The 72,089-nt window shown below is 44.1% G+C and overlaps 2 long non-coding RNA genes across 2 annotated transcripts; one reads left to right on the forward strand and one right to left on the reverse strand.

Moving 5' to 3' along the window:
- Nucleotides 1–27,710: 27,710 nt before the first annotated feature.
- On the reverse strand, nucleotides 27,711–41,251 carry LOC141095481 (uncharacterized). The gene is made up of 2 exons (XR_012233400.1): nucleotides 41,022–41,251; nucleotides 27,711–29,697 (listed from the first exon to the last, which is right to left on the reverse strand). It is a non-coding gene; the product is annotated as an uncharacterized lncRNA (long non-coding RNA).
- Nucleotides 41,252–41,842: 591 nt separating this feature from the next.
- On the forward strand, nucleotides 41,843–58,464 carry LOC141095919 (uncharacterized). Its single transcript, XR_012233501.1, has 3 exons — nucleotides 41,843–41,934; nucleotides 43,979–44,129; nucleotides 56,881–58,464. It is a non-coding gene; the product is annotated as an uncharacterized lncRNA (long non-coding RNA).
- Nucleotides 58,465–72,089: the final 13,625 nt, after the last annotated feature.

The raw sequence follows: 72,089 nt of genomic DNA on the forward strand, positions 1-72,089 counted from the left end.
GCAGAAAATCTGCACTAAATCCTCAGGTAAAATGCAGGTCATTTTACCTGCGGATTTAGCAAAATCCGCAGCACAATCCGCAACATGTGCACATACCCTTATATGCCGCAATGATTGAAAATTCAACATATGTGGCTGAGATCATACAGCCAGTGCCTGATACATCTAACATTCCACTAAAAGGAAATGTGCACATAAGCATAACATGACTTATCCATGCAGGTGTCCTTGGACAGAGCCCTTACCCCCTAAGTCCACTATTGAACACTTTACCTCCCAAGCCTGTGTTTTGCATTTTAAACCCCCTACAACAAAAAAAATCCAATATGTTACAGCACTGCACAGTAGAATTTTTATGTACCCCTTTATTTGTCATATACACACTTGCATGTAACTCCTGATGAACAGTCTGGAACTAATTTACTAATTTATGTTAGTAAATAAGAGGGTAACGTGCCAAGTTATAACGCCCTGGGACTCAGTGCTTTACATAGATCTAAGGCCTGTTTCACACATCCGTTTTTTGGCATCCGCCATCCGTTTTTTGCATCCGTTTTTGTGTGAAAAAACGGATCCGTTTCCGTTTTACCGCAAACGGATGCAAACGGATCCGTTTTTTTAAGGATCCGCGGTAACTGCTAATGGAAGTCTATGGGACCAAAAAACGGATCCTCCAAAAAAATGGCGGATCCATTTTTTAACGGAAAACGACGGATTTGAACGGGTTTTAAAAAACGGAAGTGTGATCTAGGCCTAAAGGACAAGGTAACATCTCAGTTTGGGAGTATGTAATGATCCAGAAGCCTTTCTTTATTAGGTTATCTTTTATCTTTTACATATGTACATACATGATAAAAGGTTCCTCTCTGATAACAGAAGTTTGGGCTGTAGTCACAGTATTCACCACTTCTTGGTCAAGAACTAGTCACTGGCTAGACCATTGCTAAATCAAAGTCACAGGATGAAGTCTCGGGAGGGTAGCGGAAGGTCAGGCACCTCATTATCTTTAAGAACAGAGCATTTCAACATTAACTTGTGGCTTAGTCAGTGTTTGCAGACTTCTGGTAGCATTCTGCTGGTCTTGATTCTATGGACCTTCATCTGGTATGACCTCCTGACCTCGCACTTAGTAGGGGTTTTTTAGCTACTATTAAAACGCTGTGGAGTTAATCTCGTTATGTAAATGAGAAAAAAAAAAATATATATTATGTGATGTCTCATTGCTAACCTTATGATGTTTCATTGATCTTGCTGTTAACTAATTTCTGCATCGATAGTATTACCTGGACCACATTTACTATGCGCTCAGAACAATCATTAAGGATGAGTGCAGACGGACTTTTTAGCCCTGCGGATTTTTCCGCACAGAATTGAAGAAATTCGCAGGTCAAATGACCTGCATTTTTCCTGCAGATTTCTTCCTGTTTTCTTGTGGTTTTCTTGCGGTTTTTGTGCGGTTTCCCCCTGTGGATTTGGAGAATGGAGAAGGTGGAAAACCACACAAAAGAAGTGACATGCTGCATATTTTGAACCACAAGAAAACCGCGCTGAAAAATCCGCAGCGTCTGCACAGCGTTTTTTTTTTCAATTGGCTAACATGCTACTGTACATCACAATGCGGATATGCAGCGTTTCTGCGCGGAAAAATCCGCTGCGGATCCGCTGGATATCTGCATCGTGTGCACATGGCCTGAAAGCTCTTTCTGTGAGCATAGGCTGTCAATGTTTTTGACAGCACAGATCCTGTTTACACAGGACGAAGTACTGACGGGAACAATGATCTTCTAGGCAAATCAAAGGAATGTTTTGCCCAATACTTAAGCATTGTGCCTAGTCCTAGTGATTTTGAGATTGTTCTTTCGTTACCCAGTATACTTCATGATAATGTTACATTTAAGTCGATATGTTTTGTGTTTATTTATAAAAATATCAGAAACTTGAAAATTACATTTTTTTAATGTTTATAACTTGTCATGTCTGTCTCTTTATTCCAGATAGTCATACTACACAAAATAGTGAATAAATAACATTCACCTCATGTCTGCTTTATATCAGCACCTTCTTTAACATGTTCTTTTATTTTGTTACGATTTTGAAAAGTTTAAAAATGAAGCACAATTTTTTTTTTTTTTTAAGGAAACTTACAAAACTTTATTCTTTTAGGGACCAATTCAGTTTTGAAGCGACTTTGTCTAAACTATATATTGGAAAACCCCTAATAGTGAGACCATTTTAAAAACCGCACCCCTCAATATATCAAAAACTGCTGTTGGGTAATTTATTAACCCTTCAGGTGCTTTTCAGGAATTAATGCAAATTGGAATAAGAGGAATGAAAAATGTTATTTTTTTCCACGTAAATGTTGCTTATGTCTGAACAGGTCCCTATAGCTGGTAGACTCTAAGGCCTTTATTTGGCTGTGAATTGCCATGGCAAACATCAGGACCACACAATCGTGATCTCAGGGTGCCAATGGGATTAAAGAGAGAGCCCCCACACTCTATTAACCATATAGATGATGCTGTCACAATTGACAGCAGCATATAAGGCTGTGTGCACACGCTGCGGATTTTGCTGCGGTTCCGCAGCGGTTTTGGCCGCTGCGGACCCGCAGCAGTTTCTGCTGCGGTGTACAGTACCATGATTCCCTATGGGAATCAAAAACCGCAATGCAGATGGTGCGGAATTTTCCGCGCGGATTATCTGCGGTTTTCAATCCGCAGAAACAAATGACATGTTAATTCTTTCTGCGGATTCTGCTGCGGTTTGCCATCTCCTCCATTGAGGAGATGAAAAACCGCAGGGCAAAACCGCAGAGCAATCCGCAGGTAAAACCGCAGGTCTTTTGACCTGCGGTTTCACCTGCGGATTTTACAAAATCCGCGCGGATGAATCTGCACCTAATCCGCAGCGTGTGCACACAGCCTAAGAGGTTGAACGGAGATGGCCGATGCAAACCCCGATTGTGTCTGATGCAGCAGGGTGTCAGCTATAGTGGACAGCTGACGGCTACTACATCTTCACCCGTCAGGGGACACTATTCACTTATACCTCAGGTCAGTAAAAAGACGTATTTGTGGTCTCTAAGCTAAGATGCCTACATAAAGCAGAACCCCCCAATTTGAGTAGTACTGGACAATTATCTAATGGTTATTGGGGCCTTATGACTCTGCCCTGACAGATAAATGTGGGTGACAGGAGATGATCTGCCCCAGTGAAGTCAGGCTGAAGCTTTCTCCTTCTCCCCATTCATAGCACATGGAATGACTCATGTCTGCGTGTGTATGAGGAGGTTGTTTGGGGACAACTATTGGAGGTGTCAGGCCACCGTTATTTGCTAACAGTACAGTGTCTGATACGTTATACAGCAGCCAGTGGGAGATATCTTATGTAGAAACGCAGACAGTGAATCATCAGCAATTTGCAAAGTTACAAGTATATGGGGAAGTGGGAGCAATAACTGTCGTCCCAGAGAAAGTAAAGGGAACCGATCAACACAATTTTACATATGGAAGAAGTGATCTGGCTGTATAGGCGCTTGTCTGCCAATAAAAAGTATACCTTTTTTGTGCCAGTCATTACAAATCCTGGAAGTGCACTAGGGCCAAATCAGGGTACGTAGAGGTTGTACGGCCTTGGAGTACAAGTCTACAGCCACTTTATATGACTGCTGACTTGCATATCCTCACAGCTTGCTGTGAGGATCCTCCGGTGTTGGGAGCGGTCAGTCATGTGACCGAAGTGCAGCATTTACATACTTACGTGTAGATTAAACCTAGACGTGTCTGGCCTAACTCAATGATCCTATGTTGAGCATGTATGCCTATGGCTAGTCGGGACATGACCACATCAATGCAAATTGCATACATGCAATCACTCGCCGACCACCCCCGGTGCCGGCACAAGAGAATCCTCACAGTGATCAATGTGCGCGGTGCGAGAATTTTCAAGTCTGTAGCCACTTTGAGTGACTCTAAGTTGTACCCTAGGCCTGACAACCCCAATAAATTACTTCTTTCAGATCCATTGTCACGCCCCCATTGCACATCCAGCCTGATTTGCATAGAACTTACAGTACATGCTAAATTTCCCATGACTCTCACATCAGATATCTACCAAAAAGATCATTTATAGTGACAATAGCATATACAGCCATACAGCTAAAACAAGTCAGACCATAAGTGTCACTTTTAAATACAAGCCACTTCTATTTGCCCTGCGATCGCCGACAGCATCTCTCCATTACATTCACGTTAATGGTGGTGTTCATCTTGAGTGGCTGTTGGTCTATCACTCATTTGACTAATAACTATCCCTCTCCTCTCAATAATAAATGTGTAGGTTCTCAATGGGAAGAGGGGACCTAAAAAAACAAAAACAAAGGCTTGTTGAAAGTCAACATGTTTGGTCCTTCTTGAGAGTGGCAAGATGCCCATATACATATGACAGTTGGCAGGGTCCCACCAAAAGCTGGGGGTCTGACCATCTTTGCTTGGCTTTGCTTTGCCATTATTAGTAACACATATTTATTTGATTATATAGCAGCTCATTATTATACATCTTTATCTATGAAATTGAGTGACTTCAATGTTTTGTTAGCAACGGTACCAATGTGTAAAGTTCTTCTGTTCCCAAATTTTATTTTATCATATTTAGTATTTTCTTGTCCTGTAATGTCGGTACCAAGAGGCAAATATCCATGCCGCCCGATAAAACAATTAGTGCCTATATAATAATTAGGTACCTGTCCCTGACAAGATCAGTATCAAATTCCAAACACAGAGTCAGGTTGGGTACGTGTAGACCTGACTGATGGGTATGATAAACTAGCAGAGCCAGAATCACGAGAACTGACAGTCAAATTAGCGGGGAATGCGACCATTACCATTATCCACATAACAATGATACTGTATCCGCTCCAGATTACATAACGGCTGCACATAATGGCTCAGTGCTGAATATTATCCTGATAAGTAAAATCTAAAAACAAAGGAAATTACAGAGGGTTGTAAAAAAAAAAAACCAAAAAAAAACCGCTGAATACAAAGAAAGTATTGGAGCGTTTCCCTGTTTCGCCAAATGAAATAGTATACGGTGATAGTTATTCCTGGCAGCGCGGATTTCCTGCATCGGCTGGTGCTACTTTGTGAGAGGGTATCTCAGGTCATTGCGTTCTGTACAGGGTGTCTCGCTGTCACTACTCGAGGAACGACGTACATCTCTGACACATGTAAATAAGTCAAATCATTTTCTGTTCTGCAGCACAAAAGAATGTTCAGATGATCAAATCTCTATTGGCAGAGCGTACCAGCCGCTCTCGCTCCGCACGCAGTGTACCGGACGCCTCGGGGAGAAAGGCTGCTCTGTGACATAAGAAATGCTGTTTTCACAATCACGGGCTTTGTCGTTTATTTATGTACTTGAAGAATAGTGAAATCCTTACAGCGCAATATATAGCGATGCTTATAAATATATTAGATTACTTTCAATGAACTGATCGGTTTACACATATATCTGCATTATGAGGTTTTCTTTCCCTTTGTGCCACACACTCCTAGTCTACGGACACACCAGCGTAGAATCTCTCATGCCAGGGAATCAGATCAATTAGGTTAATGACACTCCGACCAAGCACCGATCCGAGCGTCAGCTTAGTGTGATCCGTATGCGAGAATCAGAGCACACTGTCACAAGAAGATGAAGAACAAAATTTCTCCTCCATTCTGTGAGTCCGCAGAAATTGGACTGCACTCAGATGTCATCCCAGTGCAGTCCCATGATTTCCAGGCACCCATAGACTTGAATGGGTGATCACCATCTGATTTGCGCTGCAGATCGCAGCAGGTTGTGATTTTTTTTTTCTCATGCTGAATTGGTATCAGAAAAAAACTCATCAGCACTACGCCTTAGAATAACATTTGTCCGAGTGCTATCCAAAAAAAAATCAAATAGCATTTGTCTGATGTATACACTCGTGTGAGCCCTTAGCAATATACAGTTGGGTCGCCCTCCCAGGGCCGTGGGGTACTCGGTACTGGGCCGGTATCAGTGGGATGTGTCACAGCAGCGGTGACCCGGACCGTGGCCCTGGGCACCCAAGTAATAGGAAAATGTGAATGGTGGAATGTAGTTAGATGAATAGTTCGTGACGCCACCTGTGGTGTTCGGCAAGGGAGGTGTTAAGCCGACGCTGCATACAGATCCTCCAGGACAGATGGTGTGGTGCAGCAATGATGTTATAGCCCTCCACAGGCAGGGCTGTTGCCCCAGGGCAGTGTAGATGTGGAGACACTTAGATGGTGTAGTGTTTGGCGCAGGGGGGATGTAGCAGTGCCAGGCGGACGGATGCAGGAAGGAATGGAGGAAACCAGGGCATGTAGTTCCAAAGCTTTACTCACAGTCTGTAGTGCCCGCTTCTGTGCCGTGTCCTCCGGGTCAGAGACTCAGCCAACCTCCAGGCAAGATGAAATGCTCCCTTCCACGCTCCGCCTACTTATGTGCCTTTTCTGAACATCTCCTCTATAGCACCTTTAAGTGTGAAGATCTCCTAGTACTGAGTTACACTGGAGTTCCTCCTGACAGATGTTCCCAAGAACTCTACTTGCATGGCCGACAGCTGTAGCCTGCTTCGGGGACTCTCTACTCCTGAGTCCCGGCTCTCTATCCGTGTTGCTGTTGTGCCCCAAGTCTTAGATGGGAGTAGTGCATTTACAGCCCACTACTCCACCGGTGTCTGCTGCAGAACCATTAGTGTCCATACATCCTCGGGGACCGGGCCCCGGCCTTGCGCTTAGAACTTCTAGGCAGGGTTCTTCCTCTAACCCACGTCCTCTGTGTTCCCTTTTACTCCTACATTCCGTACTTGTCTTTCTCTGTTATGGAAGCTCAGGCTTCAGTTCAATGTCCTTCTCCTTCTTTCCTTTCTCGTGCCAGCTGGATCAGGTCACTGAGGCAGCTACAGCACTCCTTCCTCCATCCCTCTTCCAGGGATCCCCACTCCTCTCCGAGTGTCTTCCTCTCTCTCAGACTCCCCGTCTGACTGACCTGTAATCCTAAACCATCCCACTCTTTTATGTATCCTAAACTCCACCCGCCTCCCAGCACGTTTAGTGTTCCAAGCAGGGAACCACGAAAGGTGCTCTGCTACTCTCTAAGCAAGGAGCCGCAATGTGGATTTGCTGAACTACTCTATTGTGTGGGGTGCGAGTGTTGGAGCGTGGTCAGGAGCCCCCAACTTACCTGGATGGTGGGACACCACACCTTAGGAGAAGGTGCAGTACCTCTGTGGCGACTGAGCCTCAGGGGCGCCAAACATTTATGGTAATAAAAGATGTCGTACCCACATAATGCCCTGGGGTGCAGTGACTGTGACCACTGTGAAAATTGTGAGCGTGGGAGTTTACCCATCTATGATGCAACTATTAACAGCAATCTTGGTATGGACCAGAATTCCTTTTGCTCCCTTACGGGGTCACCTTGGGACATGGAAGCTGTCCTGAAATAATACTGGTTAGGCCATATATGAGAGATGCCTTTTCCTTTGCATTTTATGTTTGCAACTAGTAAAGTTTAGTAAATCGATATTGCAGTGAATTATAATGAGAAAATTAAATTGCAAATTAAAAGTCCCTTGTGGGACAAAAATAAAGTTAGGGCTCATGCACGCGGCCGTAAAAATCAGATGAGTGCTATCCGTCGTTGTGTCGGATAGCACTCGTTCCCATGTTGTTCAATGAGGCCATGCACATGTCTGATTTCTTTACACGGATCGAGTGGTCCAAGGAAAAAAAAAAAAAATCGCAGCATGCACAAATTGTCTCTGAAATTCACATCGCACGTGGGCATTCTAATCTATGGGTCCATTGAAAAAAAATCAGACCGCACTAGGATAACATCACAGACTTTTTTTTCCCATCCACATCCAAGACAATGGAAACACACTCTGATCAGAGTCCGATCAGAGTGTGATTATTGCATAATCTGACTGGTTTTCTCAGATGAAAGACTCTTGTCTTCATTACATTAATTAGTAAGAAAAAAAAAGTACACTGAGAAAATTAGGATTATGGTCTGACATATGCCAAATGTGTCTAAAAATTTGTCCAAAGTAACCCTTTTAGCACATACTTCTTATTTTGTAAACCTTATTTTCAGCACAGTGAAAAGTATAACCTACACTGCATGGTACCATATGTACCGTTATGTGGGATGGGGGCTATACATCAGCGGTGTACAGTGTCAGACTGAAGAACATTGGGCCCCCTGGAGGATTTGATTCTGAGGGCCCACTTTTCGCCCCCACTCAAGAGCCCCATAGCAATTGCAAGGTTTGCACTATGAACTCTCCTGAAGGAGAAGCCAGGGCCCACCGGAGGATTCTCCGGTTCTCTGGTGGGCCGGTCCAACCCTGGCGGTGTATATCAGGATACGTTCCCATACTGCTGGACGGCTCACCACAAATATAGTGTAAAGCGTCTAATCTTTCCCTCCACCATGCAGACCTGGACGGGGAGAAGTCTGCGGGATCTTGCCCCTGTGATGGGACCACTTAATCACCTAGCTCCCAACTCCCGGGCCAAGATTGTTTTCTCTGAACACTGCAATGTTTCTGTGTAAGGGTATGGTCACACTATCAGTATTTTGTGAGTTTTTTACCTCAATATCTGGAAGCCAAAACCAGGAGTGCTGATAAATACAGAAGTGGTGACGAGTTTCTATTATACTTTTCCTCTGATTGTTCCTCTCCTGGTTTTGGCTTACAAATACTGAGGTAAAATGCTGACCAAATACTGAACGTGTGAGCGTGGCTTAAAGCTTGGACAGATGTAATGATGGAGTCCATTTCTGATCCACGGGCAGCATAAACCTTACAGGTTCCTTTTAAATTCTTTTTTTTCTCCGTAAACCAGAATGTCAAAGCAGTGGACCCTTGTCCGATGGTTACATGGCAACATGGACCTGTTTTTATTTGGGCTGGGTAGTTTAAGGATTAATGCTGTCTCTAAGTTTCTTCTTTCAGGTTCTGAGGAATTGTTTTATTAATTGGCTGGTTATTAACCAATAAGAAATCGAGTTATGTGAATTGACCCGGTAACGGGCTTTGATTGGTCTGCCTTTTCGGCGGGAGTAAAGGACTATATATACTAGAACCTGAGGTGATTTCATCACTTTTCAACTTTGAAGTTAAGAAGATGGACGCTCTGCTAGCACAGCTGTTATCTCGTGTGAGGGAAGAAGGAGGGGAGTCATGGTTACGTGACTGCTTATCTCAGCCTGTGTTATCAAATACCTCAGCAGCTGCGGGGGCTTCTGTGGAGAATGCCCCCGATGTGATTCTTCCTGCAGCTGAAGCCATGGAGAGTGGTGAAAGCAGGAGTGGATCCAGGTTGCGGAGGCCAAGAGAAGCTTATTCCCCACCGCCCCCTACCCCTCGCAGACACCGTGCTGCAGTGAGGAGGTCCCCTGTGGAGGCTCAGCGGGCCAGGGCCCCATCTAGAAGCAGAAATGACAGGAAGAGAGGATCTCGTTCTCTATCACGGGACTCTGGCGCCATCTTGTGTTCGGCCAGGGAATTGCAACCTCAGGAGAGGTTTATTGAGAGGAGAAGAGATGAGTGTGTTCTGCCACAGGCTGAAGCACAAGCCCAGGTTCTGCAAGTACCCGCGGGAAGAGGAGATGTTGGAGTTGTTTGTCGCTACGCCCGAGCTCATTCTAGCCAAGGGTAGACTGGGGCTGCCAGAGGATCAGAAGCCCCGGATCTGGCTGCGGTGTGGATGCCTCATGATCTTCAGGCTGAGGTTCAGCCTCCACCTAGGTGCCGGACCTCTTCGACTTCACAGGAACCGAACATGGAACGACCTGCTACTGGTGGTGAGATTGACGCTTTTTCTTCTCTTAATGCAGATAGGGCTTCTCCTGCTTTTGTTCAGGACTTAGTTAATAGGGTTGTGGCGGAAGTTAGAAGTTCAATGGGGGTTAATTCTCAGATGTTACCCTCAGCTGTCGGAGCTGTGGGGGTGGATGAATCCCTTTACCACGAGGCTATGACCTGCGATGTCTCCCCTTTGAGCTTCCATCTCAGTCAGACAGTCAAAGATAAAATATGGAATAAGGAGTATGTTGACATTTTCTCATTGCTGCCTGGTGGGAAGGATTATAGCTCTCGGCTTGAGAGGAAAGAAGCAGACGGCGATGAGAAGAAGAAATATTTTAAATATTTTCATATGTGGCTTCAGGCCTTCAATATTTTTGCCGCTGTTTTAGGGGAAAAACATCCCTCGCTATGCAGTGGGCTGTTTCAGCACTCAGACTCTATCTTGGAGGCTTACAAAAGCTTTGGAGGGGTCGCATGGCTTCATTATGACGAAGCGTTTCATCAGAAAATGGCCGTGCACCCCTCGCTGGCGTGGGGTACTAAGGATGTGGGCCTTTGGCTCAACCTTATGCTGCCTCAGAGGTCCGCAGGACCTAAACAGCAAAGCAGCTTGCCTTTGAAAAAGGGTTTCTGCTTTGCTTTTAATGACTCTATGTGTAAGTGTCAGGCAAACTGTCGGTTTCGCCACGAGTGCTCCTTTTGCGGCGGCAGTCACCCCGCCGCAAAATGTTTTAAGAAGGCAAATCAGCTGTCTCAGCAGCCACAAGGTGGTGGGAGGGACTCAATTTTCAAGAGCTCGGACGCCTGTGAAGGTACTAAATATGGTCCCGTGGTTGGACCGTTACCCCGACCACAAGAAGGCCGAGTTAATCAGTAATGGTTTTTTGTTTGTTTTTTTTTGTACCTGGTTTTTCTGGTATTGGTTGTACGGTCTCAGGTAATTTGTCTTCAGTGCGTTCGTTTTCCTCTGAGGTTCGGGCTCATATTGAAAAGGAGTTGTCTTTGGATCGGATCGCGGGTCCGTTTTTAGAGCCTCCGTTTTCAGGTTTTCGGGTATCCTCTTTGGGTGCCGTACCCAAGAGGGATTCGCATGCGGTAAGAGTGATTCATCATCTTTCTTATCCAAAAGGATCGTCATTGAATGATCAAGTCCATCCGTCGGAGTTTCCGGTTTCTTACACGCCGTTTGATGTAGCAGTGGACGCTCTGCATCGGTTTGGCCGTTTCACTCTTTTGGCTAAGGCGGACATCAAGTCGGCTTTTCGTCTTCTCCCGGTCAGTCCAGAGGGTTTTAATTCGTTGGGTTTTTCGTTCGACAATTTGTTTTATTTTGATAAATGTCTCCCGATGGGTTTCTCGCTCTCTTGTTTTTACTTTGAATCTTTTTCGACGTTTTTGGAATGGGCGACTTTTGAGGAAGCGAATTGCGGGTTTATTTTACATTATTTGGATGATTTTTTGTTTTTCGGTACGGAGATTTCGGGAGATTGCTTTAAACTGCTGGATACTTTTCAGCGTTTAATGGAGTTTTTGGTGTTCCTCTGGCGCCTGAGAAAACAGTTGGTCCTTGTACGTGTCTGGAATTCTTAGGTGTGATTTTAGATTCTTCCGCGATGGAATTGAGGCTTCCTCAGGACAAAGTTCAAAAACTGGTTTCCCTGATTGATTCTTTGCTGCTTAGGAAAAAAGCTACTTTGAGAGAATTCCAATCTCTTTTGGGATCTTTGAATTTTGCCCTGAGGATCTTGCCAATGGCTAGAGCATTTTCCCGTCGGCTGTATGACAGTATTAAAGGAGTCCATGGTGCAGGCGATCATATTCGGTTAACAGCGGAGCTTCGTTCGGATCTTGGTGTTTGGAGGAAATTCCTGGTGTCCTTTAATGGGATTAGTGTAATGCAAGAGGATTTTGTGGACTCCGACGCATTGTCGGTTTTTATTCGTTCTTTTCCTTCCTCTGGTTTTGTGATCTGTTTTTGTTCCACGTGGGATTCATGGTCGTGGCCGTCGGAATGGGTGTCTTCTGGGATTGTTTCTGGCTCTGCTCTTCTGGAAGTGTTCGCAGTATTGGTATTGTTGACGCGGTGGGGTGAATGTTTAGCTAATAAACGTGTCCGGGTTAGGCTGGAGCTGGTTGGTTCGGTCTTTGCGATTAACACTTTGGCTACTAAATGCAGTTTCATGGCTAGGGTTTTGAGGGAGTTGGTTTTGACCTGTCTTTTGCATAACATTTGGATAAAGGCTTCTTTGCATCAGGAGCAAGGTCAATTTTTTGGTGGTTTTGTCTCACGACAGCGTTTGGAAGACTTTCTGTGTCAACATCCAAGGATGGAGCGAGAAAGTGTCCCTTGCCCGCAATCCTTGTGGGGTGTGATGGGGATATCATCCAGTCACTGATACGTAATTCTCTGGCTCCTTTGACTTGGTGTTCTTATTCAGCATCTTGGTCTGATTGGAAGATGTTCTGTTCAGTACATAATTGTCATTGTTTGTCCTACGACGCTAGTTTAACCCTAGCCTTCTTGCAAGAAAAGGTAAAGTCTGGTGTCAGTTCTTCCGGTCTCCATCGGATTTTGGCTGGGATCTCCTTTTTCATGCAACTTTACGGTCGGACGTCTTTACATGGGCCTTTTCCGGTGCGCCAATTTCTAAAGGGTTTAAGGAAAGCGAATTTTCGTCCGGACTGTAGACGGCCTATATCAGTGGACCTGCTGATGCGGTTATGGGACACTTTGCCCAAGGTCTGTTTCGATTCATTCGAAACTTGCTTATTCCGGACGTGCTTTGTTTTTGCATTTTTTGGCGCGTTTCGGGTTTGCGAGCTGGTCGCCTTGAACAAGGTTTCGCCGTCAGGTTTACAGGTCTCTGACGTTACTGTTTATTTTTCGTCGGTCATTATTAGGCTCCGTCGTTCCAAAACAGATCAACTGGGTAAAGGCGTGTTGATTCGGCTTGGGGCCGTTCCAGATTCTCCGCTTTGCCCTAAGGCAAACTTGGTACGTTGGTTTTCTTTCCGCCCTAAAGTCAATGGCCCATTATTTTTGCACGGCTCTTTGGAGCAGGTCACGAAATTCCAATTTGGTGTTTTACTTAAGAAATGTTTGCTATTTTTGGGTCTGGGACACCTAAGAATTACCCCACATTCTTTTAGGATCGGGGCCGCAACTGAAGCGGCCCGTCTTGGGCTGTCAGAAGACAGGATTAAACGTCTGGGAAGGTGGGAATCTAATAGAGCAGAATTGTATATTCGTCCTGACCTGGCATTCACGGTTTAATTTTTGTTCTTTTGTTATAGGTCCAAGGACTATATGGATAGTAGGACATTCTTACGTTCATTGGGCTCATCGTAGAGCAAGTTTTCGGCCTTATACAAACAATTTGTCTTTCAATCCGGCTACCGTCCGTATTTTTTGGCATGGCGTTCGTGGCTTGCGCTGGGGGGATCTGTGCCAGCTTATTAGAGAGCTCTCATCCTCCTGTCCTCTTCCCGATCTGTTGATTGTTCATCTCTCGGGGAACGACTTGGGTAAGATTCGGACTTGGGATTTGTTTTGGTTAATGCAGAGGGATATGAATTTACTCCGTTCTATGTTTCCCGGGACTTTTCTGTTTTTTTCCGAAGTCGTTCCCCGTTTGATCTGGAATGGTGGCCCGTTAGGTTTTGTGAACGGTATCAGGAAAAGGATTAACAGGAGGATGGAAAGTTTCATGTCTAGTCTAGGTTTTTTCTCTTTTCGCCATTTGGATTTGGAAGGCTTTTTGCCGGGCCTGTATCGTCCGGATGGTGTTCATCTGGGGGACATAGGCCTCGATATCTTTAATTTGGGCCTCCAGACGGTTGTGGAGCAGTGGCTGGTTGTTTTGGGGGTGGTCAGCCATTCGTGATGTCTGCCCGTTTGGGTACGATTGCTCTTTTCAATGAGCGAATTTTGGTTATCGGATTAATAAAGGAATTATTTATGGAATTATTTATTAAAGAATTAATTATTTGGTGGATTTTGGTTTTTCCCATGGATTTCAGTAACCCTTAATAAAGTTTACACGGCCACTTTTCTCCACATATGTCTGGATGTCTCAATTATTTATTATAGAGTATTTAAGTTTGTTGGGTCCTATGTTGCCATGTCAAAGCAGTGGACCCTTGTCCGATGGTTACATGGCAACATGGACCTGTTTTTATTTGGGCTGGGTAGTTTAAGGATTAATGCTGTCTCTAAGTTTCTTCTTTCAGGTTCTGAGGAATTGTTTTATTAATTGGCTGGTTATTAACCAATAAGAAATCGAGTTGTGTGAATTGACCCGGTAACGGGCTTTGATTGGTCTGCCTTTTCGGCGGGAGTAAAGGACTATATATACTAGAACCTGAGGTGATTTCATAACTTTTCAACTTTGAAGTTAAGAAGATGCCCGCCCGCCCTCCCCAATTTTATGTATTTCTCTCTTTTTCCGTCATGAAAACTTTATTAGAGTTGGGTACGATTGCTCTTTTCAATGAGCGAATTTTGGTTATCGGATTAATAAAGGAATTATTTATGGAATTATTTATTAAAGAATTAATTATTTGGTGGATTTTGGTTTTTCCCATGGATTTCAGTAACCCTTAATAAAGTTTACACGGCCACTTTTCTCCACATATGTCTGGATGTCTCAATTATTTATTATAGAGTATTTAAGTTTGTTGGGTCCTATGTTGCCATGTCAAAGCAGTGGACCCTTGTCCGATGGTTACATGGCAACATGGACCTGTTTTTATTTGGGTTGGGTAGTTTAAGGATTAATGCTGTCTCTAAGTTTCTTCTTTCAGGTTCTGAGGAATTGTTTTATTAATTGGCTGGTTATTAACCAATAAGAAATCGAGTTGTGTGAATTGACCCGGTAACGGGCTTTGATTGGTCTGCCTTTTCGGCGGGAGTAAAGGACTATATATACTAGAACCTGAGGTGATTTCATCACTTTTCAACTTTGAAGTTAAGAAGATGGACGCTCTGCTAGCACAGCTGTTATCTCGTGTGAGGGAAGAAGGAGGGGAGTCATGGTTACGTGACTGCTTATCTCAGCCTGTGTTATCAAATACCTCAGCAGCTGCGGGGGCTTCTGTGGAGAATGCCCCCGATGTGATTGTTCCTGCAGCTGAAGCCATGGAGAGTGGTGAAAGCAGGAGTGGATCCAGGTTGCGGAGGCCAAGAGAAGCTTATTCCCCACCGCCCCCTACCCCTCGCAGACACCGTGCTGCAGTGAGGAGGTCCCCTGTGGAGGCTCAGCGGGCCAGGGCCCCATCTAGAAGCAGAAATGACAGGAGGAGAGGATCTTGTTCTCTATCACGGGACTCTGGCGCCATCTTGTGTTCGGCCAGGGAATTGCAACCTCAGGAGAGGTTTATTGAGAGGAGAAGAGATGAGTGTGTTCTGCCACAGGCTGAAGCACAAGCCCAGGTTCTGCAAGTACCCGCGGGAAGAGGAGATGTTGGAGTTGTTTGTCGCTACGCCCGAGCTCATTCTAGCCAAGGGCAGACTGGGGCTGCCAGAGGATCAGAAGCCCCGGATCTGGCTGCGGTGTGGATGCCTCATGATCTTCAGGCTGAGGTTCAGCCTCCACCTAGGTGCCGGACCTCTTCGACTTCACAGGAACCGAACATGGAACGACCTGCTACTGGTGGTGAGATTGACGCTTTTTCTTCTCTTAATGCAGATAGGGCTTCTCCTGCTTTTGTTCAGGACTTAGTTAATAGGGTTGTGGCGGAAGTTAGAAGTTCAATGGGGGTTAATTCTCAGATGTTACCCTCAGCTGTCGGAGCTGTGGGGGTGGATGAATCCCTTTACCACGAGGCTATGACCTGCGATGTCTCCCCTTTGGGCTTCCATCTCAGTCAGACAGTCAAAGATAAAATATGGAATAAGGAGTATGTTGACATTTTCTCATTGCTGCCTGGTGGGAAGGATTATAGCTCTCGGCTTGAGAGGAAAGAAGCAGACGGCGATGAGAAGAAGAAATCTTTTAAATCTTTTCATATGTGGCTTCAGGCCTTCAATATTTTTGCCGCTGTTTTAGGGGAAAAACATCCCTCGCTATGCAGTGGGCTGTTTCAGCACTCAGACTCTATCTTGGAGGCTTACAAAAGCTTTGGAGGGGTCGCATGGCTTCATTATGACGAAGCGTTTCGTCAGAAAATGGCCGTGCACCCCTCGCTGGCGTGGGGTACTAAGGATGTGGGCCTTTGGCTCAACCTTATGCTGCCTCAGAGGTCCGCAGGACCTAAACAGCAAAGCAGCTTGCCTTTGAAAAAGGGTTTCTGCTTTGCTTTTAATGACTCTATGTGTAAGTGTCAGGCAAACTGTCGGTTTCGCCACGAGTGCTCCTTTTGCGGCGGCAGTCACCCCGCCGCAAAATGTTTTAAGAAGGCAAATCAGCTGTCTCAGCAGCCACAAGGTGGTGGGAGGGACTCAATTTTCAAGAGCTCGGACGCCTGCGAAGGTACTAAATATGGTCCCGTGGTTGGACCGTTACCCCGACCACAAGGAGGCCGAGTTAGTCAGTAATGATTTTTTGTTTGTTTTTTTTTTGTACCTTGTTTTTCTGGTATTGGTTGTACGGTCTCAGGTAATTTGTCTTCAGTGCGTTCGTTTTCCTCTGAGGTTCGGGCTCATATTGAAAAGGAGTTGTCTTTGGATCGGATCGCGGGTCCGTTTTTAGAGCCTCCGTTTTCAGGTTTTCGGGTATCCCCTTTGAGTGCCGTACCCAAGAGGGATTCGCATGCGGTAAGAGTGATTCATCATCTTTCTTATCCAAAAGGATCGTCATTGAATGATCAAGTCCATCCGTCGGAGTTTCCGGTTTCTTACACGCCGTTTGATGTAGCAGTGGACGCTCTGCATCGGTTTGGCCGTTTCACTCTTTTGGCTAAGGCGGACATCAAGTCGGCTTTTCGTCTTCTCCCGGTCAGTCCAGAGGGTTTTAATTCGTTGGGTTTTTCGTTCGACAATTTGTTTTATTTTGATAAATGTCTCCCGATGGGTTTCTCGCTCTCTTGTTTTTACTTTGAATCTTTTTCGACGTTTTTGGAATGGGCGACTTTTGAGGAAGCGAATTGCGGGTTTATTTTACATTATTTGGATGATTTTTTGTTTTTCGGTACGGAGATTTCGGGAGATTGCTTTAAACTGCTGGATACTTTTCAGCGTTTAATGGAGTTTTTTGGTGTTCCTCTGGCGCCTGAGAAAACAGTTGGTCCTTGTACGTGTCTGGAATTCTTAGGTGTGATTTTAGATTCTTCCGCGATGGAATTGAGGCTTCCTCAGGACAAAGTTCAAAAACTGGTTTCCCTGATTGATTCTTTGCTGCTTAGGAAAAAAGCTACTTTGAGAGAATTCCAATCTCTTTTGGGATCTTTGAATTTTGCCCTGAGGATCTTGCCAATGGCTAGAGCATTTTCCCGTCGGCTGTATGACAGTATTAAAGGAGTCCATGGTGCAGGCGATCATATTCGGTTAACAGCGGAGCTTCGTTCGGATCTTGGTGTTTGGAGGAAATTCCTGGTGTCCTTTAATGGGATTAGTGTAATGCAAGAGGATTTTGTGGACTCCGACGCATTGTCGGTTTTCATTCGTTCTTTTCCTTCCTCTGGTTTTGTGATCTGTTTTTGTTCCACGTGGGATTCATGGTCGTGGCCGTCGGAATGGGTGTCTTCTGGGATTGTTTCTGGCTCTGCTCTTCTGGAAGTGTTCGCAGTATTGGTATTGTTGACGCGGTGGGGTGAATGTTTAGCTAATAAACGTGTCCGGGTTAGGCTGGAGTTGGTTGGTTCGGTCTTTGCGATTAACACTTTGGCTACTAAATGCAGTTTCATGGCTAGGGTTTTGAGGGAGTTGGTTTTGACCTGTCTTTTGCATAACATTTGGATAAAGGCTTCTTTGCATCAGGAGCAAGGTCAATTTTTTGGTGGTTTTGTCTCACGACAGCGTTTGGAAGACTTTCTGTGTCAACATCCAAGGATGGAGCGAGAAAGTGTCCCTTGCCCGCAATCCTTGTGGGGTGTGATGGGGATATCATCCAGTCACTGATACGTAATTCTCTGGCTCCTTTGACTTGGTGTTCTTATTCAGCATCTTGGTCTGATTGGAAGATGTTCTGTTCAGTACATAATTGTCATTGTTTGTCCTACGACGCTAGTTTAACCCTAGCCTTCTTGCAAGAAAAGGTAAAGTCTGGTGTCAGTTCTTCCGGTCTCCATCGGATTTTGGCTGGGATCTCCTTTTTCATGCAACTTTACGGTCGGACGTCTTTACATGGGCCTTTTCCGGTGCGCCAATTTCTAAAGGGTTTAAGGAAAGCGAATTTTCGTCCGGACTGTAGATGGCCTATATCAGTGGACCTGCTGATGCGGTTATGGGACACTTTGCCCAAGGTCTGTTTCGATTCATTCGAAACTTGCTTATTCCGGACGTGCTTTGTTTTTGCATTTTTTGGCGCGTTTCGGGTTTGCAAGCTGGTCGCCTTGAACAAGGTTTCGCCGTCAGGTTTACAGGTCTCTGACGTTACCGTTTATTTTTCGTCGGTCATTATTAGGCTCCGTCGTTCCAAAACAGATCAACTGGGTAAAGGCGTGTTGATTCGGCTTGGGGCCGTTCCAGATTCTCCGCTTTGCCCTAAGGCAAACTTGGTACGTTGGTTTTCTTTCCGCCCTAAAGTCAATGGCCCATTATTTTTGCACGGCTCTTTGGAGCCGGTCACGAAATTCCAATTTGGTGTTTTACTTAAGAAATGTTTGCTATTTTTGGGTCTGGGACACCTAAGAATTACCCCACATTCTTTTAGGATCGGGGCCGCAACTGAAGCGGCCCGTCTTGGGCTGTCAGAAGACAGGATTAAACGTCTGGGAAGGTGGGAATCTAATAGAGCAGAATTGTATATTCGTCCTGACCTGGCATTCACGGTTTAATTTTTGTTCTTTTGTTATAGGTCCAAGGACTATATGGATAGTAGGACATTCTTACGTTCATTGGGCTCATCGTAGAGCAAGTTTTCGGCCTTATACAAACAATTTGTCTTTCGATCCGGCTACCGTCCGTATTTTTTGGCATGGCGTTCGTGGCTTGCGCTGGGGGGATCTGTGCCAGCTTATTAGAGAGCTCTCATCCTCCTGTCCTCTTCCCGATCTGTTGATTGTTCATCTCTCGGGGAACGACTTGGGTAAGATTCGGACTTGGGATTTGTTTTGGTTAATGCAGAGGGATATGAATTTACTCCGTTCTATGTTTCCAGGGACTTTTCTGTTTTTTTCCGAAGTCGTTCCCCGTTTGATCTGGAATGGTGGCCCGTTAGGTTTTGTGAACGGTATCAGGAAAAGGATTAACAGGAGGATGGAAAGTTTCATGTCTAGTCTAGGTTTTTTCTCTTTTCGCCATTTGGATTTGGAAGGCTTTTTGCCGGGCCTGTATCGTCCGGATGGTGTTCATCTGGGGGACATAGGCCTCGATATCTTTAATTTGGGCCTCCAGACGGTTGTGGAGCAGTGGCTGGTTGTTTTGGGGGTGGTCAGCCATTCGTGATGTCTGCCCGTTTGGGTACGATTGCTCTTTTCAATGAGCGAATTTTGGTTATCGGATTAATAAAGGAATTATTTATGGAATTATTTATTAAAGAATTAATTATTTGGTGGATTTTGGTTTTTCCCATGGATTTCAGTAACCCTTAATAAAGTTTACACGGCCACTTTTCTCCACATATGTCTGGATGTCTCAATTATTTATTATAGAGTATTTAAGTTTGTTGGGTCCTATGTTGCCATGTCAAAGCAGTGGACCCTTGTCCGATGGTTACATGGCAACATGGACCTGTTTTTATTTGGGTTGGGTAGTTTAAGGATTAATGCTGTCTCTAAGTTTCTTCTTTCAGGTTCTGAGGAATTGTTTTATTAATTGGCTGGTTATTAACCAATAAGAAATCGAGTTGTGTGAATTGACCCGGTAACGGGCTTTGATTGGTCTGCCTTTTCGGCGGGAGTAAAGGACTATATATACTAGAACCTGAGGTGATTTCATCACTTTTCAACTTTGAAGTTAAGAAGATGCCCGCCCGCCCTCCCCAATTTTATGTATTTCTCTCTTTTTCCGTCATGAAAACTTTATTAGAGTTGGGTACGATTGCTCTTTTCAATGAGCGAATTTTGGTTATCGGATTAATAAAGGAATTATTTATGGAATTATTTATTAAAGAATTAATTATTTGGTGGATTTTGGTTTTTCCCATGGATTTCAGTAACCCTTAATAAAGTTTACACGGCCACTTTTCTCCACATATGTCTGGATGTCTCAATTATTTATTATAGAGTATTTAAGTTTGTTGGGTCCTATGTTGCCATGGCCCCAGCTACTTACAGCTCCTCTCTGGAAAGTGTTAAAGCGGCTGACAATTCCTCTTCATGTTCAGGCATCGGAGCTGTCACTAATAATCCCAATTTTACAGCACTGATCCAGTCCACCGACATCCTTGTTACTGTGAATACTTCACTATGTCAAATACGCTTAAATCTACAGCCATACAGACCGGCGGCAGCTGGTGTAGTAGAATATGAATTTGCACCTTTTCCATGCTGGGAGTAGTGTGAACAATAAAGCATTGATGTTTTTTTTTATTCATGAAGTGTAATGTAATCTGATGTGTCTCCAGCTTTCCTTCCTGAGGAAGAGGGCTGGGTGTGACATGTAGGAGGTAAGTGGAACACTAGAGTTGATTAGGTCACATTAGCATTTAATGATCTCTCTTGGCTCCTGCACAATTGATTATATTGTTCGCTTTCTGACGCTAAGCTGCAAACCTGAAGCAGGCAGTCCTATCTAGGCCGCAGGAGCATTCTACCTTACCCAATTACTTTCACACATCGTATTATTTTAGTTGATGGTAATACGTTTTTTTTTCCCCTAATGTTTTAATAGGTGGGAAAAAGAATATACAAAGCCATAAACAGTTAAATAACCGCCGATCAGCTATCTGCATTGTAAGTCAGTTGGCAGCTGTTCAATCACACCTCTGTGTGCACAGGATGATCATTAATAAGATTATTCTGTGTGCGGTTCTCGGCAGCACATCTGTTTACACAGGATGATGTGCTGCCGAGAATTATGATCTTGCCTGCCCACTTAAGCTGGAGTCACACATAGCGACTCACCAGCGATCCCGACAACGATATCAATGTGTCAGGATCGCTGGTAAGTCGCTACATGATCGCTGGTGAGCTGTCACACAGACAGCTTCACCAGCGGTCAGCACAGCGACGCCGAGCGCGTGGCGTCGCTGTGTACGTTAGTTACCAGCGCACTGATGCAGGGAGCTGGTAACTAACGTACACATCGGGTATCCAAGGGACGTGCGTTACTTAGAAACCCGATGAGTACGTTAGTTACCAGCTCCCTGCATCAGTGCACTGGTAACTAACGAAAACATCGGGTTTCTAAGGGACACACGTCCCTTGGATACCCGATGTGTACGTTAGTTACCAGCTGATCGCTGGTCTCCCGGCTGTCACACGCAGCGATGCGTGCTGGCCAGCGGGAGACCAGCGATGGAAGAAACGTCCAGAGGTTTCCAAGAGCGATCAGCGATACCGGCAGGGGGGCCGGTCGCTGATCGCTGTCACACACAGCGATCTCGCTGGTGAGATCGCTGTTGTGTAACAAAACTTGTGACTCTAGCGAGATCGCTATGTGTGACGGGGCCTTTAGAAAGGACCTTTCACCTTGTCAAAAGTGGGCATAACAAACAGGTAACCCTCACATGTTCAGGCTGTCTAACATGCATCCTCAGAGACTCATCTATAATATACGAGCACACCCAAGATACTCGGATAACACCCAAACATGCTCGGATAAGGCGTTATGCTCATCGCTAATTGCCATGCTGAAAAACGGCTCCTCAAAGATTTTGGAGAAATGGCCAAGCACTGGTTCCACAGCCAAATCAATATAATGCCAAGCTGTTAGGGTATGTTTCCACGTTCAAGATTACATCAGGATTTGCTGCGGATTGGACGCTGCGTACAGCCCCAGTGTCCAATCCGCAGCTTCCAGATGTTACAGCATAGTGGAGGGGATTTCATGAAATCCCGTCTCCACTATGCGTGCAAGAACGCGGGTGACACACCCGAAATTACCGACATGCGGCACGTCTTTTTAGACCACAGCATGTCTATTTATCTTGCGTAGACACTCCGTCTATGCAAGATAAATTATACAGTCTATGGGTACGATGCGCATAGAAAGGGGGGCGGCGCTTTGGGCAGAGCAGGGTTTCTGCAGCGTCCAAAGCACCAGCAATACAGAAAGTGGAAACATACCCATAGGTATGTACGCAGCGTCCAATCCGCAGCAAATCCTGATGTAATCCTGAACGTGGAAACATACCCTTAGTGTATCTGGATTGAAGACTAAAGGGGTCTGACTACTGTACATTATGCCACCCCACACCATAATCCTAGGAGTAGTACTGGCGTGATGTTCCTTTGTGAAGGCTTCTTCATGGTGTTGCCCACGTGCTCTTCAGTCCACTTTCCAGCTATCCCTGAGTCCAAGAGAAAAGCGCTACTCATCACTGAATAGGATAGACCTCGAGTGCAGCCGTCTTACTCTGCATCATAATAGCCTTTGAGAGAGTTGGCAAGAGGTCAATGGAACTCAGAGAGCTGAAAGTCTGGCTTGTAACTTGATGTCAGGCAAATGCCTTCTGATGGTTTGTTTAGATAATTCTTGAGGACCTTAAGCTTCATATGTGGTCTCCAAATTCACTACCAGTATAGAATGGATCAATCCTGGAACCAGTGGTATGGCCATCTCTCCACAGAGTACCAGGAGCGTTTTTCAACACACACATTGGTTGTGCTATTGTCAGCAACCTGCTGTCCTAAGTATGCTACAATTGCCTGCAGCATCTCCGGATATCGAGGAGCATCGCTGAGGGAATGAACTCCCTCTCTGCGTCCATCAGCACAGCATAATTGCATGGTGACCCTGGGGCAAAAGATGGCCACAGGGTCTTTCAGGGTCCTGCAGGGAAGGTGGTCTGTGAGCACCTGCTAAGAGCAGGAGCTGACATGTCTCCTCCCCTGCCTGTCAGATGAGGCTCTGATGGCCTGCAGAGTATCAGATGAGCAATCTGTCACTATACATTGATATCCCATCCTGGGACAATGTAAAAAAGTGAAAAATAAAAGTTATCAAAAAGTGTAAAAATATTTTTAAAAAAATCCCAAAATAAAAAATGAAAGATTATTAATACAATAAATACATTTATTTATCGTATGTAAAAAAAAAAAAGTACACGTATTTGGTATCAGCACGTCCAGAACGACCCGAACTATAAAACTGTCCCACTAGTTAACCCCTACAGTGAACACCGTAAACAGTTTGCCATAAATCTCTGTCAGCAGAAAAATATGTTTTAGGTGTCAGAATAAAGCGATGCAAAAATAATAATTTTTTTATACAAAATAGTTTTTACTGTGTAAAAGCGCCAAAACATAAAAAAATTATATGTGTTATTGCTGTAATAATTACTGACCCGAAGAATAAAACTGCTTTATCAATTTTACCACATGTGGAACGGTATATAAAAAAAAAAAACAACAGTTCCTCAATTGCTGTTTTTTGTTCATTCTACCTCCCAAAAACTGGAATAGAAAGCCATCAAAAATGTGCCCGAAAATGGTACCATTAAAAATGTCAGCTCGTCCCATAAAAAAGAAGCTGTCACATTATCCTGTGAGCCAAAATATGGAAAAATTATAGCTGTCTAAATATGGTGATAAAAAACAAATTTTTGCATTAAAAAGCATCTTTTATTGTGACATGTGCCAAACATAAAAACCCGATATAAATATGATGTCGTTGTAATTGCACCAACCTGAAGAATAAAGCCTTCTAATCACTTATACCGCATGAGGAGCGGTGTAAAAAATAAATAAAGCCAATTCTTCACCTGTGGTTGATTTGATCATTCTGCCTCCCAAAGATCTCAGTAAGGGTACCGTTACACCTAGCGATGCACCAGCTATCCCGACCAGCGATATGACACGGTCAGGATCGCTGGTGCATCGCTAGGTGGTCGATAGTGAGCTGCCACTCAGGCAGATCTCACCAGCGTCATAGCGGTGGTCGGGGATCGCTACTTACCTGTCAGATGCGGCGATCCTGCGTCCTCCCTCCCGGCTCCACGCGTCCAGGAGCTTCTCGCGCGATCAGCGATAATCAGCGGGGGAGCCGGTCGGCGGTAAGTATCACATGCAGCGATATCGCTAGCAATATCGCTGTAAAGTCACCGATTTTGTGACGTTGCATTGCTAGCGATATCGCAGTGTGTAACGGGGGCTTTAGGCTCAGCTCACATTTATCCTGCATCCTGCGCTGACTCTGGGGTTTCCGTGTATATCTCTGAAATACGTGGAAGATTCCATATAATGAGGCAGATAGAGGCACTGTGGATGCCATAGGACCTGTGTTACGACAGTGTCTGCCATTTTAGGCAAGCATAAATGCATCGTCCACAGTTTTGTGCACTTCTGAAAAGGACACCACTGAACTGAGACAAGATGGAGTCCGAAGTAACTCTGCTGCCTCATTCTAGTAAATGGATCTCTTGGGGATTTCATTTGTCAAGTCACTCTGAGATTGAGGGCTCATACTCACTTGCAAGAGACTCAATCGATTCTTGTGCGAGTCTCTCACATGAAAACCTGGCACTGCTTGCGGCATTTAGACCAGAGCGTGCGGCTGCATAGAAATACATGCAGCAGCACACTCGGATCCCAGTGCCGGCGGCAGTGCCAGGTTTTCATGCGAGAGACTCGCACAAGAATCGATTGAGTCTCTCGCAAGTGGGTATGAGCCCTAAGATGGAAACCCCCAAGTAAGCGCTCAGCGTAGTGCGCTGGATAAATGTTATTCAAAATGCTATGTAAACGTTCCCAATATAAGCTTCAAGTCAATCCACACGAAAAGAAAGTCTCCATTCAGGTCCGTCATCTGTTATTGGAAATATAGGGAACTTCCACGTTACTGGTAGCACAAAGGCTCTGTAAAAGCGAAATGGCTCCTCACCCCTCAAAAGATATTAAGCAAATTCAGGGTCCCAATACAAATGCCCCCCCTCCCTTCTGAGCCCAAGAGTGTCTAAACCACATATAGAGACCACATGTTTGGCATTCCTGTAGTGATGAGAGCCCACTAGTGATGAGCGAGTATGCTCATTGCTTGGGTGGTTTCCGAGTATTTGGAAGTGCTCAGAGATTTAGTTTCTGTCGCCGCAGCTGCATAATTTGCCGCTACTTGACAGCCTGAATACATGTGGGGTATTGCCTGTTTGTTAGGGAATGCCCACATGTATTCAGGCTGTCAAGTAGCTGTAAATCATGCAGCTGCGGCGACAGAAACTAAATCTCCAAGCACGCCAAAATACACGATCACCTGAGCATGCTCGGGAAAACCTGAGTAACGAGTATACTCGCTCATCACTAGAGCCCACCTAATTTATGGCTGCGTGTCTCCAGAAGCATGAGCTGGGCACAGTGTACTGGTTACTTCAACATACTGGTCACTAAAATGGCAGTTTGCAATTTTCACTCAGCAACATCCATTCTTAAGGCCCCGTCTCACTAAGCAATCTCGGTAGCGAGATCGCTGCTGAGTCACAACTTTTGTGACGTAACAGCGATCTCACCAGCGAGATTGCTGTGTGTGACAGCGATCAGCGAGCGGCCCCCCTGCCGGTATCGCTGATCGCTGCAAGCAATCTCTGGACATTTCTTTGGTCGCTGGTCTCCCGCTGGCTAGCACACATCGCTGTGTGTGACAGCGGGAGACCAGCGATCAGGTGTAAAAAATAATAATAAAAATAAAAAATATAGTTATTCTCACCTTCCGATGTCCCGTTCAGCCATCCCGCCTCTCTCCACGCTCCGGTCCCAGTGATCCTTTGCACGAATGACCGCGAGACTTAGTTATCCCGCGAGACCGTGACATCTCGCGGTCATTCATGCAAAGGATCACTGGGACCGGAGCGTGGAGAGAGGCCGGAAGACTGCGCGGGACATCGGATGGTGAGAATAACTATATTTTTTATTTTGATTCTATTTTTTACAGGATGGCCAGCGATGCCGGGCGCTCGGCATCGCTGTGCTGATCGCTGGTGAAGCTGTCTGTGTGACAGCTCACCAGCGATCACATAGCGACTTACTAGCGATCCTGACACCTTGATATCGGTGTCGGGATCGCTGGTAAGTCGCTTAGTGAGACGGGGCCTTTACTTGTTTCTGAAAAACTCCCATGGAGTCAAAATCGTCACTACACCTGTAAATAAAAATCTGGGGATAGCACACAATCTCGGTGGTAAAAATGTAAATTATTTTTTCTTCACTGCCCAATGGTATAAAATACTGTGACAAACCTGGGGTGTCAGTATGATCACTGCACCCCTAGATGAATTCATTGAGAGGTGTAGATTGTAAAATGGGGTCATTTATTAGAGGTTCTGCTATTCTGGCACCTCAGGGGTTCTGCCAATGTGACATGGCACACTCAACCCAGGGCAGCGAACTTTGCACTGTAATATTTAACTCTTTCCCTTCTGAGCTTTGTATTGTGCCTTAAAAGTAGTTCTTGACCCCATATGGGGTATTGGTGTACTCAGGAGAAATTGAACAACAAGTTTTGGGGTCCATTTTCTCTCGTTTCCCTTGTGAACATGCAAAATTTGGGGCTAACAAACATTTTTGTGGGAAAAATGTTTTTTTTTCTTATTTTCATGGCTCAACGTTATAAACTTATGCGAAGCACCTGGGATTTCAAGCTGCTCACCACACATCTAGATCAATTCCCTAAGGGGTTTAGTTTCCAAAATGGTGTCATTTGTGGGGGATTTCCACTGTTAGGCACATCAGGGGCTTTCCAAAAGCGACATGTCATGCGCTAATTATTCCAGCAAATTTTGCATTGCAAAAGTCAAATGGCACTCCATTAGTTTCAAGCCCTGCTGTGCGCTGAAACAGTAGTTTTCCTCCACTTATTGGGTATCAGCATACTCAGGAGAAATTGTACAATACATTGTATTCTGCAATATTTAGTTTTACCCTTGTGAAAGTAAAAAAAAAAATGGGTCTAAAGGGAAATTTTTATGAAGAAAAAAAAAAAGAGTTAAATGTTTATTTTTTCCTTCCATATTCCATTAATTTCTGTGAAACACCTGAAGGGTTAATGAACTTCTTGAATATGGTTATGAGCACCTTGAGGGGTACAGTTTATAGAATGGTGTCACTGTTTGGTATTTTTGGTCATATTGACCCCTCAAAGTAACTTCAAATGTGATATGGTCCCTGAAAAAATTGTTTTGTAAATTTTGTTGTAAAAATGAGAAGTCACTGATCAACTTTTAACCCTTATAACTTTGTAACAAAATAGAAATTATGTTTAAAATATTGCTGGTGTGAGGTAGACATGTGTGAAATGTTATTTATTAACTATTTTGTGTGACATGACGCTCTGATTTAAGAGCATAATAATTTAAAATTTTGAAAATTGCTAAATTTTCCCCAAGTTTCCAATATTTTCACAAATAAACGTAAGTCACAACAAATAAATGTTACCACTATCATGAAGTACAATATGCCACGAAAAAACATTCTCATAATCAGTGGGATCCATTGAAGCATTCCAGAGTTGTTACCTTCTAAAGTGACAGTGGTCAGAATTGAAAAAATTGGAATGTCAGGAAAGTGAAAACAGGCTTTGGGTTAAAGGGGTTAAAATCCTGTTAAACAGTAGTCAGTACACAGCTACCATCAATAACAGTGATTCAGGTTAACACAATATAAAGCTTTACTGTTCTCAGAGGATTTTTCTGCAATTCTTAGTTGCACTTTGCAGCAAAAGCAATGGTCCATAAACAGCTTACAACTCAGCAAAGGAATCTCGTTGTTGAAAGTTAACAGTCAGGAGAAGGGTACAAGAAATATCCAAGGCATTAGATATACTATTGAACACTGTGAAGACGGTCATAAGAAGTGGCTTAAAGAGGTTGTCGGCTACTTTATCATGATGACCTATCCAGAGCATAGGTCATCAATATCTGATCAGTCAGGTTCTGACACCCGACCCCCCGACAATCAGCTGGTGTCGGCGGCCACTGGCCTGAAAAGGTCAATTGTGGAGCTGCTCCAACTTCTGATAGTGGCCATGGCTGGTTACTGCACATCTGCCTTCTATTCAAATCAATAGGAAGTGGTGGTGCAGTACCCTGCAGCAGCCACTATCTGAAGACGAAGCAGCTTTGCAATAGAGCAGTGCCGGCACTCGGCTGGCGACACCTAGAACAGCTAATCAGCGGGGCTGCCTGGTATTGGACCCTGACCGATCAGATATTGATGACGTATCCTTAGGATCAATGATAAAGTATTGGATAACCTCTTTAAAATAAACACAGTTAATGACCTAGGACTGGATGTCCCTCAAAAATTGATGAAAAAACAACAAGAAAATTGGTCATGGAAGTTACCAGGAGATGTACCGCAACATTAAAGAAGCTGCAGGAATTTCTGGCAAGTACTGGTTCTGTTTTGCATGTGGAAGCCTTTTCTTGCACAGTCTGCTAAAAGCATGTGGAAAAATGTGTTATCGTCTGAGGAGACCAATGTTGAACTTTTTGGCCATAATTAGAAAAGGTATGTTTGGTGCAAAGCCAACAATGCGCATCACCAAAGGAGCATAATATCCTCAGTGAAGCATACTGGAGGCAGCATTATGCTTTGGGGCTGTTTTGTGGCAGCTGGAATTAGAGCTTTAGTCAAGGTGCAGGGAATTATGAGAAGTTCCAAAAATCAGTCAATTTTGCGATAAAACTTTCAGGCCTTTGCTATGAAGATGAGAAGGCATTTCACCTTTCAGCATGATAACAACACTAAGCATACCTCCAAATCAACAAAAGAATGGCTTCAGCAGAAAATTTATGTTTTGGCACGGCCCAGCAAGAGCCCAGACCTGAGGCTAATTGAAAATCTGTGGGTGACCTGAAGAGGGTGCTGCACAGAGGAGATATTCTCACAATGTGAGGCAGAAACAAAACATTTTAAACCTCGGTAGAGTGTATGATGGCGTTGACATTAACCCTACTGCATTGCCATTTACATTGATATAAAGTTTGGTAAAGAGAATAGAGCCAAAACATGAACTGTCTCATGGTGTTTGATGAATTTTTCCTTTTCCTCCTGTTTTTTTTTCTACCTTCAATGATAATTTTTCTGGTATCCCAACAAGGCTCCTCAGACTTTGTGGGGTGATCTTATTGGGTTACTGCAAGCTATTAACTATGGCTCTGCCCATGGAGAACTTGTCTACGCTGCTGATTATAGAGCTGGATTACTACAGACCTAAAATTACATAACAATGTGGGAAAGTTTATGTGAAGAGCGTGCTTAAACATCATTTCTCTGGGAGACTGAACAGTCTACAGAATATTTACTTATCAGACAGATTAGTCTTGTTGCATAGTGTGGATCCATTTAATTAGTGGATAGAGTTCTATTCTCCCATGTCATGTAATGGACAATCACGGTAGGATTTCCATAAACTTTGTGAATAGTTGTTGACCAGCCTCAGGGAGAACAGACCCAGCGAGTGTTTATTTCGTGCACTTGTTCTGCAGCTGTTCCACGTTCCTCTTTACGGATATGAATTGTGCAGAACAGCAGAGATTGTCAGGCAGCTGGGCCAAGCGCTGGCCGCTCAACAGCTACCAGCATCCAGATGTTCATTGCGGAGATGCCTTGCATCACTTGTGTTCTCTGGGGTTCTATAATAAAAAAAAAAAGAACGCGATTGTCATTTTCTGGTAAAATATTCAGAATAATCCAAACTGCCTCTGTTATATAACGTCTCATAAAAAAAGGTCCATGTCAATTATAACAATGGAGTAGGCAACACATATAGATACAAGCTCATTTCTGAGATTTTGTAAGGCCAGTGGCATAAATTATTTGTGAGGGGGAGTTGGGAAGTAAATGCACAAAATCCTATCAGCAAAAAAATGTAAAAATGTATGTTGTCCTATTACTTTTAGTGTTATTTATTTCCTTGGCCTCCATCACAATTCGCCCACATGTGAGATATTGTGTGGCTGCATCCTCTAATGCAGGGTTCCCCAACTCCAGTCCTCAAGGCCCACCAACAGATCATGTTTTCAGGATTTCCTGAGTATTGCTCAGGTGATAATTGCATCCCCTGTGCAATACAAAGGAAATCCTGACCTGTTGGTGGGCCTTGAGGACTGGAGTTGGGGAACCCTGCTCTGATGGTCACCATGGATGTCTGTTCTTGTCAGAAACATTCTGGTTTCCTGCAGTCACAAGTATCATGAGATGCAGATATGGTTATTAGTTTAACCCCTTAACCCCCGGAGCTTTTTTCAGTTTTGTGTTTTCATTTTTCGCTCCCCTCCTTCCCAGGGCCATAACTTTTTATTTTTTTTAATAAATAAATAAATAAATAATCTTTCTATACCACTAACATATTCCGCAGCGCTTTACAGTTTGCACACATTATCATTACTGTCCCCGATGGGGCTCACAATCTAAATTCCCTAACTGTATGTCCTTTGGAATGTGGGAGGAAACCGGAGTGCCTGGAGAAAACCCAAGCAAACACGGGGAGAACATACAAACTCCTTGCAAATGTCCTTGGTGGGATTCGACCCCAGGACTCCAGCGCTGCAAGGCTGCAGTGCTAACCACAGAGCCGCTGTGCTTTTCCGTAATATGGCCGTGTGAGGGTTTGTTTTTTGCGGGACGAGTTGTACTTTTGAACGACATCATTGGTTTTACCATGGAGTGTACTAGAAAATAGGAAAAAATTCCAAATGCTATGAAATTGCAAATATAAGTGAAATCCCACACTTGATTTTTCTTTGTCTTTTTTACTAGGTTCACTAAATTCTAAAACTGACCTGCCATTATTATTCTCCAGGTCATTAGGAGTTACCAAAATGGTATCATTAAAAAAAGTCAGCACGGCACGTAAAAAATAAGCCCTCACCCAACCCCAGATATGTTCTTTTTATCACCGATTCGCCGGTTTTTGCATTTTAATGCAATGTTGCCGTGACCAAAAAACCTAATTCTGGTGTTTTGACTTTTTTTCTCGCTACGCCGATTAACGATCAGGTTAACCCTTTTTTATAGATAGATCGGGTGATTCCGAACGCGGCGATACCAAATATGTGTATGTTTGTTTGATTTTATTTCTATTGTATTATTTTCAATGGGGCAAAAGTGGGATGATTTGAACCGTTATATTTTTTTAAAACTTTTTTTTACTTTTTGCAGGCTTCAATTGTCTCCATGGGAGACTAGAAGCTGCCACAACCCGATCGGCTCTGCTACATCGAAGCAATGATCAGATCACCTCTATATAACAGGTTTACTCACTTGCTATCATCGCCGACCACTGGGTGGCGCTCACAGAAATCCAGCACTGACAACCATAGAGGTCTCCAAGAGACCCCCGGTTGTCATGCCAACCCACCGGTGACCCACGATCATGTGATTCGGGTCACCGGTGGGTGTATTTCCAGCGCGATTGCCGGAAGCTCTTGTTAAATGCCGCTGTCAGAGTTTGAGAGCGGCGTTTAACTGGTTAATAGCCGCGGGTGGATCGCGATTCCACCTGTGGCTGTTGCGGGCACATGTCAGCTGTTCAAAACAGCTGACATGTCCCGGGAAAGATGTGGGCTCACTGCCGGAGTCCACATCAAAGGAAGGGAGACTGACATTGGCGTACTATTACTCCTGATGTCGGAAAGGGGTTAAGCAAACTTGTCCATTCACACAAAACTTTTTTGAAAAGCATAGTCTCACTTTCCTCATTCTCAACAAGAAATTAAGACTGGTATTGGTCTATATGGTAGGCTAATATATCGAGGGACTATCCCAATTTTCTTGCTCATAATTTGCTATCCAGTCTTTATGAGTGAACTTCTCCCATTCATCAGTATTCTGCCAGCACTATAGGAGCTGCAACTTCCTTTTCCTCACTTCCCAACTTGCACTGTGCCTGACCATCACGACTCTGTTGCTGGGTGTCCCAGGACCAAGGACTCCTTCCCTGTCCCTAACGCTACGGGTGCACTGACTTGCCCTGTTCATCGGATTACTTCTGATGGTGAAAACACCGGGGCCATGTACCTTGCCTTAGCTCCTGAATCCACCCTCAGTCTGTACAATTCTCCAACCCAGGGAAGAAGGGAGTAGTAGTGTACCATAATATACCAACCAGTCTAATAAGGTAATACAAACCGGGATAAGGAAAATACCAATCACACAAATATACTCACACAAACAAGAGAGGAATGCACTGGGGAGTGGAGGATGGTGTAAAACCAAAGTAGGAGAAGAAGGCGAATTATCACACACCCAAAACCTAGCAACAGTCACAGATAAATCCACCTAACGCCTTCTCAAATAACAACCAACAACATCCAGCCATGCAGCAAAAGCTATCTCTGGCAATCAATCCTAGCCAGGGCCCTGATTATATAGGAGATGGAAGTGGCTAACAGTGAACAGCTTAGAGCCTTAATGCAGGAAAGCTTCCAGAAGCTCTCAACTGAGCAGATTAGCCCCTGCACTGCTAAAAGAAACCTGCACCATTTAATAAGAAGGTGAACTGCATGAGTAGGAGAAATCAGATGCTGAGGTCTTCTGTCTACTCTCTGTCGCAGTAACCCAGTGACATTGAAATTCTTCAATGAATCATCTTAGGCTGAGTGCAGACGGAGCTTTTGGCTCTGCGGATTTTTCCGCGCAGAATGGAAGAAATCCGCAGGTCAAATGACCTGCATTTTTCCTGCGGATTTCTTCCGGTTTTCATGCGTTTTTTGTGCGGTTTTCCATCGCGGTTTTTCCCCTGCGGATTTGGTGACAGGGGAGATGGAAAACCGCACAAAAGAAGTAACATGCTGCGGATTTTGTACCGCGGGAAAACCGTGCGGACAAATCCGCAGCGTCTGCACAGCGTTTTTTTTTTTACATTCATTTTAAAGGTACTGTACATCACAATGCGGATATGCAACGTTTCTGCGCGGTGAAATCAGCTGCAGAACTGCTGCAAATCTGCATCGTGTGCACACAGCCTTATAGAGGTGCATTACTTTACACTGTTTGGTTCTGTTGGGAATGATATTTGGAGCTACCCTCTAGATTATATTATGTTACTGAATGCTATATGAGGTAGATGAAATTTTGTTGTCTTATTAAATTTTAGTTTTGATGTAAGTCCCTGGATTAGTACAATCTCAATTTAAATGTTCTGTAACTTGCCATCCCCTATTCTTGAGTGAATGGTTAATTTTCATTATGCTTTTGCCAGTACAATAGGAGCTAGACCTTCCTTTCCTTCACTTCCCAGTTTGCATTGTGCCTGCCATTCTTCAGTGGATCACCTTATGGTGCTGTATTGCTGTATTGCTTTATTCTGTTTGGCTCTTTGGAAGGGATATTTGAAGTTACACTCTGCATTATATGTGTTACAGATTATTATTTGACATTGCTAGTGTGGCGCCCCTGAGGGTTCAGTTGCCACAGAGGTACTGCACTTCCTCCTGAGGTGTGGTGCCCCACTATCCAGGTAAGGTGGAGACACCTGCCCACGCTCCAACACCTGCACCCCACACCACAAAGTAGTGTAGCAGAGCACCTTCGGCGGCTCCCTGCTTGGAGTGTAGCATAGCACCCCTTGGTGGCTCCCTGCTTGGAACACGAAACGTGCTGGGAGGTGGGTGGAGTTAGTTTACATAAAAGAGTGGGAAGAGTGAAGTCAGTCATTCATTCAGTCAGTGAGTGAGGATGTAGAAGGACAGAGAGTGAGACAGAGAAGATCCCCGGGAGAGGGATGGAAGAAGGAAGTGCTGCAGCAGGCCACAGTGATCTGGGTCTGCTGGCACAGGAAAGAGACAAAGAAAGGAAGCTTGATTCTCCGGAAGAAAGAAGGATTAGCAAGGAACGTAAGGAGAATAGGAGAACTAAGGATCAGGGTTGGAAGAGAGAACCCTTCCCAAGTTCACAGCGCAAGGCCGGGGCCCGGTCCCTGAGGTTGTACGGATACTAATGGTCCTGCAGCAGACACCGGAGGAATAGAAGTAGTGATCGCTTTATTGCCACACAAGACTTGGGGGCACAACAGCAACATAATAGTGAGCCGGGACTTAGTAGCAAGGAGTCCCCGAAGCAGGCTACAGCTGTCTGCTGTACAAGTAGAGTTCATAGGAACATATGACAGGAGGAACTCCAGTGTAACTCAGTACTGGGAGTTCTTCATTCAAAGGCGCTATAAGAGGAGACGTTCAGAAAAGGCACATATGTTGGCGGAGTGCTGGAAGGGAGTACTTCATCTTGCCTGGAAGTTGGCTGGGCTCCTGACCTGGAGGACACGGCACGGATGCGGGCACCTGTACCTGCAACAGACTGTGAGTAAAGCTTTGGAACTACATGCCCTGGTGTCCTCCACTTATTCCTGCGCCAACCTGCCCAGCACTGCTACATCCCTTGCGCCTGACACTACACCATCTACGTGTCACGTCACCTACACTGCCCTGGGACTCCAGCCCTGCCTGTGGAGGGCTATAACATCACTGCTGCACCACACCATCTGTCCCAGAGGATCTGTCTGCAGCGTCGGCTTAACATCTTCATTGCCGAACACCACAGGTGGCGTCACGAATCACTTATAAACTTTCACACTGCAACAACTGCCTTTTACAGTGGGCGCCCAGGGCCACGGGCCGGGTCCCAGCTGCTGTGACATCTCCCATTGAAGCTCATCGGGCCTGGTGCTAAGGACCCCACAGCCCTGGGAGGGCGACCCACTAGCCATGCTACCCTAAGGTTTTCCATGTGATGTTATTTTTAATAATATATATATATATATATATATATATATATATATATATAATTTTTTTTTTTTTTTTTTTAAATAAAGCCAATTAGTTGATATCTGACCTTTTGTGCATATTTTCATGTGTACATAACCAGAGTATACAGAGGTTTTTGAATATATTGATGGTCATCTTGCTTGACAAATGATACACATGTACAGTAAGCATAGTTTTGAGGCTTCAAGTTTAGTACTATTAGTGTATGTGCACACGTTGAGTATTTTGTGCACCATTTCTGCATCTCTTGGCAGGAAAAACACTGTGTAGAATAAGTGCGTTTTTACCATGGTTTTGATGTGTTTTTTATATGAGTTTTTGATGAAGATTTTTCCCCGCTCTTTAGTACTGGTGAAATCTGCCACAAAAACGCTGAAAGAATAGACATGAGATTTAAATCTGCAAGTCACAAATAAGCAACGTGTGCATGAGACTTCAGGATTCTCATTCAATTTACAGGCATCAGGAAACCCTTCAGGTTCTGCTCAGAACAAAAAAAATGTGAGAAATCTGCAATGTGTGCATATGCCCTTAGACATTCTTCAAGGCCTGCCCCAAACTGAGCAAGTCCGGCGGCACATGAAATCCCTGCAAAGTCCAGAAACAGAATATATCTAAAATGGCATCAAGTGTACCAGGACATGCATGTTAGAATGTTTTTCATTTAAAGGTTTAATTATTTGAATATTTTTTGTATTATACTGTACGTTTAAGAGACGGCAAAACGAATCCTGCAAATTACACCAAATATATTTAAATGATGCACACGGCATGATAAATTTTGTGCAAATCACTGGGCACTTCTTCTTTTGCGTTATCTAATTGCTGGCACACACATAGAGACCAAATAGGTTCCCCTAAAAGTTTCTTTTTTGCTTTAAAAGTGCGTTACAATCATGCATGTAAGGGTATGTGCGCACGTTGCGGATCCGCAGCAGATTCTCCTGCGGTGCACCGTACCATTCTAGTCAATGTAAATCAAAAAACGCTGTGCACATGCTGCGGATTTTTCCGTGCAGATTTGCTGCGGATTTGAATCCGCAGCATGTCAATTCTTTGTGCGGAATCCGCAGCGGTTTTACACCTCCTCCATTATAGAAATCCGCAGGTGTAAAAACACAGGTGGAATCTGCACAAAATCTGCAGAAAATCCGCAGAGAATCTGCCCTAAATCCGCAGTTAAAATGCAGGTCATTTTACCTGCGGATTTAGTAAAATCTGCTCGGAAAAATCCGCAATGGAATCCGCAATGTGTGCACATACCCTAAATGTAAAAACTGCTTCCTTGCTTAATGCTTCCTTTCCTGTCTGCCACATGTATGCATTCTGTTGAACACAAGTACTATAGCTAAAATAAAAAGAAACAAGAATTTTGATGATGTCTCTTTTACAGTCATATTTTTATTATTTGCACGGAAACATATAACTCTGTATAATATACTACGGGCATCAAAGATTGTAAGAGCAAATATATCAAACTGATTAAATCTCACAAAGAGAGCGGTTTCTTAGCTTGGTGCGAGGCTTTGTTCTCTTCTATTTCACGTTACCTAAAGGACTTTGATCTTACACTTTGCTGGAAGACGATAGTTGTCCTAGGTTAATAGGTAACTATAGAAGCTCATAGTAACAAGTGGTGTCGTGCGCCAAGCTGCTTGGGCAAAGTGGACACCCATGATTAAAGGACGCAGCCTGAGTAACAAAGTCACACCGCATTTCTCGTAATGTTCACTGGTAGTTTTATATAAGTATTAGCCAGTTACGTCATTCATCGTAATTTTTTTATTTTTTTTTTGCATCATTGTTTTATCCCATGATTTGATAGTCTAGAAATGTCGATATTCTAACACTTGACCCCGGTACAGGACTGAGCAATGGCAACAATTTATTAAGAAAAAAAAAAAAAAAATGGCATATATTTTTTATAGGCATTTAATTGGGTCTGTCTTGCCAAACATGTTCAAGCTGGATTATCATTGCACATTGCAAGCCAAAACCAATTGTGAATGCCTGTGGTTTCATAGAAAGTCATAAAAACCACATGCTTCACCTGCAGTTTCTGCAATTCTTCCCAACACGCAGTAATGCTAGCTGTGGCCGCGCGTATTTCTTGTCAGCCGAGAAAATCAGAAAAATGATACTCTGATCTGACGCTGCTCAGAGTTTCAGCATAGTGTGATCCAATTCTTTTGGATGAGGAGAAGATGGACAAAAGAAATTCTCAATCCTCTCCATTCTGTGAGGACGCAGAAATCGGACAGCAATCAGATGTTGTCCGAGTGCAGTCTGATGTTTCCCACGCAATCATTGACTTGCATGGCTGAGAATAATCCAAATTTCAGATTAAATTCAGGCATCCATCTATTTTTCCTCAGTCTCTATAGACTAACATTGGTCCAAAAGCGACCTGATGTTTTCTCGGATCGCGCTCGGACCTAAAATACGTTAGTCTGCACTTGCCCTGAACCACAGTTCTGCAATATTAAAATCCATAAGTTTAAGAGATTATATCTGTAGTTTACAAATGTATATGCCTGGAAAGAAGGACACTGTTGAGAAAATTCAAGAGGCAACAGTGCAGCCTATGGATCACTGTTAGGGTTTCTTCCTTACGAATCATAAGTTGTGAGTTTGAATACTGTGTAAGGGCAGTTTCACACGTCCAGATAATTCCGGTACCGGAAAAACCGTTACGGCCGGGATCACACATGCGAGGAATACGGCCGAGTCTCGCATGGTAATACCCAATACTGCTGTCAGCACCCCCCGGAGCAGAGCGTGCGGCTCCATTTATTTCTATGCAGCCGCACGCTCCGCTCCGGAGTGCCGCGCCAGAGCTTGGTTTTAACCTGCGAGACTCGGCTGTATCTCGCTGTGTGTGATCCCGGCCTACCGGAGCTATCCGTGTCCGTGTGCATACGTATGCCATCCGTATGTCCGTGTGTTCCATCCGTGTGCTGTCCGTATGCTGTCCGTGTTTTTGTAAAATTAGTTTCAATGTTAACCCTTTGACTTTTAAAAACGCACACAGATCGCACACGGACAGCATCCGTGTGCAGTACGTGTTTACACGGACCCATTGACTTGTATGGGTCCGTGTGATCCGTGCTGTTGCACAAAAATGAACATGTCAGTGCGTTTTGCACACGGACAAACGGTCCGTGAGAACACGCTGACATCTGCATAGACACATTCATTCCAATGTGTCTACGAGTGTCAGTGTCTCCGGTACGTGAGAAAACTGTCACTACACGTACCGGAGACACTGACGTGTGAAACCGGCCTATTACGGACATCCCACTAATCAGAGAGGAGCAGTGCATGGAAGGTCTGGTCAGACGGTTTCTAATCAGCTTTTTGACTGGTTCCTTCCTCCTGTCCATGTGCAGTCTGCCCCTGAGTAGGTCACGGTTAAGTCTCGTGAACATGACCATAAAAATTTAATGGATGGCACTCGTTCCCATGTTGATGAATTTTCCTCCAAGCAAAAAAATTGCTGCATGCGTGATTTGTCTCCGATAATCGGAATGCATTCGGCTATTAAAATCTATGGGTTTGATTTTCAGGGCAAACTGAAGATGGAAAACTTTTTATTATTATTCTCCATATCAACTCCATATCACACTCTGATCAGAGTGTGACTAGCATACTCAGAACGATTTGAGAGAAAAACGGACGTGTGATTCTAGCCTTAGGCTAGGTTCACACAAGCAAATTGTCCACATTTGAGAAAAACGGTCTGATTATCCTGATCAGACTTTGATCAGAGTGGTATCAGCTTTTCTTGGACATGGAGAGAAAACATAAAAAAACAAAACATTTTCTATCCCTTCTCCATTCTGTCAGTACATGAAAATTGGATTGCACTTGGATGTCATCTGAGTGCAGTACCATTTTTTTTCCACGAACCACAGACTTGAGTTGCTGATTTTGATCAAAACTGGACATATCTCCCGATTTCTTCTGCAGACCACGCAGTCTGAGGGAAAAATTGGACACGCGCACAGCCCCATAGAATATCATAGGTTTGCGTGCTGTGAAAACCACAGAGAGAACTCGTACGAGTTGTGTGCACAAGTACTTACACAGTTCAGTTGCTGGGAATACACAGATAATGCTTTGTAACAATGGAAAGTATTAATTGTAAAAAAAAATAATGAAAATAACTGTCCAATAGTTCACATCTCCTACTTTCATCTGCTTCACAGGGTGCAATGTGCATAGGTGAAACATCTGTGATATAATATACACAGTCACAAAAAAAAAATATTATTCAAGCTACAAAAACTCCACATTTCTGTCCGCTCATCATTTGTCCTTCCCCTTTTCCTCCTGTTTGCATTGGCAAGGAATGGTTTAATCAGTACCATACTGCATATTTATGCAATTAGGTTTTTTTTTTTCACTTTCTTTCATATGCTACATCTGTATACATGAAAGTATCAAGATACAAACTGTATTACAAGGGTATGTGCACACGTTGCAGAATTGGCCCTGCATGGATCCGCAGCAGTTATCCATGCGGTATACAGTACTATGTAAACCTACGGAAAACAAAAACCGCTGTGCACATGCTGCGGAAAATTCCTCGCAGAAACGCAGCGGTTTATTTTCCGCAGCATGTCAGTTCTTTGTGTGGATTCCGCAGCGTTTTTACAGCCATTCCATTCTAGGAATCCGCAGGTGTAAAAACGCAGGCGAAATCCGTGCAGGAAATCCGCACTAAATCCGCAGGTAAAACGCAGGTCATTTTACCAGCGGATTCTGCAGATTCTGTGGGGAAAAATCTGCACAGGAATCCGCAACGTGTGCACATACCCTAAGGGGGTGTGCTCACGCTGCGGATTCTGCTGCGGATCTGCAGCAGTTTCTGCTGTGGTGAACAGTACCATTATAATCAATGGAAATAGAAATTCGCAGTGAATTTTCCGTGCGGATTTGCTCTGGTTTCAAAACTGCAGCATGTCAATTCTTTGTGCGGATTCCGCTGCGGTTTGGCACCTGCTCCATAGCAGGTGTCAAACCGCAGGGGAAACCCGCAGGCTAAACCGCAGAAAATCTGAGAAACTGGGTCTGAACAGAAAAAGTAAATTAATGTGCATGCAAAATGTAATTGCATATGAACACATGACCTTTACACAGAGAAAACCAAAAGCAAAACACAAAACAAATATCCTGGAATAAAAAAGTAAAAAAATATATTGCAAAAATTGCATGAAGGTAGTAATAATAGTAATAAGGGTATTTAGTTAACATAATTTTGATCAAAATAATGTAGAAGCCATCCCGCCACGTCACGGCAACCCTTGTGGGACAGTCCTAACTCTTGTATTTAAAACCTTTCCACTTGTCAAGTGACGTAAATGTGAACAAGGACAGAGGGACTGAACCACCAGTAATAGTATAGGCCAGACAGGATGGATACAGTATATTACTACCTTCATGCAATTTTTGCAATATATTTTTTTACTTTTTTATTCCAGGATATTTTTTTTGTGTTTTACCGCAGAAAATCTGCAGATAAACCGCAGGTCTTTTGATTTACACAAATCCGCGCAGAAAATTCCGCAGGACAATCCGCAGCGTGTGCACACAGCCTAAGAGTTGGGTTCCAAAAAGCAAAGTCAGAATACATATACGGGTAATTCAAATATATAGTTCACATGTGAGTACAAATGAGAGAGCGCCGTGGTCCAAATGTGTTCAAAAAAGCCTCAAAACTGGTTACATTTTATTAATTGAAAAACTGTCTTTCTGATGTTCCTTCATATGTACATTTTATTCAATATACCACTGGCGTATGTAGTATCTGCTGCTGCTAACATGTTTAAGAATTCATGTTTAATGTTCGGGAATGTCTTCTGGCAGATTTTATCTGTCACCAGCCCCTGTATATGGCTGACAAGTGTGGCCTGACAGGATCTCATAGGAGGAAGGCGGAGAATGGAATGTGCTTATAGTAAAGGAATTCCTGCTATTACAAAAGTCATGACGTGGCGGCATAAACTGTTAATGTGCCGACACATTCACGGCTACATGTGCTGTACAAGTCCTCGCTCCAGACTAGGGAGAAGTGACAGCTGGAGATTTTGTACATGTCATTCCAATTCCAACATTTTGCATGAAACAGCAAAGCAACTAAAAGAGGACTGAAAGCCCCCAAAAACCAGCAGAAAGAAGGCAGCGATGTTTACCTGCCTAGGCCTCCAGACAAATGGACTCGCAGGATGCAGCAGACCCATGCAGTTAAGATGGCAGTAACACAGGCGCAAAAATACTGATGAAACAACCACTCGCGGCCTACCAATCCATGGAGGGGTGGTTGCTTAGTATGTCATTGCACAATAAAGACTTGTATGCGGCGCTGTGCACACAATGGTAATGCACAGTATCCAGGTTAACAGCAAAAATGCTCCAAAAATTCAAAAACCAGCAGAAAGAAGGCAGCAAAAATACTTTATTGTGCAATAACATACTAAGCCACCACCCACTCCATGGATTGATATGCCACGAGTGGTTGTTTCATCAGTATTTTTGCACCTGTATTACCACCATCTTAACTACATGGGTCTGGTGCATCCTGAGGTAAACATTGCTGCCTTCTTTCTGCTGGTTTTTGAATTTTTGGAGGATTTTCCGTCCTCTTTTATTTGCTTTGCTGCTTAGTAACAGGGCTCGCAAGCATGAGGACCCTTGACGCGGGTTGCTAGCTTGCATATCTTGGCCAAAATATTGACTAATACCTCACATTTTTATATTTATTTTTCTGCACTTTATTTTTCATGGTGCAGCCAGGCCCATTTGGTCTTGTAAACTGCGGTGTCTGTTCACATGGGATGCATGTGGATAGCGCTGAGCAGCCCGCCTGATCCAATAGTGGGGGCGTCACTAATAGGCTGCTAACCTGGATGCTGTGCATTGCCATAGTGTGAACAGCGCCGCATACAAGTCTTTATTGTGCAATAACCTACTAAGCAACCACCCCCTCCATGGATTGGTAGGCTGTGACTGGTTGTTTCATCAGTATTTCTGCACCTCTGTTACCGCCATCTTAACTACATGGGTCCGCTGCATCCTAAGAGTGCATTTGTCTGGAGGCCTGGGCAGGTAAACATCGCTGCCTTCTTTCTGCTGGTTTTCAACATTTTGCATGGAAAACAAGGCAGAAAATGTAGGCATTAAGAAAACCACAGTCCGCCATAAGTATTGACCAGAAAATTGATGTTCGGAAAGAAGCGAGGAATTCCTATCTCGTGGCAGCCATGCTCAGTAATACAGGGTAATCTCACCGCTAATTGTGGGTTTGCTCTTTAATCAGTTCCCTATTATATAATGCGGACGCTGGAGCTCCGTGTCTAAAAGTGGCCGCAGCCTATATATTGTGCAGGGTTTCTGCTGCGTGTCAGCTGCCATTTCTCTGTCCAGCTGTTGGACACATACAGGGCTGTCATTTTCTAAAAGATATCTACCAATTCCACCTGCCAGTATAAACCAATGAAGGGGATATAGCTGCTATAAACGTTGCACCTTTGGGCTATGTTCACACTAGGTGTTTTTGCTGCATTATTTTTTCTGCAGTAAAGAAGCTGCAGAAAAAAAAGCAGGTTTTGCTTGGTTTTCTTGCTGCGATTTTTGCTGTCTTTTTGTCATGCTATATTTGTCTCTTGTGCATACTGATAAAATTTAGTGACAAAAAAAATAATATTCTATTTCATAGGGTTTAGATGCAAAAAATGCAGCTAAACCTGATACCTGTGTTTTTTTTCAGCATCCATTACTTTCAAACGGTGAAAAACGCTGAAAAAACACTGAAAGAAGCTCTATTCTGCAAAAGCAAAGCACAAAATACTGAGGACAAAATAAGCAGTGCTGGTGCTGTGAAACGCAGCTGAAAATTTGCGTAAAAAAAGGGCATTAAAAAAGCTGCAAAAATGCCTAATGTGAGCATAGCCTTAGGGTATATGCACATGTTGAGTATTTGCCGCAGGTTTTTCTGAAGCATAAACCAGAGAGTGTTGGCAGGAAGAACGTTGCGTGAAATACGGGTGTCTTTGATGCCATTTTCCTTGCATTATTTTCCCGTTCATTTGAATGGGCGAGAAGAAGGCTGAAAGGACTGACGTGCTGCAGATTTTAAAAAATGCTTTGTTTACATCCACAAGGAAAAATGAAGCAATGTGTGCATGAGATTTCAGAAAATCGTATTCACTGTTCTAACGCTGTAAAATGCCTTCAGGCCGGGGTCACACTAGAGAGGAATACGGACGAGTGTGAGGCGTTAAAAGCACGCATTACACACGGACAAATGATTCTCTATGGGTCAGCTCCCAACAGCCGTATATTTCTCGTCCGTATTCTACGGTCCGTGCCAATCGCAGCATGCTGCGATTGTCAGCGTACTACGCCCGTAGTACGCCAATGCAAGTCTATGGGTGCGCAAAAAATACGCATTACACACAGACCACACGTGTGACTTGTGAGAAATACGCAGGTTCTTTTGGCTGGAGACATCATCAGGAAGCCTAGACATGCAAATGAGCTCAAAAAGCGCTCCAGACATCCAGGAAGTACGCCTCCAGGGAGTACAGCAGCGTCATGGCGCCATATTTCCTGAATGTGGTGATGCTCATTGTACTGGTTCAGGAGCGGCCAGAACTCTGGGACCAACGTGATGCCCATTATACAAACCGGGCAAGAAAGGAGGCATCATGGAGGCGCATATGTCGCCAGATGTTCCATGATTTTGGTGATCGGCCATGTGAGGAGCAGCAGAAACTGAGTAAGTACAAGGCCAAAAACTGATTAAAATGACCTCACATCAAAAAATGCATACAGAATCAGCCCCCCCCCCCTTCCTCTGCTTCTACTTTTTTCCTCATGAGGCGGGTAGATTTTGATGTGACACATGGTTTGACACTGCCATAATTTTGCCCAGGCCACAAGCTCCTCATCCTCTTGGCCAACCAAGTTATTAAGTGTAGTTACTTGATGCATGAACTATTCTGACCCTGTGTATCTGGCCTGGATGGGCCAATTAGATATGCCACCCTGGGTAGAAAGCACACCCCAGAAGGCCACATGCCTAGACTACTGGTAGCAAATGTGACCGATCAAATATGTAAAATTGAGAATATTTCCTGTCACATTGCAGTGGAAGATGTGATGAAACGCTGGCGCAGCATCCGCGATCAGTACAGGCGGGAACGTCAGCAGCGGTCCAGGAGTGGGGATGCGGGCTACGTCAAACGAAAATACATTTATTATGACCGCCTCTCCTATGCCCCTATTCTGGATCTGAGACCGTAAGTAGATACCTCACACCACATTACACCGATACTTTACAGGGCCAAAAATATTAGTGTATTTTTGGCTCTGTTCTATTTCATAACAGAACTCACTCCAACCTTACGGATAGAGGAACGGGCTCATATACAGAGCCCATTATAGATCCTGTAGGGGATGAGGTGGCTGGCCCATCTTCTCCCCCTACAAGAAGCATGGGTGAAGAATCCTCTCAGGAGAACCCATTGCCTGCGCCCCAAACCCCACCACCAGGACCGTCTGCTTCTGCACCATCACCCATACTGGAGGAGCAGGGCAACATGAGCAGCAGCCCAACTGCCCAGATCCGGGGCACCCCACAGCCTGCTGGAACACCCCGGCGAGGACGAAGAAGGCCCCAGATCCCTGCCCAAGATACCAGGACCAATGTGGACACAGGGGTACTAAATTATCTGGCTAGAGTGAATACAGATGATGGGGAGGAGGCATACTCACGTAGCCTGGCCCTATATCTCCGTGCCCTTTCCTGTGAGGTGAGGCTCCGTATTCGAGGATGTTTTCAGATCCTGCTTGATGCAAGCACACCCCCCAATATCCCATATGAACTGTTTAAATATCTGGAGAGGTGGCACCCCCGAAATCTAATGCGCATGAGACCACCCACACAGATGCTTGCTCAAGCAGGGTCTGAAAATCCTCAAATACGTGGGCCTACACCTCACCCCCTTCCTCCCCCTATCCAACCTTCACAACAGCAACAACATATGTCTGCCTCTAGCCAACCCCACCAATATGGCCACTTTTTCCCACCCAGTGTTGGAGGCTGGTCCCAACCTGGTTGGGGATGACATGGCTATATTGGTGTGTATGAGACACGGGCCTACCCAAGCCAACAAGATGCCCCTCTTCATTATTACTCTGGCTAGTACCCCCAACAATCCCAGGAGGAAGGACACTACCCACATCATGGGCAACAGTATGCCCCCACACAGGGCAATGTTGGGCAAAGTAGCCAGCAGCAACCACAGGCTGCTCTTCCGCCTTCTCCTTCCCCAACTTACCACAATTTATAAGAGCATAAAAACATGCAAATTCTTTACGCATACCGTACATCAGTGTCCATAAGCGGTCTGATGCCAGGAGATGTCCAGTGTGTTTCAACTGGTGCTCTAAATCCCAATACAAAGGAAAAAAAAGGTGGTCTCCATCATCAAAATTATACAAAAAAGATAAAACTCACATTTATTAGGAAGGTTTTAAAATCATATTAATAAGCCACCATGACAGGCAAAGCTACCTTACGCGTTTCTGACACATATTGCATGCCTGTAAAAAAGACAATATTTCACCGCGCTATACTGGGAAAGTCAAAGGATCAAAATAGACTACTCACTTGATAATGCATAGAAAAGTGCTGTCCTTATTCAATTAGTCACTTTTTTGGCAGCTAACTATATTCCCAAATCAAGGCGAACAGCCTCAATAACATCACGCTCTCTCTATGTATTATCAAGTGAGTAGTCTATTTTGATCCTTTGACTTTCCCCCAGTATAGCGCGGTGAAATATATATTTTTTTACATAATTTTGATGATGGAGACCACCTCTTTTTTTCCTTTGGATTCTAAATGTCTAATATAGCAATTTTGTAATTGCATTCTGTTTTTTTTGGATGTGTGTGAAAATTGTATTTTTCTAAAATGTTCACATCTGCAAAAAGGCCAATTTGGCCCATTGCCCCAGTTTATCATAGGGCAATAATATGTTTTGCCTTTTTTTTGTTTTGTTTTTTGTTTTTTTTAAAGGCAAAGTAAAAATTTGTCTAACACACTTTACGTCTCTGTCTCAATTCTCAAAAACCGTGTCAGCATACTAACATACGCTTACCAATGCAATTAAACAGTCATAGAATCAGAAGGGGTAGAAATATATCTATTTAGACACACATAAAACCAAAAATTATAACATAGATACAGCATGTAATTAGTGAAAATATCACGCACTTTGAGCCCAGAGAGCGGTCTACGTTGAGGGTTGATAGGTGGTCTCACCCTACGCACATTGTCCGGCCTACGCACAACACCAGCAGAGGAGGAACAATCATGTATCCTGGTGAAGTTATGAAGAACCACACAGGCTTTAACTATTTCATTAACATTTTGTTCACTCAGCTGAATGGCAGACTGGAGTACCCGCCATTTGGCACAAAGAATGCCAAAGGAACACTCCACCAGTCGCCGAGCACCTGATAGGCGCAAGTTAAAAATTCTGCGCCTGTGGTCAAGGTTGCGCCAGGGATATGGCCTCATGACATTGCGTGTTAACTTAAACGCCTCATCTGCCACAAGGACATAAGGGACTGATTCTTGAGTGGAGCCTGGTAGTTGGCGTGGTGGTGGTAGATCCAACTGGTTGGTGCGTAGCCGCCGAGCCATAATGGAAGTATTGAAGACTCTAGAGTCTCCCGTCCTTCCATAGGCCCCAATGTCAACAATTATAAACTTGTATTGAGGGTCGGCCAGAGCCAACAATACAACAGAAAAGTATTGTTTATAATTGAAGAATTGAGAGCCAGAGTTCGGCGGCTTACGCACCCGAATGTGTTTGTCATCAAGGGTCCCAATACAATTAGGAAACTGGCATTCCTCCTCAAAGTCCCTTGATATCCTCAACCAGTCTTCCATCCTGGGCTCGGGCATGACGAGCTGATGTAGTCTCGTCCAGATTTCAATACATGTCGACCTGACTATGCCAGAAATGGTAGATCTTCCAATGAGAAACTCATGGTGGAGGGCGGCATAAGACAGGCCAGTGGACAGGAAGCTGAAGAACAACAGAAAAGGAACATTTTAGAATGCACAAATTACAAAAAAAACAGGTACATACATACCAAACTTGTTAGTGATTCAGATCTACTAACATACACATATTTGGTTGCACAATTACTAAGTGATATTCAGTACATATTACACATAACATTCTGTTCTGTTAGTTGAAACATATGTGGACTAAGATGAGGGCATTAAACTTAGTCCAAGAAGCCAAAAATACATACTTTGGCCAACACATTATGAACATAGAGAATGTGGTTGTGGAGTACATACCGTATTGTGAGTAGAAGTCGCTCCTCTGCAGCTATAGCTTTGCGCATCCTTGTGTCCTGAAAGGTTATCCCAGGGCGCACTGTCTCCAAGAGTCGATCAAATGTTTCAAGGCTCATGCGACAGTATTGGTAGAATTTTACAGGATGCTCCCGCATAGAAAAATAGAGGCGGTGAAAATGACCTCTTGTGAGTTGTTGCCTTAAAAGTGGATAGACCCACATGCGTCTCCTCCTCCGCGGATCCACTATCACTGGGTATGGTTGGCCAAAGCGGTGTGACAAAAGCCAGTTGAAGAGAACCTGCTCAGTTGTGTTGAAACTCAGACTGTTTGCCATGTAGCACATACAACAGCAACACACCTAGTGAAGGCAAGGTCACAAATGGCCAGAATGGAGGCAGCCACCTGTTCCTGAGGCAATAAATAGGGTGCAGGCTAATGATTTAAATAGTTAGCAGGCCTCAAAACCGTTAAATGTCCATTTTGCAAGCCTGCGAGAAAATCTCGCCATACGGATTGCATACGGATGCCATACGGATTACATACGGATGCAGACATGCGCAAAATACGCGACCTCACCTTGCTTACGGATGACATACGGAGCACTATTTATGGGTCATTCATCCGTATTACGCCTGTAAACTACGGACCGTATTTTGCGTCGGTTAGTGTGACCCCGGCCTCAGAAGCAAAAACGCAGCATTTGAGCAAGTCCTTAAAGAGTTGGCCACTATTAGGCCGGGGTTACACTTGAAAAAACTTGCACCTCAATAACCGGCACTGCCTCTGGCACTCGGGACTGGAGTGTGCGGCTGCATATATTTCTACACTCCGAGTGTTGGCGGCAGTGCCGGGTATTGATGCAAGAGACTCGCGTGAGTTTCTCGCATTGCAGGCTCAAGTGTGACCCCGGTCTTAGACAACCATGTTTGGCCCAATAAAATAAAAAAGCTTCTACTCCCCTCCTATGCCAGCTCTGTTCCTGCAGTGTCGGCACTTGCGTGCGGTAATTATGTCATGTGAGCCCTGAGCCCAATCAGCGCTGACGTCACTGCCTCTTCCTTCAGACGCATCAGTAATTAAGAGGAAGTGAGAGCTGCGACTGATCACTCGCCTCTTCTTGATTACATGTACGTCTGAAGGGGGACAGTGACGCCAGCACTGATTGGGCGCCAGGCTCGTGTGTCATAACAACCGCACGAGAGCCCAGGGAATGAGAGTGCCAACACCGCTGGAACAGCGCTGGCACCTGATGTGAGTATTAACTTTATTTTATTGGGGCCAAACATGGGGAATGAGAATGGGTTGTCCTGGTAGTGGATTTAATCATTGCCTCCATTCTCCAGAAACTGAAGTTTAATCAAATATGTTATTTATGGTGCTCAGTGCACCCTTGGTGCTGGCTTGCCTGAGTTTTCACTGTAGACAGTGCTTATTTCCGGAAACTCCACACTGTCAATCACTATTTATATATTTTATTATTAATGATTCTTTGTTTATATAGCGCCATCATATGCCGCAGCACTTTACAGACATTATTATCTCTGTTCCCATTGGGGCTCACAATCTAAATTCCCCATCACTGTCTTTGGAGGGTAGGCGGATACTTGAGAAACCGGAAAAAACCCACGCAAACACGGGGAGAACATACAAACTCATTGCAGATGTTGTGATACAGAAACCCATGGGTAGAAGGGCCAGTGAGCCTGTTGGCCACACCAATGGTGCACTGAGCACCTTAATTATCATATCTGATTTAACTTCAGTTTCTGCAGAAGAGAAGCAATGATTAGAAAATATTCACACATTTCTGAAAACAGGTTGGGATGTTAAAGAGAAAATATATTAAAAAAAGTAAAAAAAAAAAAATCCGCACAACACAAAAACATGATTTAAACTGGAGGTAATTTTGTTATCCTACTTTCCCTTTCAGTGCGCTTTCCGCTATGAAAGTGACAAACAGAATGAATAACAACACTTGACTGTATGACTGTATTTAGTTCTGTTGCTTATGTAGCACCAACCTATTCCACCATGAGCGCACACACCTCCGTGAAGGTTGTCGTTCTTGGTTTAATTTGGTCTCAGGACCCAAGCCCCCCCTGAAGGCAACAGTATTTCAAATTGACTTATTGTTCACTATTTCAAGCCTAATTCATTTTAAAATATAAAAATATAGTATTTTTAAATATAATTTTACCATTCCCCTCACTTGACCAGAAATGTTGCAGCTAAGATCTGATGCAATTGTCTGGGACTATGAAAAATTATTTTCTCAACTTCCCCTAAATTTAAAATAACTGTGCTGTTTAAATCTATGTTACATTGCATTTGATATTGAATAAAACATTACTGTAGTCTAAAGGTCTCAATGGAGGGCAGATGACCAGCAATGAGTGGGCTGAATATTAAAGTCAGGTTGTAATTATTATTTTTTTCTTGAAAACTAAGGGAATTTTGAAAAAACATTTAAAAGACAAGACTATTCATTTAAGATTACTTCTAGATAGTCCTCACTAAATGTGGTACTACCTGCCACTCATTATGGGTCCACCAGAGCAAAAGGTTCTTTTTATGAGTAGCGCCAAAATCTTGCTTGTGGAGGTATCTCTTTCTTTTCTTGATATATCTTAAAGCCCAGGGTGGCCACAAATTTATTGTGACCAGACCACTAGCAACTGCGTACCAAGTGCATCGGGTGTCATTGAGAAGCAGTACTGTCTACTTGATTTGTATCCTGAAGCTGAAGTGCGGAAGCCTTGTTGCGGCAAGTACAATGAAGTCATTTCACCTGAATGTGCCATCCATGCAGACCGGACAGACTACAACCCTGTTGATTATTGAGGTAGATGTAACGAGAACGCTGAGACCCATGATTAACTGCAGTGGTCAAATGCTGTAGACGTGACATCTTCGCTAAAGCCATGTCTATAAAGAAGAGCGAGAGAGCAGTGGGGTGGCAGCTCAGGAGCTAAAGGAAAGAAGGGGCCGGATCCATACTTGTAGGCAGAGGCCCATGTGACGGGGATTGGGCCAGGAGAAGAAGATAAAGTTTGAATAAGGGCTATGGGATTGGATCAAGAAGGGTTTGGAGGGGGCAGTAAAAGTGGTGCATAAAAGAAAAAGTGCTGGAAATGGGGCCATTCTTGTGAGGATATGAGTAATACGTGTACCACCCACCCACCTTCTTTTTTCAGGGAATTGGGGGATTTATTATGAAGATGTATGGCTTGGGCTTACGTTGAAAGTCAAAATCTTTACTGTGAGTCAAAGTGGCTGGGGCGGTGGGGGGGTTCCTTGGGGTTGGTAGAATTTATTATTAAGGGGAATTTACAGAGATGGTTCCCTTCAGGATGGAATTACTGATCTGCTGATCTGGCACTTAGTGGGGCACTGGATGGGGGTGTACCCTGGGAGCCAGTGGTTGTATTTTTTTACCACTGATGGTGGTGTGGTGCCCACGAGCGTGGTTATACGGCTGGGGGTAAAATAATTCTATTGAAAAATACTTTCTTCTACATGTGACAGATCTTGTAGCCCCCAGGACCTTCCCCAATTCTTTGATTGGCTATTGTTGTTTGTTAATAAATGGCCGTTGTGGCCAATTCTATCCAAAAAGAAAGTCTCCTGTGCATCATTATTAGGCCGAGATCACACATGCGAGAAACTGACGAGTCTCGGATCTTAATACTCTTTACTGCCTCCGGCACTCGGGAGCGGAGCATCCGGCTGTATGTATTTCTATGCAGCCGCACGCTCTGCTCCCGAGTGTCGGTGGCAGTGCCGGGTATTAAGATGCAAGACTCGTCCAAGTTTCTCGCATGTGTGATCCTGGCCTTATAAGTTAAGTAGTATGGGAGACTGGGCGGAGGGAAGAAAATTAATTAATATAGAGGATGGTTTCAGTGGAGCGATTTGGGCCATACACTGTCATGTAGATTTTGCCATTTTCAAACATATCAAGCCTTTGAGCCATTTCAATTTGAAACCAGTAAGTCCCTATAAGATCAGTGATTGAGTCGTCGGCATGGCTGATACATCTGTGTATGCTTTCAATAGGGGCACTTCACATTCAATCCTGCTAACATGAATCTGCCGCAGCAATGAAGAATGAAATGAGCTTAACTCCTGAAAAAATATTGTACATTTTTGCACATAATGGAAAACGTCCTGATCACGTCTGCCTTTTACGTTAATTATAACACTGGTCAACAGCATTTTTGGTGCCAAAGATATTTCATCGAATTTAGGGTATTTTTGGGGTGCTGATTCTGAATATGTCATCAGTTTTGCCAGATTGGCTCAAGTTTTTGAGATTTTTGGTATCTTATTTATAGCACTTGTTGGTAAATGCGACGCATCATCTCATTAATTTCTTTGGATTAGTACTTGAACTGAGCAGTTCTCAATATAGTTTTGTGTTAATTAGTGTTCTAAAAGTTTGTTCATAGCTTGATTTTTGCACTAACTTTATGTTGTTGTCTGTTTTCCAGTGAAAAGCATGAACTCATCATGAAGAAGTTGTCTTAACGATCCAGACTCATTCTGTTACATTTGTGGTGAATACACACTGCCAAAACATAGAAGAAACATAACAGACTTCGTAAAAAAAGTGTATTTTGCCTATTTTGGGGTTATGCTTGGGGACCAAGACAAGTTTTGGGCACCACACATAGTGTGCAAAGCATGTATCGAATTATTACGAAAATGGAGCAAAGGACAAAGAAAAAGCTTCAAATTTGGTGTTCCAATGGTGTGGAGAGAGCCAAAAAATCATCATGATGACTGTTATTTATGGTAAACACAGGTACAGGCACATCTTCACAATGAGGGACAGGCCTTCTTGCAGATTCCATGTTACTCCCATTTTCGTTTCTTATGCTTATTGAATCCTTGCACTTGCACTGCACAGAAATAACAGTCATCATGATGATTTTTTGGCTCTCTCCACACCATTGGAACACCAAATTTGAAGCTTTTTCTTTGTCCTTTGCTCCATTTTCGTAATAATTCGATACATGCTTTGCACACTATGTGTGGTGCCCAAAACTTGTCTTGGTCCCCAAGCATAACCCCAAAATAGGCAAAATACACTTTTTTTACGAAGTCTGTTATGTTTCTTCTATGTTTTGGCAGTGTATATTCACCACAAATGTAACAGAATGAGTCTGGATCGTTAAGACAACTTCTTCATGATGAGTTCATGCTTTTCACTGGAAAACAGACAACAACATAAAGTTAGTGCAAAAATCAAGCTATGAACAAACTTTTAGAACACTAATTAACACAAAACTATATTGAGAACTGCTCAGTTCAAGTACTAATCCAAAGAAATTAATGAGATGATGCGTCGCATTTACCAACAAGTGCTATAAATAAGATACCAAAAATCTCAAAAACTTGAGCCAATCTGGCAAAACTGATGACATATTCAGAATCAGCACCCCAAAAATACCCCAAATTCATTAAAATATTTTGGACACCAGAAAAAAAAATTTTTTTCGTTGACCTGTGTAATACAAGGACACAAGCTTACTGCTCCGATACATAGAAATGCTGTGTAAATTGTACCTTTGTGAATTCGGCGTAGATCGGAGCTGGCAAACATCCACTTAAGCGCCCTTGTTGCAGATTAATAATAGGTCCAGTTCAGCTTAACATTCTTTGGCTTATTTTCTATTGAAGAGCATAATTTTAGCCTTGAGGAATAGATGCTGACTCGTCATTATATATTACTATTTATTTCACAGCAGGAAACTGCTAATGTCTTAGAGTTGATCTTCTTTGCTAATGAATAGTGTTTACTTGCTCTTAAATGGGCAATAAAATAAATATTGGCATGTTTATAGCATACGAAGAGTTGGCCGTACATGGATCATTCCACTTATTTAAATTATTTCTCATTTCCGTAATAGGCATTCTGTTTTAGATGTACAATGAATGATCCTGTCAAGTAGCCTAGAAGCTGTATGATTGGGCGTAACATACATGGAAAAATTTTTTTTGATTGGGTAGAATACATCTATAATATAACCGGGGGAGCGTCCCTCTGTCTGAAGCCTCTATAGACTGCGCAAGCGCGACGCGCCTGTGCAGTCTGGCTCCAGACAGAGTGAGGCAGCCAGCGGTGAGGAGTGTATATGGCGCTGGAGATGGCGGTACCGTACACACTGCATACCGCCATGTCTGACGCCATACATACATACATACATACATACTTACCTGTCCGGGAGGAGCGTTCCTGTGGCGCTGCTCTTCGCTCGGAGACCAGGGCTGGAGGGTGGCCGGAATCATGCTGTGCATGCACGATCCGGCGCCATTTTACTGAAGACACACTTGCAGTGTGTCTTCAGCAATATGGCGCCGGACAGCGCTATGGGCATGCGTGATTCCGGCCGCATTCCTGCCCCGGCCTCCAGCAGAACAGCAGCACAGGAGAGAAGGGTGAGTATAATTTTTTTTTTTTTTGTACTTTTAATAGGAGTGAGGGGCCATGCAAACCACGATAGGGAGGTGAGAGGACCATGTATACCAACCAAGATAGGGGGGTGAGGGGGCCATGCATACCAGGATTGGGGGGTGAGGGGACCATGCATGCCAGGATTGGGGATGAGAGGACTATGCATACCAGGATAGGAATGAGGGGTGCCATGATGCACACCAGGATAGGAGGGGGGCAGCACATAGCAGGATAGGAGACCATATACCAATAAAAATGCTCGCCACCCGGGAGTAGAACGGGTTCATAGCTAGTAAAATATAAAAGTTTATAGCCAGTAAAAGTAGTGGCTGGGAACAATCTGTGTGAGGGCTCATGCCCATGTCTGTGTAAACTGGTCCTATCTTGGACCGTAATGAACGGACTGGCCGCTAGTCTCCCAACCTCAGAGGCTGTCATGCTCAAGTTGGGAGAGCCACTGCCAGTTGGTGCTTTAGAGGTCTGATTGTACACGTATGTATGAGCCCTTGGAGTAGGTTCACATACTTTTGCTGCAAATTTTGTTATGGAAAATTCTGCAACTATTCAATTGATCTAAAACAAGGCCATTCACATGAATAGATCCAGGGTTTAGAGCAGTTATAGTCTGTGACATCCGAATGTTTTAATAATCCATATGCACAGGAGCTGCTCTTGAAGTCAGTTCTATAAAATGGTAATGATACAGAATTATGCATATCGGAGGTAGATCGGTTTCTTCTTAGAGTCGAGGCAACTAAAGACAGTTTTGCCAAATATCCATCTCCAACTCCAAATGCAATCTAGCTGTTTGGTTAAATAAATGGAGATTTTTGGAATGTAATGAACATAGTTGATCTCTGACACTTAAAGAGAACATGACAGCTTCACTAGCTCCCTAAACCGTCACCAAGTGTGAATAATAACCTTTCCCTGCCTTCTAACAAGTCTCCTTTCCGTGGCTTAGCGAATGCTGATTTAATATAAAATCAATTTTGAACCTGTCCTCGCGCTATGCAAATTAGTGGTTGACTAGTCAATGGGGGTGGGGGGGAAAGGTGTTGATTACCTAGTACAAATCCTCCCTCCAATTATGTAACCACACCCCTGTAGGCGTGAGTAACATGGCTTGCAAAAGCATCACCACCGTCAGCTCTTTGCAAATATCCTGCATGTGCGTAATGTTGTCCATTCCTGTGGCCCTTCGTTGTGACCCTAATACTGTCCTCATGTCTGGTGCTGGTGTACAGGGACTTAATCTCACCTGTCACCAGCATCATATCGTCCTCTAATTGTAAACCGTCCACCCGCCTCAACAACTCCCCCGTGTATTTCAGAAATGATGGCAACCCCTCCACTAGTGGCTGTAGTTTGGAGTCTATCCACCTGTTCACATACTCCAGATAGTTGCCACTCCCAGATATGATTGGGCGGCCAGGGGGCGTCTGCCTATCCTTATGGACCTTTGGAAGTAAATAAAAGGTTGGGATAGTTGGTTCTGACACGATTAAGGCAGTACCCAACTCCTTAGAGTTACTTCCCGCCTCTTTGGCCTTGTTGATAATGGTATGTAGCTGTAAGGAATAGGTGGACAAGGGGTTAAACGTAAGTTTTTTGTAGCAGATTTTATTAAGTTGGCGAAAGTCTTCTCTCTCATAGAATGCCTTTGGCCACACTACATACCCCTTGTCCGCCTATTCCTTACAGCTACATACCATTATTAAATTGAGTCCCTGTACACCAGCATCAGACATGAGGACGGTATTAGGGCCACAATGTTTTTTCTCGGTATGTCCAACTTACCTGGGGAGATCAGGGAACTAATTATTGAGCTATTGCGTTTTACATTGACACATAATTTTTGCTTTCAAGGGGTCTTTCTTCCTGCAGCTCCAGGGAACAGCTATGGGGGCGTCTTTTGCCCCTGCTTATGCTAACCTGTTCCTTGGGGTGTGGAGGAGAGACCTCTCCCTGCCGGATCAGTCGTCGCCGATGTGCCGCGTCCTCTCTTGGACGCGGTACATCGACGACATTTTACTGATCTGGCAGGGGTCCAGTGAGGACCTTCAGGTTTTCATGATATCTCTAAACAATGAATTAAATATTTATATTACTTATAAATATTATTCAGTATCCATAGATTTTTTGGACATAGTCCTAAAGAAGAACAACAAAGGTGAAATACAAATCGATATTTTTCATAAGCCAACCGCCAACATGTTACTGCATACATCCTCCTCCCATCCAGGTCACATGATACAATCTGTCCCCACCGGACAATTTCTGCGATTGCGCAGATTATGTTCCACCGATGAAGATTTCTTTAGGCAGGCAGATGATCTAAGAGAGCTGTTGCTGGAACGTGGTTTCAGTAACCGTATGATTAAAAAGGCATTTAATAAGGCCAAGTATTCTTCAAGAGATACACTTCTATATGGGACTAGGCCTAATAAGGAATCAGGTAATGTAAGGTTTGTAACCAACTTTCGTCCACATTTTCCTCGGATGAGGAAAATCATTAATAAATCTTGGCATATATTGAAAGCAGACGCAGTTCTGTCAAGGCTCCTGCCAGAGAGAGCAACTATTGCGGCCAGGAGGTCAAGAAATTTACGAGATAGACTAGTTCGGAGTCACTATGTTGGTGAGCCAGTGGTTACTTTTTTCGACCAAATGGCGGGACGATACGGTAGTACCTCTTGTGGCCATTGTGTTGCCTGCCCGAACATGGATTGCACCAATACTTTTGTCAATCAAGATGGATCTCATGAGTTCAAAATAAAGAAATGCATACTAGCAAAAATGTGATATATTATGTTGTCTGCCTGTGTAATATGATCTACATGGGCATGACCACCAGACAACTTAAGATACGCGTGCGCGAACATGTGTTGGGCATCGAGGCAGCAGCGGCCACCGAGGATGTAACATCATTAAAGACTATTCCCCGCCACTTCAAGAGATGCCAGGGCTCTGATGGCAGCCTTCTCAGGGTCAGGGGCATCAACATGATAGAAGTGGGCATTCGTGGTGATGGGATTTCTAGGAAGTTAGCCCAGCTTGAGTCCAAGTGGATGTGGACACTTGGTTCGGTCCATCCATCTGGACTCAATAAAAACATCAGTTATGCCCCATTTTTGTAATCACCGTTCTGTATTATAGATGGCACAGATGTAATGTGGGTTCTCATTTTAACATTTTATATATTTTTAGATTTTTTATTTTGTCCTGCAAACGTGAGGATGGATAAAGAGAGTGACATATCAATTGGTGGATATCGAATATAATATCTGGCCCACTGTGAGTGGTCGTAAAAAGACAAGAAACGAAGAATTTAATAACAATTGTTTTCTTATTGTACTATGTCCACCGTAGGGTGTATATCTCCACTAATGGTTTAAAATGGATTGATGCATAATTGTATTAATATATATGTGGGTTATCGCTATTATACAGTATAATGTTCTTGTCATATAGCAATTAATACTTTGGAGATGGACACATATGTATATATGCTATTGTGTTTCTGTGTTATTATATACCCTATATATTTTGTATGTATGTATTGTCGCTCGATTTATCCTCCCGTCTATTCTTATTATTATATGTGATGTATATGTGCATGAGTAACACTTCCGCTCTAGCACGCGCCTGTCTCACTGACATCGCTGCCCCCGCCTGCTCTCGGCATCTCTACACAGTGGTGTGACCCGCCCCGGCCACTCCTACTGTGTGACGTCGACGCAGGCTGGCGTCGCGGTTACCTCGGCGGCGGAGCGTGTCCTTTCTGGGCCAGGAGTACTAGTTCCGGTAACGCCTTTTATTGCCTGGCGTCCGGGTGAACTATAAAAAGATGCCGGTTAGTACTCCGGCCAGGCCCCTTTGAAAAAGGCAGGTCAGAAACGCGCGTCAGGGCGGACGTGCTCTCTGGGCACTACAGCAAGGTCCTGACCACCACCCACCAGTAATTATTACAATTTATTGGGCAATGTCCCTTGCTATTATAGCGGCCAGCATAGCAGATATAATAATCGGTGTGTAATTTTGGGCAGTCGGGACTTGTGGTCTTTGCATATGCATATATATGCTGCTATAAATTATAGGCTTAAGCGTTATTCTATTGTGGTTATGTGACATGGTAATTGATTTGCTACTTGTGGTCTAAACCATTTATAGAGCTCTAAGCAGAGACCACTATTTGAAACTTATATATTTGGCTACATTTTGTTGCAAATATACCATATGCCTGGATGTGAGCGTCATCTTATGTGTAACCGCACTATACATGTGTTTTTCTATTTCCCCTTGTTTCCCCAATTGGTGTTATGTATCTTTTTAAAAATATTTTTCTCTAATAAAATTTCCATGAATTTTTTGTAAAATTTGCCTTTTGATCATCGTTTCATGTTTTGATCCGTTATGGTAGTTGAAGATAGGCGTTATAATCCTTCTGAACACATGGCGTGTATGAGTTACAGCTAATTATTGATACCATGTGTTTCTGTCATACTTGGTGGATTTGTCTGAGTGAGGAACTGAGTAACCAGTACCAGAGCTGGGAGATCTTAGTCGTGTGAGCAGGGCTAGGACTGAGAGAGACGGCCAGGCCACATAAGAGGGTCTCTTTCTCGGATGCATTATCCTGTGAAGTGTGCTAGCTTAAAAATCTCTATGTACAACCTCTTTATAGCATGTGGTGGGTTCCTGCTGTCAATTGTTTGGTTTCCCACTTTTTAGTAACCTTGTCTGTCTTTTTGGTTCTTGTTTTGTCAATAAAATTTTGTATTTTTTTTATTATGATTGGTTCCTGTGTACATTTTTTCTGATTCTACCATATTGTACTGAACCCCATATATGTCCATTTTTGTTTGCCACTTTATCATTATTTCTTACATATTGTATTTGATGTATTTTGATTTGATGCCCTAATTATTGACCCAACTCCCCCATATAGGAGAAGTGATAACGTATTGATTGGTGGGGGTCTGACTTCTTGGAATGTGGAACTTTTTATTTCCATTAGACTGGAGTGTCATGTCCGACTTCACCACTGATCCATTAATTCCCTCAGTGGCTGCACTTGTCTTTTTTCTGGAAGCCCCAAAGAGAATGAATGGAGCTGCGGTCAGATATCCCACCTGCCCCTGGATTTTAAAATGGGGATAAGTCTCCTATCAAAGATAAAACTTGCAGTGCAGTTTCTAATGGTCGGACCTAAGTGATCACCTATCCTGTGGAGCCCATGGATCGGTGATAACTTGTTTTAACCAAAGAACCCCATTAATGTAAGCTACCGTAATTCTACATCCCAGTTATGGGAGTGCACAGTAGATGTGCAGGAGCTGTGGGTATTTTATAGCCGATGCTCCACTATAATGGGGATAACGACTGACAGATATTTGCATATAGCTGTAGGATGTACCCCTAGAGTCCATTCCCCTGGTGGGCCCCAGACACCCCAGTCCGACCCTATAGATGTGTATGGGAGCTCATGATCTCATCGGATGTACCCTTAACATACTGTGATTATTTTCTCATGCCGAATTGATATGAGAAACTAATCACATAGTATAACATTGGGCAGAGAGCTATCCGATAAAACATCAGATAGTACTCGGCCTTGTTATATGGTCATGTGAACCAGCTCTAATTGTCCAACTCCTGATTTTGGTTTACAAATACTGAGGCAAAATGTGACCAAATACTGAACGTGTGAATGTGGCCTTAAGATTAATTTTATATGAATTCATCAATCTGCTAAGCCACAGAAAAGGACTTGTTAGAATGCAGGGAAAGGTTGCTATATATACATGATGCAGGTTTAGAGAAGCTCGGGCAGCTGTCGGGTCCCCTATATGGCAGCTAGCGCTCACTAAGCAACATTTACATTATTTTTCAGACCCCCTAGGCATGCAGGCTTCAGCACCACTACATATACAGGATCATCCTAAATCTAGAGCAGAAAACGTATTCAAATTTTAGAATTGAAAATAATTCCACAAAAAGAATCACATTTGATTTTAAAAGTAGCAAAAACGTTTTAAAAAGTGATTTCAAATGTTTGAAATGCTCCGAAAACTTCCGCAGCATGTGGCAGATTCCCAGATCTGCGATCCTTTGCTACATAGCGGTTTGCTTTTCTTTTTTTTTTTTTTTTTTTTTACATGTCAGCGGAAGCAGTAGCACTAATGGTTAAAAGTGACTTGAGGAACACGGACGCCCAGACGTAGAGCGCTCGCCTTTGAATGTAGACACAGTTTTGTCTGTAAAGATTACAAGCCATGACCGATTATCACCGCCAGACGTCAAACTGGGTTAATCTCTTCTTTTCCTCAGTGATTCTGTAATGAGAAGGCTGCACCTTTTTTCACCCCGATGTGGCACTCTGTCCTTACAAAATCTGCCTTATTTTTTTTTTATAATAATTCCTTTGTCTACAGCTCAGATCTTGTCCTATAGCTTTTCCACCTCTTTGATTGACATTTCCGTAGGATTCCTTGTTTTGTAAAGCAATCCGTAACTCGCCGGGCAGGAGTCAGAAAATGTAGCACATGTGACACACTGTTAATTATTGACAAGCTCTTTCTGATCCACACTGCATGCTTTAGCTGATCTTTCCACAAAGAGACATTAAAAATATACTGTGTTACATGCAATACAGGAGCCAGCTCATATCTCACTGCACACAATTATGTGTAAAGTAACGTTGATTGTTTCCACATTCTATGATTTTCTTTTTCTCGGTAGTATAATTTTTAGAATTTTGGGATGTTTTTATACTTTAGATATTTCCTTGTGATGATCTGATATCACCAAGCTATGCTCACAAGTGGTGGCAGTGATGTGACATAATGCTATCAGTTATATTTCACGTGGGTTTTATATGCAGATTTCTAAACTAAAATTCACAGCATTTCTGCATGTAAAATCCATGCATATTTCTCACAATTATTCATTCGTGGTTTTCTTTTTTTTTTCTTTTTGTTGTGTAAACACAACAAAACAGTGTCAGACCAGTGGATAAACCTCATGATCTTGTAGATTGTAAGCTTGCGAGCAGGGACCTGACTCCTAATGTCACTGTTTAAATTGTCTTAACGTGTATTGAATTTATTGTCTGTACATGTCCCCGCTTAATTGTAAAGTGCTGCGGAATATGTTGGCGCTATATTAATAAAAATTATTATTATTTAGGACCCCATTGAAAGGAGTGGGTAAACTACACCAGAATGGCGAATTTCTACAAAATGAATTTGACAAGATGCTGATATGTTAATTACACATTATACCAGGTCATGCAGTTTGTTGACTTGCAAATATTCAATTATATACTAAATTAATTAGAAATTCAAGATGTCTCTGAGGGTTCAGTGATAGTCAATGGAGCAGATCCGTGTTCTTCTAACTGGGGTTGTGGTCCCCTAAGCTGACATCCTGTAGTGTGTTACTGGCTGTAGTGTGTTGTTGGCAGTGGGGCTAATCATCTGTTCAGCCGGCATGATCCAGAAAGCCGGGTTCCCTCTGCAGCTTTTTCGGTAAGCACTATAGCTTGCTAAATAAAAGGGAACCTGAACAAATTCGCTCAATTCTAGTTGTGAACTATTAAAAGGGGCTATGCTTCTGTAACAATATACATCCAGGCATTCAATATGTCCAGAGATCCAAGGAAACAGACTACCAAAACTACAGCCAGGAACACACTACAGGATGTCAGCTAAGGGGACCACGACCCCAGCTAGAAGAACACAGATCTGCTCCACTGACTATCACTAAACCCTCAGACACATCTTGAAGAATCCAGTTGAGACAATTAGGTTACCTGGCCACATACTGTTCTCAGCTTTCTAAGTTTGTTTTTACCTCCTCTCTGTGAATGCCCCCCAAAAGCAGGGTGCTGCTGGTGGGGTTTGTCGGCCCTGGAATCGGCTTTAATCCCGGCAAGTCAGCGGAAAGGTGAGATTGTAATTTCCACCATCTTGGGTATTTGCTGGGACTGTTCTATACGTTATTGTTTGTTGCTGGATCAATAAAGTATTGCTACACTGGTTTACCATCACCCTGTGTTTGAGTAGTATTATGCTCACAGTAAAAGAAGAGCAGACGTTCAGTGGGATAATCTCTGGTCCATACGGTGTCGAGCCAGCTTACTAGAGTGCCCACTGACACCCGAGTCTCCAGAAAGGCTTTAGTGCAAAGCTATGAAAAAATGATAAGGAGGGTCATCTAGTCATCCATAAACTATTGAATGCAACAACTGGCAGGCCTCATTCAAATATTTTGAAAGGGTAGTTGATGTACTCCTGCACTTATAAAAGCCTTTCACAAAGTGCAAAGCAACGAGAAAATGGTAAGGAGGGTAATACAGTAATCCTCTACAGGTGTCCGCTTCTTCTCCTTTCTCAGAAGGTTGTGCTGACTGTCTCCACTGGCTTTCTGGAACCCGACTCCCAGGTGCCTGGGCAGTAAGTGAAACATTTTGGAACACTGTTTTGGTGCGTTATATATCACAGAAATGTAACACAAAGCACGCAATACTCTATGGTTAACAAATTCAATCCAGAACATTTTTAATGCTTTTTTGGAGAGTTATATACCACTGAAATGTAACACAAAGCTCGTAATACTCTACAGATGATGATATTGTCAATTTTTTCACCCCCAAAAAAGGAATGTGGTCACATGCAGCAGCTATACATTTAGCAATGGACTGCAATGCCGAGAGGCTGTATTCAGCCACTCTCCTTGCACCTGCAACTTTACCTAGACTAAATGGAGAATGTATCTGATACAAACAGCAAAGCACAAGATTAGCCCTTAGAAGGACTGTTGGTATGATGATTCAGCATCAGCACCCGTATCAACACTAGAGGACTCTGATTAGTTAAACTGTGCACACATATGTCTGGATAACTGCTCTACCTCCAACTAGAACTGTACCTGAGCTGTGCAATGGTGTCAGTGAGCTGAGCATGACAGCACTTGCCTTTTATAACCTCTGATGAGGTAATGCAGCCAGCCAATCACAGTAATGCCCACTACCAAGATGGCTATGACATTTCAGTGACTGGCATTCAATCCCCGTATTCTTATTGCCTGTGTAACATATGCCAAGCATGTGGGGCAGGAATTCAAGCTTCACATCCGAGCACCAGCCAATGTCCGTCGAGTGCAGAGCACCCAGATACTCGAGTGATATCAGTATGTTCGCTCATCCCTATTCAGCATATGATATTTATAAAGAGTACTATGGTGTATACCTGCTTGTTGGCTGCTAACCATATTGATTCCTTAATCCACTCTAATATAGTTCTTGTAACTCAAACTATATATCCCATAATGCCTCTATGTCACGTGCACCGTCCTTAGTGACACGGCCAGCAGGCTGGTAACTGATACAACAGGACACGGCACGTGTAATTGTCCTATGTGACGCGGCCCGCAGGCCGGTAACTAATACAATAAGACAAGGGAATAGGGAAAACCTTGGTAACAATAACAATGGTGGCCCTGCGATAGGGAACGGGGAAGTGGAGACCTCCTGCACCCCCTGAGTCAGTGTCTCTACACTCCTAACGTTCCCTAGGCTGGTTCCGCACCAGGCGCCAATCAGGAACCTAAAAACCCTGACTCGCCCTGCACCTAAACCCTCACTAGGGAATTGGTCGGTGCAGAAACTAATCCCACCACTGCACTAAACACACATAAGGAAAAGTGACAAAACAGGGGAACACCACTTAGCTTTGCTCTGTTGCTTACTTTCCCAGCAACAGAGCCCACCACCTGCGTGCATCTTTTCCTCCACTGAGTCCAACATCTGGGTGCACTGTCCAGCAACGGAGTCCAGCACCTGAGTGCAGCTGTCTAGCAACGGGGTTCAGCACCTGAGTGCAGCTTCAGCAAAAGAGTCCAGCAACTGAGTGCAGCTCTACAACATAGCTGCCACTCCACCAAGCTTTGCAAGAATTCTTCACTGACACCATAGCTGCCACTACACCATGCTTTCCACGAACTCCTCGCTGACACCATAGCTGCCACTCCAGGACTCTGACTGAGTTGTCCTGGACTATTCTCAGCACCATAGTGCAGCCTTGGAGCAAACAGAGTCCACACATGCGTGCAGCTGTTCAGAAACAGAGTCCAGCAAATGAGTCCAGCTTTTCTGCCAAAGAGTCCAACATTTTGAGTCCAGCTTTCCGCAACCGAGTCCAGCATCCCGAGTGCAGCTCTACACCATAGCTGCCACTCCACCAAGCAATGCCAGCCCTCCTTGCAGACACCATAGCTGCTACTCCAGCTCTCTGACTGGGCTGCCCGTTACTATTCTTCAGCTCCATTCTTTACCCAGGCTTGCTTGCAAATGAGAAACTATCACCAACAGTGATTAACACACCTGATACTCTTTTATAGAGCAATCACACCTGTTACATAATCACGTGCACAAACTAAGGTAACCAGAGTGCAATGACCCTAATGGCCACCGGGGGGAAAACTACCCGAAATCATCATAGTGCAATGACCCTAATGGCCACCGGGGGCAAAACCACCTTTGGAACACAGCCAAGGGAAAGAAAAAGGATACTTTGTGCATTTAATCTGTCAGATCCGACCTGGATCATGATACTCTAGATGTGTATAGGGGCAGAGACTAATCACACTTACAAAAGCAAGTGACAGATCAGAAACGTAAAACTGTTGTCCCCTAAAAAGTTTTAATGTACCCTATGTAATATATCTTCAGCATTTCTTCTATGCCTCCTGCTTGTGATCAGTTTCTCACTGTCAGCTATTACAAATACAAAGTGCAGAAGACAAACTGAAGCTGCATTTCAGTAGAATAGTCTAGGAATTCTACTCACAATAGTTTAGAACAGAGGTATCAATCACGTGGCCCGTGGGCTACATGTGGCCCCTATGGCTTCTTCATACAGCCTCAGGCACTGGATCTCTCCGTGATTATCATGGCCCGGGCCAGGGGCCATTGATGCCAGCTCTTCGTTTCAGGTAAATGTGCATCCTTAGAAGCACATTTCATTGAAATGTATTACGATGTAGAGACCATCGATATGCACTGTGTACCAGTACCAGGCACCGGCCAATCAGAGTCTGGCAGTTGATGTCGGCATCCCAGCGCAGGCATCATATGACGTCACTGCCATGCGCCACCTTGGCTGTGCAGCAGGAAGAAGTCTCTTCGCCGAGGAAGCAAGGTCAGATGAGGAGTTTTATATCTAATATATAAAGCTCAAGTGTGTGTATGTGTATATATGTATGTATTTATGTGTGTATGTCCAGGATTGGCATCCGCAGCTACAGTCACAAAATTTGGCACAGTCACACGTCTGGACCCAGAGAGTGTGCTAGGCTATGTTGTGAGGCGAAATTTTAACCCCGCGTGTTCCAATTCACCAAACAATTTTGCCCCTATCTACATATGGGGAAAAAGTGTGTGTGTATCAAGCCCCGCCCCTCATTATGATGTCATAATGGTTGCCATGGCAACGCTGATGTCATCATATGTTGCAAGCCCCGCCACTCACTATGATGTCATAATGGTTGACTATGGGATGGAGGATGTGTGATGGGTATATGGGCACTGGACTAAGGGATGGAGGATGTGTGATGGGTATATGGGCACGGGACTATGGGATGGAGGATGTGTGATGGGTATATGGGCACTGGACTATGGGATGGAGCATATGTATGATGGGTATGTGGAGGCTAGGTCATCTGCCGTAGCAAACCATCACTCTCCTTCTTGGTCAAATAGCCTTTACACAGCCTGGAGGTGTGTTTGGGGTCATTGTCCTGTTTTATATATATACTAGCTGAAGAGCCCGGCGCTGCCCGGGCACAGAGGCGTATCTAGGCTTTCTGGCACTCGGGGCAAGATTTGGTTCGGCGACCCCCCCCCCCCAAGTACATATGCGACTTGCACACTTAGCCATGTACCCACGAGCTGCTCTCCCTAATGCTCTCAATGTTCAGTAAAAAACTGAAAGCAGGAAGAGAAGCTCGTTGTCACAGGACCATAAGTATGAAAATCGCATATGAGTGAAGTGTCCATGTGATGGCACTGGAACCTGCAGAGCTGAATCCTGACATTGCAGCTTCTGAATTCTCACAACGAATGCACTGCACACTTTTAGGATTCTCCCTTGTCGATGTACAGTCATGTCAGCACAAGTATGTGATTTATATACTTCTGGCCACATTCCGACTAGACGTGTCCGGCCTCGCTCCGTTCATTTTCATGGAGTGAGGCCACACATGTCTAGTCAGCATGTGACCGCATGTATGTAAATTACCGGCATGAGAGAATCCTGACAGCGTTCAGTGAGCACTGTGAGAATTCAGAAGTCTGCAGTCACATACAATGTCTGCAGACTCAGCGCAAACCTGGACAACCCCTATAATGCTCCTAACAAATAAAAACATGAGAATTAGTCAGTGTCACAAATAACATTTACACCCAGGTACCTTATAGATGACGTCGTCTCTGCAGTCGTTCTCCTTTTCTTCTTCTTGTCCAGAACCCATGATGAGTTTTCTCATCCACAGCCATCTCTGTAGACTTCCATCTTCTCCGGTCTTCTGCAGCAAATCTCCACACGACGCCCTTAAAGATAGAAGTGTCATTATAATGCTCCTGAATAAAAATATCTGCAATATACTGTCGCCTCACACTATTCCCCTCCCTCCTCATACTGTCTCCTCATATATTTACCCCCTCACTCTCTATACTGTCTGCTCACACATATCCCCGACTCCCCATACTGTGTCCACATACATTCACCCGTTCGCACCCCTTACTGTCTGCACCCAACCCCCATACTGTTTCCTCATACTCTTCATTTTGTGTCCTCAAATCTCCCCACACACATTAAATACCATCCCCACTCCAAATTCCCCATCACTAATCCCCCACACACATTAAGTACCCCCCATCCCCACTCAATAACCCCTCATCCCTACTCCCAAATCCCCCCACACATTATGTACCCCCACTCCAAATCTCCCCACACATTATGTACCCCCACTCCAAATCCCCCCACACATTAACCCCCATCCCCACTCATTAACCCCATCCCCACTCATTAATCCCCCCACTCATTAACCCCCATCCAACCCCCATCTCCACTCATTAACCCCCACAGTCATTAACCCCATCTCCACTCATTAACCCCCCAATCATTAACCCCCATCCCCACATTAACCCCCATCTCCACTCATTAACCCCCCACATTAACCCCCATCACCCCATTAATCCCATCTCCACTCATTAACCCCCATCCCCACATTAATCCCATCTCCACACATTAACCCCCATCCCCACATTAATCCCATCTCCACTCATTAACCCCCATCCCCACATTAATCCCATCTCCACACATTAACCCCCATCCCCACATTAATCCCATCTCCACTCATTAACCCCCACACATTAACCCCCATCTCCACTCATTAACCCCCCACTCATTAACCCCCATCCCCACATTAACCCCCATCTCCACTCATTAACCCCCACACATTAACCCCCATCACCACATTAATCCCATCTCCACTCATTAACCCCCATCCCCACATTAATCCCATCTCCACACATTAACCCCCATCCCCACATTAATCCCATCTCCACTCATTAACCCCCATCCCCACATTAATCCCATCTCCACACACTAACCCCCATCCCCACATTAATCCCATCTCCACTCATTAACCCCCACACATTAACCCCCATCTCCACTCATTAACCCCCCACTCATTAACCCCCATCCCCACATTAACCCCCATCTCCACTCATTAACCCCCACACATTAACCCCCATCTCCACTCATTAACCCCCCACTCATTAACTCCCATCCCCACATTAACCCCCATCTCCACCCATTAACCCCCATCTCCACTCATTAACCCCCTTCCCCACATTAAGCCCCATATCCACTCATTAACCTCCATCCCCACATTAAGCCCCATATCCACTCATTAACCCCCATCTCCACTCATGAACACCCCCATCTCCACCCATTAACCCCCCACTCATTAACCCCCATCTCCACTCATTAACCCCCCAATCATTAACCCCCATCCCCACATTAACCCCCATCTCCACTCATTAACCCCCCACATTAACCCCCATCACCACATTAATCCCATCTCCACTCATTAACCCCCATCCCCACATTAATCCCATCTCCACACATTAACCCCCATCCCCACATTAATCCCATCTCCACTCATTAACCCCCATCCCCACATTAATCCCATCTCCACACATTAACCCCCATCCCCACATTAATCCCATCTCCACTCATTAACCCCCACACATTAACCCCCATCTCCACTCATTAACCCCCCACTCATTAACCCCCATCCCCACATTAACCCCCATCTCCACTCATTAACCCCCCACATTAACCCCCATCACCACATTAATCCCATCTCCACTCATTAACCCCCATCCCCACATTAATCCCATCTCCACACATTAACCCCCATCCCCACATTAATCCCATCTCCACTCATTAACCCCCATCCCCACATTAATCCCATCTCCACACATTAACCCCCATCCCCACATTAATCCCATCTCCACTCATTAACCCCCACACATTAACCCCCATCTCCACTCATTAACCCCCCACTCATTAACCCCCATCCCCACATTAACCCCCATCTCCACTCATTAACCCCCACACATTAACCCCCATCTCCACTCATTAACCCCCCACTCATTAACTCCCATCCCCACATTAACCCCCATCTCCACCCATTAACCCCCATCTCCACTCATTAACCCCCTTCCCCACATTAAGCCCCATATCCACTCATTAACCTCCATCCCCACATTAAGCCCCATATCCACTCATTAACCCCCATCTCCACTCATGAACACCCCCATCTCCACCCATTAACCCCCCACTCATTAACCCCCATCCCCACATTAACCCCCTTCCCCACATTAAGCCCCATATCCACTCATTAACCCCCATCCCCACATTAAGCCCCATCTCCACCCATTAACCCCCCACTCATTAACCCCGATCTCCACTCATTAACCCCCATCCCCACATTAACCCCCTTCTCCACATTAAGCCCCATATCCACTCATTAACCCCCATCCCCACATTAAGCCCCATCTCCACCCATTAACCCCCCACTCATTAACCCCCATCTCCACTCATTAACCCCCATCCCCACATTAACCCCCTTCCCCACATTAAGCCCCATATCCACTCATTAACCCCCATCTCCCATCTTCGGTGGTTCTTCAGCTCCACAGAGGAGCACACTTACCACCAGCATTCGCTCTGGGCGCCGGGGAGTGACGTCAGCAGCGTGATCACATGACCTGATCACTCTGCTGACGTCGCTCTGGCCCGGCGGTCAGAGCTTCAATTGTACTGGCGTCTGTATAGACGCCAGTACAATTGCTGCCTGGGAGTCGGCGCGGCCTCCTTCTCTGTGTCGGCTGTCAGCTTGACAGCCGACACAGAGAACCGCCGACACACAGGACGGGGGGCGGCAGAACGCAGCCGCCGGGGGAGAGACACTGCCGACCGCTGCATTAGGCGGCCGGGCGGCCCGACTGCGCCCCCCTGCTGCCTGCGCCCGGGGCAACTGCCCCGGCTGCCCCCCCCTGGATACGCCACTGCCCGGGCATAGTAACTATGTGGTTAGTTATAGCAAATTATAATTATCCTCCATCCCATAGTCACGTGACCATATACCCATCATACATATCCACATTCCCATAGGCCCGTGCCCATATACCCATTATACATATCCTCCATCCCATAGTCGAGTGCCCATATACCTATCACACATCCTCCATCCCATAGTCGCATGCCCATATAACCATCACACATCCTCCATCCCATAGTCCCATGCCAATATACCCATCATACATATTTGCCATCCCATAGTCGAGTGCCCATATACCCATCACACATCCTTCATCTCATAGTCCCATGCCCATATACCCATCATACATATCCTCCATCCCATAGTCCCGTGCCCATATACCCGTCATACATATCCTCCATCCCTTAGTCCAGTGCCCATATACCCATCACACATCCTCCATCCCATAGTCCCGTGCCCATATACCCGTCATACATATCCTCCATCCCTTAGTCCAGTGCCCATATACCCATCACACATCCTCCATCCCATAGTCAACCATTATGACATCATAGTGAGCGGCGGGGCTTGCAACCTATGATGACATCAGCGTCGCCATGGCAACCTTTATGACATCATAATGAGGGGCAGGGCTTGATACACACACACTTTTTCCCCATTATGTAGATAGGGGCAAAATTGGTGAATTGGAATGCGTGGGGTTAAAATTTCACCTCACAACATAGCCTAGGACACTCCCGGGGTCCAGACGTGTGACTGTGCCAAATTTTGTGGCTGTAGCAGGGACGGTGCGGATGCCAATCCCGGACATACACACACACACACACTTGAGCTTTATATATATATATATATATATATATATATATATATATATATATATATATATATATATGGAGAGCAGCAACATTGCGGACATTTGCTACATGAAGGTGACCAGGATGCGGCCATTACTACAACAAGATGACCAGGGTGGGGACATTGCTACAACAAGGTGACCGGGATGGGGACATTTTCTACAACAAAATGACCAGGAAGGGGACATTGCTGGGACATGGCTATATGAAGGTGACATGGATGGGGACATTGCAGTATGAAGGGAAAAAAGATGGGGACATTGCTACAAGAAGGTGACCAAGATACGGACATTGCTATATGAAGGTGAGCAGCTATAATAATAATAATTTTTATTTATATAGCGCCAACATATTCCGCAGCACTTTACAATTAAGCGGGGACATGTACAGACAATAAATTCAATACAAGTTAAGACAATTCAAACAATGACATTAGGAGTGAGGTCCCTGCTCGCAAGCTTACAATCTACAAGGAAATGGGGAGCTATAAAACTGTAACATAACCTATATAATGAATGGCACTACTTTAAAAAAAACAAAACTCCAAAAATGATCAAAAAGTTGTATGAGAAAAAATGCTATCACTCAAAATGTCATCTCATCCTGCAAACAATGTGGCACGACAAATGAATTTTTTTTTCCTCTGCGGCCCATAACCCAGCCGAATGTGAGCCCTCTGGTTTACAAGTATAGAAGGTCAGTGTGATTCACGGGAGCTAATCATTGTATGGACTCACCTGCTAGAAAACTTCAACCACCGCTATTTTTATCTGTCACTTGTAATGATTACCTTTGTGAACCCAACTGCAAACTCACTATGTCTTGTACATAATGTTACATAAATAAATGCTTGTAAACAGAAGGAATAGTGTTTTGCGAAGAATAATTATCTAGATGACTGGGCTGGGTTTCTACGTTGATTTGGTTCGTTTTCATTCTCTCTAATGGACTTGTAGCATTGACTTCCGTTTGCTTAAAACGCAGTGCTAACAACTGAAAGGTTTCATAATCACTATGAAAAACCGGCAAAAGAAATAAAAATAGAGCTCTTTATACTTAAAAAAAAAAAAAAAAAGATAACTGACAAATAAAATGGAAAGAAAATTATGTTTCGAGCAATGAAGAGATGTTACATAAAACAGAAAGAGATAAAGTCAGTGTATACAGACTAAATAAAGAAACTAAAGGCCACAGCAGGTGGCAGGCTGTAATGTATAGTCATCTTTCAAAACCAACACTAGTGTGAACAAAGTATAATAGAATGTAATAACTAAGATATCATGAAGTGAAATTCTATTCATGCATTTTACCATTAAAAGATATGGTACATTTTATTTTGTACCATTATTTTTCAAAAAATATTGCCACAGCACTGAGAAAATTGAGCTATATTTGCCTAGGTCCCCATTCACATAAAAGACAAAGATGGGCTGATGAACGATGGTACAAAAGTGTTACATTTTTTGGGCCAATTGTGCTGTATACCCTTAGCAGGGGTGGGCAATTAATTTTCGCAGTCTCATAAGAGACCGTGACTGTTGTGGAGAGCTGAACCAATAGGCTGAAACTAATTCTGATCAGCATTAATATTAACATATTAAAAAAATAATTAAAATACAATGAATTATTCTATATTAATATTGGATCACTTAATATTGATCAGGATTAAGTACGCCGACATCTCCCTACATGTAGGAGTCCATGCTTGGGGGCACCCTTGATACTGTATGAGCCACAAATATACATTGTGAACCCCCACATAGCCCCTTGATATACATTATGAGCACCCACATAGACCCCTGTATACAGTGTGGGCACCCACATAACCCTTCTATACACAGGATGAGGCCCCCACATAGCCTCTCTGTATACAGTGTGAGAACCCACATAGCCTCCTATATACAGTATATGCTCCCCACAGAGCCC

This window comes from Dendrobates tinctorius, unplaced genomic scaffold, assembly GCF_039654945.1.
Source record: "Dendrobates tinctorius isolate UK_male_01 unplaced genomic scaffold, ASM3965494v1 ptg000070l, whole genome shotgun sequence".
Taxonomy (NCBI): domain Eukaryota; kingdom Metazoa; phylum Chordata; class Amphibia; order Anura; family Dendrobatidae; genus Dendrobates; species Dendrobates tinctorius.